This window comes from Salmo salar, chromosome ssa04 (assembly GCF_905237065.1).
Source record: "Salmo salar chromosome ssa04, Ssal_v3.1, whole genome shotgun sequence".
NCBI lineage: Eukaryota > Metazoa > Chordata > Actinopteri > Salmoniformes > Salmonidae > Salmo > Salmo salar.
The window spans coordinates 87,333,583-87,405,671 of NC_059445.1; the positions used below are offsets into that span (position 1 = coordinate 87,333,583).

A 72,089-nucleotide genomic window follows, 5' to 3' on the forward strand; every position below is an offset into this window, starting at 1 on the left:
TTCTTAATGAGTTTGACCCAATCAGTTGTGTTGTGACAAGGTAGGGGGGGGGGGGTATACAGAAGATATCCCTATTTGGTAAAAGACCAAGTCCATATTACGGCAAGAACATCTCAAATAAGCAAAGATAAATGACAGTCCATCATTACTATAAGATATGAAGGTCAGTCAATCCGGAATATTTCAAGAACTTTTAAAGTTTATTCAACAGCAGTCAAGTGCTATGATGAAACTGGCTCTCATGAGGACCGCCACAGGAAAGGAAGACCCAGAGTTACCTCTGCTGCAGAGGATAAATTCATTAGAGTTATTTGCACCTCAGATTGCAGCCCAAAGAAATGATTCACAGAGTTCAAGTAACAGACACATCTCAACATCAACTGTTCAGAGGAGACTGAACAAGGCACACTTAACCAGCATGGCTACCACAGCAGCAGTACGCCATCCCATCTGGTTTGAGCTTAGTGGGGACTATCATTTGTTTTTCAATAGGACAGTGACCCACCACACCTCCAGGCTGTGTAAGGGCTATTTGACCAAGAAGGAGAGTGCTGCATCAGATGACCTGGCATCCACAATCACCCAACCTTAACTCAATTGAGATGGTTTGGGATGAGTTGGACAGCAGAGTGAAGGAAAAGCAACCAACAAGTGCTCAGCATATGGGGGAACTCCTTCAAGACTGTTGGAAAAGCATTCCAGGTGAAGCTGGTATAGAGAATGCCAAGTGTGCTAAGCTGTCAAAACATTTAAAAAAAATGAGTGTGTCCAACCTTTTGACTCGTACTGTATATTTAGTTTTATTAATACAAATGTAATATCTAAAATACAGTTATTGGATAAGTATTCACCCATTTGTTTAGACAAGCCTAAATTAGCTCAGAAGTAAAATGTGGCTTAACAAATCAGATAAGTTATATGGACTCACTCAGTGTTAAATAATACTGTAAGGGGTGCGTAACTGGTGGCAGGGAAGTCAGACGCAGGAGAGCAGAACTGGGTAATAACCGGAGCAGTTTAATTATCAAAACCAACGGCATCCAGAATAACAAAATATGGGTACAAAACCCGTCGCGCACCAGTCACAATGTGCACAAGCACTTACAACAAACAATTTCACACACAGACATGGGGGGGGAACAGAGGGTTATATACACGACAAGTAATGAGGGAAATGTGAACAAGGTGTGTGGGAAAACAAGACAAAACAAATGGAAAATGAAAGGCGGATCGGCGATGGCTAGGAGACCGGTGACGTCGACCGCCGAACGCCGCTCGAACAAGGAGAGGAACCGACTTCGGCGGAAGTCGTGACAAATAGGGGTTGATATGATTTTTGAATGACTACTCCTTCCTCTGTCCCCCATACATACAACATCTGTAAGGTCCCTCAGTCAAGTATTGAATTTCAAGCACAGATTCATCTACAAAGACCAGGGAGCGTTTTGAACGCCTTATAAAGAGGGGCATTGATTGGTAGATGGGTAAAAATAACAAATCAGACCATTTAAGAATGGTCAGGAAAATAATTAAGCTGTGGCTGATGTACAGTGGCTTGAGAAAGTATTCACCCCCTTGGCATTTTTCCTATTTTGTTGCCTTACAACCTGGAATTAAAATTGACTTTTTGGGGGTTTGAATCATTTGATTTACACAACATGCCTACCACTCTGAAGATACTAAATATTTTTTATTGTGAAAAAAACAAGAAATAAGACAAAAAAAACTGAAAACTTGTGTAACTATTCACACACCCAAAGTCAATACTTTGTAGAGCCACCTTTTGCAGCAATTACAGCTGTGAGTATCTTGGGGTATGACTCTATGAGCTTGGCACATCTAACCACTGAGGTTTTTGCTCATTCTTCAAGGCAAAACTGCTCCAGTTCCTTCGAGTTGGATGGGTTCCCCTGGTATACAGCAATCTTCAAGTCATACCACAGATTCTCAATTGGATTGAGGTCTGGGCTTTGACAAGGTCATTCAAAGACATTTAAATGTTTCCCCTTAAACCATTCGAGTGTTGCTTTAGCAGTATGCCTTGGTCATTGTCCTGATGGAAGATGAACCTATGTCCCAGTCCCAAATCTCTGGAAGACTGAAACAGGTTTCCCTCAAGAATTTCCCTGTATTCAGCACCATCCATCATTCCTTCAATTCTGACCAGTTTCCCAGTCCCTGCCGATGAAAAACATGGTGTTCTCGGGGTCAAGAGAGGTGTTGGGTTTGTGCCAGACATAGCGTTTTTCTTGATGGCCAAAAAGCTCAATTTTAGTCTCATCTGACCAGAGTACCTTTTTCCATATGTTTGGGGAGTCACCCACATGCCTTTTTACGAACACCAAACATGTTTGCTTATTTTTTTCTTTAAGCAATGACTTTTTTCTGTCCACTCTTCCGTAAAGCCCAGCTCTGTGGACAGATACTCTACCCAGCTCTATGGACAGATACTCCAATCTCTGTTGTGGAGCTTTGCAGCTCCTTCAGGGTTATCTTTGGTCTCTTTGTTGCCTCTCTGATTAATGCCCTCGTTGCCTGGTCTGTGAGTTTTGGTGGGTGGCCCTCTCTTGGCAGGTTTGTTGTGGTGCCATATTCTTTCCATTTTTTAATAATGGATTTAATGGTGCTCCGTGAGATGTTTAAAGTTTCAAATATTTTTTTTATAACCCAACCCTGATCTGTACTTCTCAGGTGGCGAGCTCCTTGGTCTTCATGGTGACACTTGCTTGGTGGTGCCTCTTGCTTAGTGGTGTTGCAGACTCTGGGGCCTTTCAGAACAGGTGTATATATATATACTGAGATCATGTAACACTTAAATAAAGTCCACCTGTGTGCAATCTAACTAATTATGTGACTTCTGAAGGTAACTGGTTGCACCAGATCTTATTTAGGGGCTTCAAACCAAAGGGGGTGAATACATATGAATGCACCACATTTCAATTTTTTTCTTTTTTTTTCTTAAAGAAGTTTTAAAAAAAATCACTTCACCAATTTGGACTATTTTGTGCATGTCCATTACATGAAATCCAAATAAAAATCAATTTAAATTGCAGGTTGTAATACAACAAAATAGGAAAAATGCCAAGAAAGACGAGTACTTTTGCAAGGCACTGTATTAAACGGTAGCTAGCTAAGTGCACAGACGCAATGCACACAGCACTAAGTACTTCCTCCAAGCTAACTGTAGCTAGTATTGACATTATAATTAAATCACAACGGATTAGATAGTTTCCATGAAACAGCTGTCTGTGTTTGCTTCATAGTTAGTGCTGTGTCCTTAGCATTGCAGTGTCCTTAGCTAGCTACACTTTATAATATACATTCAAAAGTATGTGGACACCCCTTCAAATGAGCGGATTCTGCTATTTCAGCCACACCCATTGCTGACTGGTTTATAAAATCGAGCACACCACCATGCAATCTCCATAGACAAACATTGGCAGTAGAATATTGTATATTAACGATATGAAAGATGCTTGTTCTTGCCTTTTGTCTTTATCCGGATGACTCTACACTTCTGGTGTCTCACAAAAGTAAAACTATGATGGAGAGCATACTTAGCACAGAGCTTACTAACATTAGCCAATGGCTTAGAGATAATAAGCTATCTCTGCACTTAGGGAAAACTGAAGCGATTATTTTTGGATCCAGACCTAATCAGAGTGGAGTTAAGGGGTGAGGTGTTGACTACTAAAACCTCTGTTAGCTACCTGGGATGTATCCTTGATGGAAGCTTGGGGGGTGTGAGCATGGCCAATAAAGTGGTTAATGCCAGGACTAAGTTTTTGGCTAAAAAGTCCAAGCTCCTTGATAAGGATTCCATGAAAGTGCTAGCTACTGCCCTCATTTAATGCCATTTTGACTATGCTAGCACTTCCTGGTTTGGGGGCTTATCTAAACTTGCGAAGGGGAAGCTCCAGATAGCTCAGAATAAGCTGATCAGGGTAGTATTGAAGGAGAGTCCACGTACTCACGTAGGCAGGAGCTGCTTTCAGGAACTAAACTGGCTGCATGTTGAGGCGTGTTAGGGATGCATACAATCATAGCATCAGATCAGGTGTTGCTGATGTGTGCTTATACATGTTCAGGAGTAATGCTGGGAAACGTACTTTCCTGTAAACTGGAGCCTCAGAATGGAATGAGTTGCCTCTGCCTATAAAAAACAACGTCCTGTCTGAGCAGCTTTAAAAAAATCAAGTAAAACTATGTTTGATGTCCTCTGTGCCCATATGAATAACCCCTATGATGTAACTGGAATGATGAGATAGATGTTCTTCTTCTCTGTTTTTGTTTTATTATTTCACTGCCGTACTGTGTTCCATCTTGTCCAGCCATCTTGTCTCAAGAGGACCACAATGGAAATCAGTCCCAGACTTTATTGTGTGTTATCCTCCATGATTTAACTCATGTGCATGTATGGGCTTTTTCAAGTGTTATGTGTGCTTGTTTTTTAAAATGGTCGGATTATTAAACTAAACCAAAAAAATTGCCTTACTGAAGAGCTCAGTGACTTTCAAACTTTCACCTTTCCAACAAGTCAGTTTGTCAAATTTCTGCTCTGCTAGAGCTGGCCCGGTCAACTCTAAGTGCTGTTAGTGTGAAGTGGAAATGTCTAGGAGCAACAACGGCTCACAGAACTGGACTGCCGAGTACTGAAGCGCAAAGCGTGTCAAAATCGTCTGTTCTCGGTTGCAACACTCACTACTGAGTTCCAAACTGCCTCTGGAAGCAACGTCAGCACAAGAACTGTTCGTCGGGAGCTTCATGAAATGGCTTTCCATGGCCGCACACAAGCACCAGATCACCATGCGCAATGCCAAGGGTCAGCTGTAGTGGTGTAAAGCTCGCCGCCATTGGACTCTGGAGCAATGGAAACACGATCTCTGGTGTGATAAATCATGCTTCATCGTCTGGCAGTCCGACAAACGTATCATACAATGACATTCTAGACGATTCTGTGCTTCCAACTTTTTGGCAACAGTTTGGGGAAGGCCCTTTCCTGTTTCAGCATGACAATAACCCTATGCACAAAGCGAGGTCCATACAGAAATGGTTTGTTCAGATCAGTGTGGAATAACTTTTTTTGTGAGCCAGGCCTAATCGCCCAACATCAGTGCCCGACCTCACTAATGCTCTTGTGGCAGAATGGAAGAGCAATGTTTCAACATCTAGTGGAAAGCCTTCAGAATAAAAATATTTCCAAAAACATGCATCAACAACATTGTAGTGACTCCACAATAAAATAACAATACATATATTACATAGTATATCAAGCTGTCTCACTACAGAAACAGGAGATAGACTCGTGTCCTGTCCAGGGGGTGTCCTGTACATCAAGCTGTCTCACTACAGAAACAGGGGATAGACTAGTGTCCTGTCCATGGGGTGTCCTGTACATCAAGCTGTCTCACTACAGAAACAGGACATAGACTAGCGTCACCATGTTGACTCCCGAACCACAGGCCTCTATTTTAGATCAGGGCCTATTTTCACATTGAGTCAGTGTAGGAGTGGTGGTCTAGGATCAGGTCTCAGTGTTGGAGAGCTGGTCTAGGATCAGGTCTCAGAGTAGGAGTGGTGGTCTAGGATCAGGTCTCACTGTAGGAGTGGTGGTCTAGGATCAGGTCTCAGTGTAGGAGTGGTGGTCTAGGATCAGGTCTCAGTGTTGGAGTGCTGGTCTAGGATCAGGTCTCAGTGTAGGAGTGGGGGTCTAGGATCAGGTCTCAGTGTAGGAGTGGTGGTCTATGATCAGGTCTCAGTGTTGGAGTGGTGGTCTAGGATCAGGTCTCAGTGTTGGAGTGGTGGTCTAGGATCAGGTCTCAGTGTAGGAGTGGTGGTCTAGGATCAGGTCTCAGTGTAGGAGTGGTGGTCTAGGATCAGGTCTCAGTGTAGGAGTGGTGGTCTAAGATCAGGTCTCAGTGTAGGAGTGGGGGTCTAGGATCAGGTCTCAGTGTAGGAGTGCTGGTCTAGGATCAGGTCTCAGGGTAGGAGTGCTGGTCTAGGATCATTATGATCTACAATACAAAACTGGAAGGATGCAGTTTAAAAGTATTTCAACAAAACAATAGACTACAAAATTCAGTAGACAGAGAAACAGACCATCTGTTTTTCCTATCTTGATAACGCCTTGTTTCTAAATATCTCCTGAGTAACAGGCCTGGATCATTAGCTTCTCTGTTCCTCTTCCTGTAAAGACAGGTGGAAAGAGGGAGAGAGACAGATCAATAAAGAAAAATGGATGAACAGAGACAGAACTGGTGGGGAAACAAAGAGAGATCACTGTTTGCACCCTCCATTAACCAGAGAACACAGGCCAAGAGGAGGAAGAGGAGGAAGAGGAGGGTTCCCTCCACCGTCACATGACCTTCCTGATTTGTTTTATTCAAAGTGGTGTCTGTGGTCGTATACCAGACATTTATGTCTGAGAGGAAATGGACCGTTAGGGACTGAGTGTGGCAGGCTGTGAGGGTTTGTCCCAAACGGAAGCCTATTCTCTATATGTAGTTCACTACTTTTGACCAGAGACCATTTGGGATGGAATGTAATAATGTGGCTGAGTGAATGTGCCTGCCTTCCTGACAAACTGTTGCATTAGTCCTGGCCTACATCCTGTCCCATTAGTCCTGAGCTATCTTCCTGTCCCATTAGTCCTGAGCTATCATCCTGTTCCATTAGTCCTGGCCTATCTTCCTGTCCCTGTTGTATTAGTCCTGGCCTATCTTCCTGCCTCTGTTGCATTAGTCCTGGCCTTGCTTCCTGTCCCATTAGTCCTGGCCTATCTTCCTGTCCCTGTTGCATTAGTCCTGGCCTATCTTCCTGTCCCATTAGTCCTGGCCTATCTTCCTGTCCCATTAGTCCTGGCCTATCTTCCTGTCCCTGTTGTGTTAGTCCTGGCCTATCTTCCTGTCCCTGATGTATTAGTCCTGGCCTATCTTCCTGTCCCTGTCCCGTTAGTCCTGGCCTATCTTCCTGTCCCTGTCCCATTAGTCCTGGCCTATCTTCCTTTCCCTGTCCCATTAGTCCTGGCCTATCTTCCTGTCCCTGATGTATTAGTCCTGGCCTATCTTCCTGTCCCTGTTGTGTTAGTCCTGGCCTATCTTCCTGTCCCTGTTGTGTTAGTCCTGGACTAGACAGGTGTGTGCCTTTCCAAATCATGTCCAATTAATTGAATTTACCACAGGTGGATTCCAATCAAGTTGTAGAAACATCTCAAGGATGATCAATGGAAACAGGATGCACTTGAGCTGGAGTCTCATAGCAAAGGGTCTGAATACTTAAGTAAATAAAGGTATCTGTTTATTGTGTGGCAAAGAAGGGGGTCGAGTGATAAATGGCAGATATGTGAGGGCAGAACTAATAAACGGGCTCTGCCCGATCACTAAAATGGCCACCCCGATCAGAACTACAGATCACAAAATGGCCGACTGCCAAAACTACAATTCCCAGAAGCAAGGGGAACCCTCAGAAGGTAGAGCCGACCCACAGATAAAAGGTCAAGAAAAACCTGGCTGGCTGGCTCTCTCTCACCGAATGCAGCCAGCCAGCCAGCCAGCCAGCCAGCCAGCCAGCCAGCCAGCCAGCCAGCCAGCCAGCCAGCCAGCCAGCCAGCCAGCCAGGACTTTGGAATGCAACAATCAGGAATCTGAAGATCTCTTGCTAACTTCAAACACAGAAGCGCTTGGTGAGAGAAAGAGGTATTTTATTATTTCATAAACCTTTTGCTGTTTAACATGTAATATAATGTATTTAAAAATGCAAGAAACAGTGAGATACAGTAAATTACATTTAGAAAGATAAAAATTATAAAATAAGGCCTACATACATAAACAAATTAGAAACTGAACAAAAAAAATCTCATAATATTCTTAAAGTTTAAATGTTTATTTTATTTAACCTTTATTTAACCTATATTTAACTCGGCAAGTCAGTTCAGAACAAATTCTTATTTACAACGACGGCCTACCCCGGCCAAACCAGGACGACGCTGGGCCAATTGTGATCATATACAACTCAAATATATCAACCACCTTTTTACTGAAGCATGTGTTTGTTTTCTATGATTGTGTTTTGCTTTTCGTGTTTCACTGTGAGTATTGAGGTGAGTATTGAATTTAGAATTGAGGTGAGTATTGAGGTGAGATTTGAGGTGAGTATTGAGGTGAGTATCGAGGTGAATATTGAATTTAGAATTGAGGTGAGTATCGAGGTGAGTATCGAGGTGAGTATCGAGGTGAATATCGAGGTGTGTATCGAGGTGTGTATTGAGGTGTGTATTGAGGTGAGTATTGAGGTGAGTATTGAGGTGTATATTGAGGTGAGTATTGAGGTGAGTATTGAGGTGAGTATCGAGGTGAATATTGAATTTAGAATTGAGGTGAGTATCGAGGTGAGTATCGAGGTGAGTATCGAGGTGAATATTGAATTTAGAATTGAGGTGAATATTGAGGTGTGTATTGAGGTGTGTATTGAGGTGAGTATTGAGGTGAGTATTGAGGTGAGTATTGAGGTGAGTATTGAGGTGAGTATTGAGGTGAGTATTGAGGTGAGTATTGAGGTGAGTATTGAGGTGAGTATTGAGGTGTATACAGGGCTCCTCTGTAAGGGAGACCTTGGTCTCAGCATGACTCCCTGTCAAAATAAAGGTTAAATGAAAATAGGAGTTCAAAACATTATCCCAGGACAAACGAAAGGCTTCCCAGACAAGTTCTGCATATTCTCAGAACTGTAAAGGAGAGAGCAGAGGCTATTTGAGCCTTTACTGGACAGTGAATACAAAAACAATTTCCCATCTGTACAGGACATTTGTTTTACAATAGTTACAATAACACTTTTACCTGACATTAAAATGGGCCGTTATTTATTTGGTGTGTGTATATTTATGAACGATGGCCAGCCTTAGGCTGGAGAAATGCTCACTAACAGGGATGCAAACTAATTTGTGCATTTTAGAGCAATAAGCTTTTTGTGTGTACGGACCATTTCTGGGATCTTTTATTTGAGCTCTTGAAACATGAGACCAACACTTTACATGTTGCGTTTATATATTTGTTCAGTATAATTCGAACGATAAAAGACAAACCAAACACAATTAAAAAAAAGTAAAACACATCTGGATTCTGTGAACTACAAAATGAGACGAAAAACACCTTGGCACTCTGTTAAATGAGACAGATTATTTGACGGATGTGTGACGTCATTCATCCTTACACATTAGCGTGTGATCGTTTGTTCAGTTGCATCCTTCTCATCTAATCCCTCCGATTACAACTGCCCCGATAGTCTAGTCCTGCAGCAAAACGCTTGCTTGAGAAATTTGTACAATTCTTATTGAAGATTATTATAAGTAACTTAGTGGATGTTCTATCCACTAATAACAAGTATCAACAACATGGGCACCTCGAAAATAATATTTAAAATATTATTCTCAATTGTCTGTAAATGTTTCCAGATGTTTAAAATGACCAGTAAATTAGAGTGGTTGTGAAAGATGGCTGTAATTGTGGGCAGGTTTGTGAGGAAGTTTGCGTACTTTTGTCAAAAAACTTGTAAAAGATTCGCTAATTACTTCCCAGATGAAGTCCACCAAGTCGCATAAGAGTTCCCAGGCAGTTCTCAGCCTATCGCTGTAATTTGTATCGTTATCTTTTAGTTCTCGCATGATAGCGCGCGCTTTGCCGACAATCTCACCAACATAGGCTGTGCCACCATTGACTTGTACCATTTCATCTACCTTCGTAAACAACTCCCTAACCTGCCGTTCGTTGTTCCTGGATTTGTTGTTGAAGATACAGTATCTGCCACCACACATTTCCACAAGAGTTTTAAGATCCTTGTTTTCCTGTATATTTTGTTCAATGTTTTGGCTGCTGAGTTTATCACCATGTGTGAAAAGAACCACTGCATATTTCAAAGCCTCCTTACCAAATGCCTTTTTGAGTAAGTAAATTATCTCATCATCGTTCTTTTCAAACCTGCCCAGCTCAACCACTAAGACAAAAGCATGCAGCCCCTCTTCAGCGAGCAGGCAACTCTTCATCATCTCATTAAACACATGCTGAGGAGTGCGTTTCCCCTTGGAGAGGCCAGGTGTGTCTATCACCTTGACTTCCCTTCCTGCCACTAGTGCTGATTTGGCCTCACTGTTTTCTGTTACTGAGTTAAAGCTACAGTCAGACCTGAACTGCTCTGATCTTCTCAGACCCAAAATGGTGTTCCCCGATGCACTCTTCCCAACTCCACTTCTGCCCAGCAACACAATTCTTCTCTCAGGTGAGCTTTCCGTGGTGTTTTCTGAATTCATGTTGGAAGCTGATGAAGGAAAGGAAATTTGTAAAATAAAATAAAAAAAAACAAGTTGAGTTAATTGAACGACTGATACTGACAATTGTCTCAATTACAACAAGACATTTCCCCAGATGTTATTTTCTTTTTTCAAATGGAATACATACTTCAACATACTTCAACCCGCTTGTATTTGACAACAGTTTCTACAGCAACAACATATTCCAGTACTTACCAGTCTTTTGGAGTGCTTCTAGTTTGGTCAGAAGTTTGTAAACCTGATCACGACTCTCAATCTTATTGTTGAACAGATGGCACCTCCCCTGAAATTTCATCACTGCTTCACGGAAGTCTTCAGCTCCTTCTTCTCGAATCATTTCATCCACTGTCAGCTCTTCTGCCATGTCACCATGCGTCAAAAGGATACAGCTTCTTTTCATTCCATCTTTACCAACTATGTCTTCAATTCTCTCCACAGCTTGTTTCTCTTCATTTGTGAACCTGTCCACTTTAATTATCACAAGGAAAACACAGGGGACAGGAGATTCCATGGCCATCTTGCACTCTGCCTCAATCAGTCCATCAGAGCTGTTGGTACTGAAAATACCCACAGTGTCCACCACAGAGATTTTACGATCATTAATTATGCACATTTCTTCTGCACATTCTTTTGTCACAGAGACTAAACTCCGTTTGGATAGAAACGCTTTACTTCCCAGGATGGTGTTCCCTGATGCACTCTTCCCAACGCCTGTCTTGCCCAACAGGACAATCCTAAGGTCTGGTGACTCTGCCATTCTTGACTCAGCCATCACTTTCGTCTTAAGATGTCCCGAGGATCACTATAGAAAACAACAACAAGCGTTAAGCACCTTCAGCAGGTGGAGGTGAGTCATTGATGAGGTTTGCTGAATGAACTGTGAAAAATATTGTTTGTTTGTTCATCTGAAGAGAATAAAGTAGGATTTTCCATATCGATCTATCAATGAAAATGGGGAGGAAAAAACGAATGATTTCCCACGGATAGTCTCCATCTGGGATTCAAACAACAACAACAACAACATGGCCACCCAGCCATGTTTTGTTGTTGTTAAGAGCTGAGGGACGGGGCTGCAGAAATGAAACACCTCAAATTCATAGAGCTATGGATGCAATGATTGACCATCCATCATATCAAAATTACAGTTTTAACCATGTTTTGAGGCTATATAGTGTTTGTTTACATGTAGTTTGTTTACAAACATTGTAATAAAAAACAAACTTATATTTTGGGTTCTGATGGGGTGCGACAGTTGAACTAAGCTCATGAGGCATTTATAAAGTTATACAGTATTCTTCAAGAATCAATGGGTACAAATCATTAATGTATACATCCAAAAATGGGATGTAGCAACTGCTGATTGCCCCTTTAAACTAAAGTTACTTTGGAAAAAATAGTTAACTAAATCCCAAACTTTTTTTGATAAATTATCATATGACAGTCTGAATTGTCAGACCACAAATTGCAAGAACACGTTGGAGTCGATGTTAACGTTAAACAGAATGTGTAAATTAGCCTATTAAAACACAAAACATATGTTTTAAGTGAGAATGAAGCAGGTCTGATGTCGAAAATGAAAAGCACGTTATTGCCTACAGATTACATTTTTGCTTAAAAAAATAAAAAATAAAAAAAACAGTGTGTAGTTCGCGGTAATGTTGGTTCTATATTAACACTTCCAGACAGTCGCCAAAAATGTTAAATATCAATAACGAATTCACCGTTTGTCTCAGAAACATCAAACTATGTATTATATATATTTATTCTATAAATGTCTAGCATACTTTTTACAACTTTTGTTTTGAATAAAAATTCCTGTTTTGATTTGATAGTAGTAGTCCGTCTAGAGGGCGTGTGGTCAAAGTTCTAACCAATCTGTTATACCCTATTAGATGGAGCCTGGCATAAAAATTCTGCACCTTCAGTCATATTAAATTAGATTACAGGGAAAAACTACAGGATGAAGGCGACAGGCCTGACTAACAAACTAACAAAGAAGACAGGTGGATGGATCAAGAGGACCAACATGGAAATAAAACTGAACCATAACATACATACAGTTGAAGTCGGAAGTTTACATACACCTTAGCCAAATATATTTAAACTCAGTTTTTCACAATTCCTGACATTTAATCCTAGTAACAATTCCCTGTTTTAGGTCAGTTAGGATCACCACTTCAGTTTAAGAATGTGAAATGTCAGAATGATAGTAGAGAGTGATTCATTTCAGCTTTTATTTCTTTCATCACATTTCCAGTGGGTCAGACGTTTACATACACTCAATTAGTATTTGGTAGCATTGCCTTTAAATTGTTTAACTTGGGTCAAACACTTCGGGTAGCCTTCCACAAGCTTCCCACAATAAGTTGGGTGAATTTTGGCCCATTCCTCCTGACAGAGCTGGTGTAATGGAGTCAGGTTTGTAGGCCTCCTTGCTCGCATACAATTTTTTAGTTCTGCCCACAAATTTTCTTTGGGATCGATTTCAGGGCTTTGTGATGGCCACTCCAATACCTTGACTTTGTCCTTAAGGAATTTTGCCACAACTTTGGAAGTATGCTTGGGGTCATTGTCCACTTAGAAGACCCATTTGCAACCAAGCTTTAACTTCCTGACTGATGTCTTGAGATGTTGCGTCAATATATCCACATAATTTTCCATCCTCATGATGCCATCTATTTTGTGAAGTGCACCAGACCCACCTGCAGCAAAGCACCCCAACAACATGATGCTGCCACCCCCGTGCTTCACGGTTGGGATGGTATTCTTCAGCTTGCAAGCCTCTCCCTTTTTCCTCTAAACATAACAATGGTCATTATGGCCAAACAGTTCTATTTTTGTTTCATCAGACCAGAGGACATTTCTCCAAAAACTACGATCTTTGTCACCAACTGTAGTCTGTTTTTTTTTATGGCGATTTTGGAGCAGTGGCTTCTTCCTTGCTGAGCGGCCTTTCAGGTTACGTCGATATAGGACTCATTTTACTGTGGATATAGATACTTTTGTACCGGTTTCCTCCAGCATCTTCACAAGGTCCTTTGCTGTTGTTCTGGGATTGATTTGCACTTTTCGCACCAAAGTACTGTCTCCTAGAGATAACAAACACGTCTCCTTCCTGAGCGGTATGACGGCTGCGTGGTCCCATGGTGTTTATACTTGCGTACTATTGTTTGTACAGATGAACATGGTACCTTCAGGCGTTTGGAAATTGCTCACAAGGATGAAGCAGACTTGTGGAGGTCTACAATTTTTTTCTGAGGTCTTGGCTGATTTCTTTTGATTTTCCCATGATGTCAAGCAGAGAGGCACTGAGTTTGAAGGTAGGCCTTGAAATATATCCACAGGTACACCTCCAATTGACTCAAATTATGTCAATTAGCCTGTCCGAAGCTTCTAAAGCCATTACATCATTTTCTGGAATTTTCTTCTGACCCACTAGAATTGTGATACAGTGAATTATAAGTAGAATAATCTGTCTGTAAACATTATGATTAACCTCTGAACTGTGTGTAAATCCCTCTGCCACCTACTGGCACTAACCATTAAAAACTAGGACTTCAACCAGGCTGTCACTATGCTATTTGCTCTTGTTTTTTTTTTTTTTTTTTAAACATCAACTGGGCCAAATCAGCTCTACATAATTCAGCAGGGAGGTGTGCAACTACCACATTATACCCATTCTACCAGTGGAGAAACTACGTCACCTACAGAGGTATTACCTATCAATTCACATTGCAGAAAGAACTCGGCAAAAAAAGAAAACGTCCCTTCTTCAGGACCCTGCCTTTAAAAGATAATTCGTAAAAATCCAAATAACTTGCCTTTCTAACTTCGATTAGAAAGGCCTGCTCGCAGAAGTGTTTTTGGGTGCGTTTTTGGGTGGTCATTTGACCGCGGAGCCATAGATACAGGCAATGAGGCAGTGATCGCTGAGATCCTGATTGAAAACAGCAGAGGTGTATTTGGAGGGCAAGTTGGTCAGGATAATGTCTATGAGGGTGCCCATGTTTACGGATTTAGGGTTGTACCTGGTGGGTTCCTTGATGATTTGTGTGAGATTGAGGGCATCTATCTTAGATTGGAGGATTGCCGGGGTGTTAAGCATATCCCAGTTTAGGTCACCTAACAGAACGACCTCTGAAGCTAGATGGGGGGCGATCAATTCACATATGGTGTCCAAGGCACAGCTGGGAGCAGAGGGGGGGGGTCGATAACAGGCGGCAACAGTGAGAGACTTATTTCTGGAGAGATACATTTTTTTAATTAGAAGTGTTTGGGCATAGACCTGGAAAGTATGACAGAACTTTGCAGGCTAACTCCTCCCCCTTTGGCAGTTCTATCTTGGTGAAAAATGTTGTAGTTGGGTATGGAAATCTCCGAATTTTTGGTGGCCTTCCTAAACCAGGATTCAGACACGGCAAGGACATCAGGGTTGGCGGAGTGTGCTAAAGCAGTGAGTAAAACAAACTTAGGGAGGAGGCTTCTGATGTTGACATGCATGAAACCAAGGCTTTTTTTGATCACATAACAAAAACAACAAATGAGAGCGCCTGGGGACACGCAGGGCCTGGGTTTACCTCCACATCACCCGAGGAACAGAGGAGGAGTAGGATGAGGGTACGGCTAAAGGCTATCAAAACTGGTCGTCTAGAGCATTGGGGACAAAGAATAAAAGGAGCAGATTTCTGGGCGTGGTAGAATAGATCCAGGGCATAATGTGCAGACAGGGGTATGGTGGGGTGCGGGTACAGTGGAGGTAAGCCCAGGCACTGAGTGATGGTAAGAGAGGTTGCATCTCTGGACATGCTGGTTATACTGGGTGAGGTCACTGCATGTGTGGGAGGTGGGACAAAGGAGGTATCTAAGGCATGTACAGTGGGACTATACAACAGTATACAAGGCATATTGACATTTGAGAGAGACATAAAGCGAGGCATAAAGCAATCAGAGGTGTTGATTGGGAGAGTTAGCTAAGACAACAACGGGTAAGACAACAACAGCTAATTAGCTAAGACAACAACAACAGGTAAAATGGTGATGAATGGGCAGAGAGGGTCGGATAACTACACACAGGGCCTGAGTTCGGGGCTGGGGCCGACAGAAACAAAAATTAAAGAAAGGGGAGTACCATGATAAATGAACAGTCCAGCAGGCATCAGCTATGTAGCCAAGTGATCATAGTGAACAGCAATAGATGGAACAGGGAAGCCGCGAAGTAGTCATTGCTACGCAAGCACGCGGGGGACACGGAGTTTAAAGTTAGCAGCCCGTGGCTCGTAGAAGCGACATCCGACAGAGGCCGGTTGAAGGCACAGCAGATGGAGTATTCTTCGGCAGACCAGTCGTGGTGGTGCGGTGGGGCGCCGTGTCGACAAAGGATCCAAGCCAGATGGCGAAAGAGGTATTGTAGTTGTAGTAATTTAGTTTGCTAGCCGGGAGATTCGCCTGGCTCACGGCTAACTGGTGCTAGCTTCGGGGCAGGGGCTTTAGCCACTATAGCCACTCAGTAGCAGCAGTGATCCGGTGCCAAGGTCCAGAGCTTACGGCAAGGATCCGGTGGAGTAGTGGATTCTAGCCGTGTTTGGGTGGAGCAACTGAGTAGGCCGGGAGGTGGGCCTGGCTCAGGGCTAGCTTCGATACTGGGTCACTCGGTGGCAGCTAGCTAGCTGTGATGATCAGGACTAATGGTCCAGGGTTTATTGCAGGAATCCGGCGTTGTAGTGGAGAGACAGTCCAATACTGGTAGGCTGGCAGGTATTATCCAGGCTAAAAAAGGGCTGAGATCTGTGCAGAAGGTAAAGGCCGCTAGCAGCGGCTAACAATGACTAAATAGCTAGTAGCTAATTAGCTGGTTAGCTGCTGATGGCTAGCTGCTGATGGCTAGGTGGTTCTGGCTGTAAGGTCCAACATTTTTTTTTTAAATAGCGGTTCCATATCACATTGGGTGAGGCAGGTTGAAATTAAAATTGAAATATATACAAAAAAAAGGACGAAAAATACAAAAGTAGACGAGAGGATGAACAAAACATGTCTGCACTGCTACGCCATCTTGTAAAATTCAGCTTGTCTAGGGAAGAACAAAGAAGGACTTCAACAAAGTCAAAATAGAAAATGATTGGAAGGGGCCTCTTTGTTGTTAAATTAGAGACGTGTATATATAAATGACTGATGTGCCGTGTAACTACTTTAAAATGGTGAACTGTTGCACTAAAAATTAAGACATTGATTTGGCATACAATTTAAGATTGTAAACATTGTACAACTTTATGTAAACTTGTCTAATTTCATATAGAACAAATTGCACTTGAAATTATTTCTTTAAAGTTATTACAAATAAATGCATATTTTCACTTTTTTTCTGAGACAACCACTGAATTAGTTATTAATTTCTTCATCTTTAAAATGCAATATTTGAAATTATGTATTTCTATCAAATCAAAACTGGAATTTTTCCTCAAAACAAAGGTTGTAAAAGTACACATTTATAGAATAAATCATACATAGTTTGATGTTTCTGTAACAAAGGGTGAATTAGTTATTGATTTATACAGTTTTAAATGGCTTTTGGCGAATGTCTGTTGAATGTCTGTTGAATGTCTGTTGAATGTGTGAATATAAAACCAACTTTACCTTTGGTCATGAAGGTTAGGTGAAAAGAGAATTGTAGGCTATTTCCTCAGGAGCAACCCAACGACCTCAGCAATTTACCACTTCCTTCAAATTGCAAATGTCTTTTTGTATTATCTTTCTCTTCCTTCCTGACTTCCCCAAGAGACAAAACCCACTAAAGCGTCGAGCGCTTACTAACATCTCCGAGTGAACTACAATGTAAATATGATCCACATTGAATGCCCAATGAGACATATTGTGAACTACAGTCACAACTTGATAAACTCTCTCTCGAATTATACTGCATGTGATTATGAAAAAGAGTCACTCACTAATGATAGGCCAAGCAGCTAATGATTAAATTATCTTTGAATAACATCTTTACACTTACCTTTCATCTGACGTATGTGTTTTAGACAGAAAGATTTAACAATCTACAATAAGGTCTGGTTTTTCGGTTATCCATATAACCTACTTTCGGTTGTGACTGTTATAGAACAGCAAGAGACTTCCTCCTTTTTCTTTTACTTCTTCTTCTTGGCAACCAACTATAGGGTACATTACCATTTTTACATTTTACATTTTAGTCATTTAGCAGACGCTCTTATCCAGAGCGACTTACAAATTGGTGCATTCACCTATAATATCCAGTGGAACAACCACTTTACAATAGTGCATCTAAATCTTTTAAGGGGGGGGTTAGAAGGATTACTTTATCCTATCCCAGGTATTCCTTGAAGAGGTGGGGTTTCAGGTGTCTCCGGAAGGTGGTGATTGACTCCGCTGTCCTGGCGTCGTGAGGGAGCTTGTTCCACCATTGGGGTGCCAGAGCAGCGAACAGTTTTGACTGGGCTGAGCGGGAACTGTGCTTCCTCAGAGGTAGGGAGGCGAGCAGGCCAGAGGTGGATGAACGGAGTGCCCTTGTTTGGGTGTAGGGCCTGATCAGAGCCTGAAGGTACGGAGGTGCCGTTCCCCTCACAGCTCCGTAGGCAAGCACCATGGTCTTGTAGCGGATGCGAGCTTCGACTGGAAGCCAGTGGAGAGAGCGGAGGAGCGGGGTGACGTGAGAGAACTTGGGAAAGTTGAACACCAGACGGACTGCGGCGTTCTGGATGAGTTGTAGGGGTTTAATGGCACAGGCAGGGAGCCCAGCCAACAGCGAGTTGCAGTAATCCAGACGGGAGATGACAAGTGCCTGGATTAGGACCTGCGCCGCTTCCTGTGTGAGGCAGGGTCGTACTCGGCGAATGTTGTAGAGCATGAACCTACAGGATCGGGTCACCGCCTTGATGTTGGTGGAGAACGACAGGGTGTTGTCCAGGGTCACGCCAAGGCTCATAGCACTCTGGGAGGAGGACACAAGGGAGTTGTCAACCGTGATGGCGAGATCATGGAACGGGCAGTCCTTCCCCGGGAGGAAGAGCAGCTCCGTCTTGCCGAGGTTCAGCTTGAGGTGGTGATCCGTCATCCACACTGATATGTCTGCCAGACATGCAGAGATGCGATTCGCCACCTGGTTGTCAGAAGGGGGAAAGGAGAAGATTAATTGTGTGTCGTCTGCATAGCAATGATATGAGAGACCATGTGAGGATATGACAGAGCCAAGTGACTTGGTGTATAGCGAGAATAGGAGTGGGCCAAGAACAGAGCCCTGGGGGACACCAGTGGTGAGAGCACGTGGTGCGGAGACAGATTCTCGCCACGCCACCTGGTAGGAGCGACCTGTCAGGTAGGACGCAATCCAAGCGTGCGCGGTGCCGGAGATGCCCAGCTCGGAGAGGGTGGAGAGGAGGATCTGATGGTTCACGGTATCAAAGGCAGCAGATAGGTCTAGAAGGATGAGAGCAGAGGAGAGAGAGTTAGCTTTAGCAGTGCGGAGAGCCTCCGTGACACAGAGAAGAGCAGTCTCAGTTGAATGCCCAGTCTTGAAACCTGACTGATTAGGATCAAGAAGGTCATTCTGAGAGAGATAGCAAGAGAGCTGGCCAAGCACGGCGCGTTCAAGAGTTTTGGAGAGAAAGGAAAGAAGGGATACTGGCCTGTAGTTGTTGACATCGGAGGGATCGAGTGTAGGTTTTTTTCAGAAGGGGTGCAACTCTCGCTCTCTTGAAGACGGAAGGGACGTAGCCAGCGGTCAAGGATGCGTTGATGAGCGAGGTGAGGTAGGGGAGAAGGTCTCCGGAAATGGTCTGGAGAAGAGAGGAGGGGATAGGGTCAAGTGGGCAGGTTGTTGGGCGGCCGGCCGTCACAAGACGCGAGAGTTCATCTGGAGAGAGAGGGGAGAAAGAGGTCAAAGCACAGGGTAGGGCAGTGTGAGCAGGACCAGCAGTGTCGTTTGACTTAGCAAACGAGGATCGGATGTCGTCAACCTTCTTTCCAAAATGGTTGACGAAGTCATCCGCAGAGAGGGAGGAGGGGGGGGGGAGGAGGATTAAGGAGGGAGGAGAAGGTAGCAAAGAGCTTCCTAGGGTTAGAGGCAGATGCTTGGAGTTTAGAGTGGTAGAAAGTGGCTTTAGCAGCAGAGACAGAAGAGGAAAATGTAGAGAGGAGGGAGTGAAAGGATGCCAGGTCCGCAGGGGAGGCGAGTTTTCCTCCATTTCCGCTCGGCTGCCCGGAGCCCTGTTCTGTGAGCTCGCAGTGAGTCGTCGAGCCACGGAGCAGGAGGGGAGGACCGAGCCGGCCTGGAGGATAGGGGACAGAGGAAATCAAAGGATGCAGAGAGGGAGGAGAGGAGGGTTGAGGAGGCAGAATCAGGAGATAGGTTGGAGAAGGTTTGAGCAGAGGGAAGAGATGATAGGCTGGAAGAGGAGAGAGTAGCGGGAGAGAGAGAGCGAAGGTTGGGACGGCGCAATACCATCCGAGTAGGGGGAGAGTGAGAAGTGTTGGATGAGAGCGAGAGGGAAAAGGATACAAGGTAGTGGTCGGAGACTTGGAGGGGAGTTGCAATGAGATTAGTGGAAGAACAGCATCTAGTAAAGATGAGGTCAAGCGTATTGCCTGCCTTGTGAGTAGGGGGGGAAGGTGAGAGGGTGAGGTCGAAAGAGGAGAGGAGTGGAAAGAAGGAGGCAGAGAGGAATGAGTCGAAGGTAGACGTGGGGAGGTTAAAGTCACCCAGAACTGTGAGAGGTGAGCCATCCTCAGGAAAGGAACTTATCAAGGCGTCAAGCTCATTGATGAACTCTCCAAGGGAACCTGGAGGGCGATAAATGATAAGGATGTTAAGCTTGAAAGGGCTGGTAACTGTGACAGCATGGAATTCAAATGAGGAGATAGACAGATGGGTCAGGGGAGAAAGAGAGAATGTCCACTTGGGAGAGATGAGGATTCCAGTGCCACCACCCCGCTGGCTCGATGCTCTAGGGGTATGCGAGAACACGTAGTCAGACGAGGAGAGAGCAGTAGGAGTAGCAGTGTTATCTGTGGTGATCCATGTTTCCGTCAGCGCCAGGAAGTCTAGGGACTGGAGGGTAGCATAGGCTGAGATGAACTCAGCCTTGATGGCCGCAGACCGGCAGTTCCAGAGGCTGCCGGAGACCTGGAACTCCACGTGGGTCGTGCGCGCTGGGACCACCAGGTTAGAGCGGCAGCGGCCACGCGGTGTGGAGCGTTTGTATGGCCTGTGCAGAGGAGAGAGAACAGGGATAGGCGGACACATAGTAGACAAGCTACAGAAGAGGCTACGCTAATGCAAATGAGATTGGAGTGACAAGTGGACTACACGTCTCGAATGTTCAGGAAGTTAAGCTTACGTTGCAAAAATGTTATTGACTAAAATGATACAGTACTGCTGGCTGGTGGAGTAGGCTAGCTAGCAGTGGCTGCGTTGTTGACTTTGAACGTGTAGCTGGCTAGGTAACCTCGGTAGTTTCAGTACTACACCTTGTCATGATACAAAGCAACTTTGTAGCTAGCTAGCTAACATAACACTAATCAAGACGTTCCTTGTAGTGTATTTAGTTTCAACAATGCTGCTCGTCGGTAATAGTTGGCTAGGTTAGGAAAAATGGCGTCGCGGGGGACGGAAATAGCTGGCTAGCTAACCTCGATGGCTGGCTAGCTAACAATTATCAATTAACAATTATCAAGCTATGACAAAGACAACTAGGTAGCTCGCTAGGTAACACTGCACTAGTCAAATCGTTCCGTTGTGAAGTGTTAGTAACTACAGCGCTGCTAGTCGGTAACGGATGGCTATCTGGCAGTGGGTTAATGATAACTAGGTGTGTTGAGTAAGTCTGGCGCCGCGTCGCGGCTGGCTAGCCCACCTCGATAATACTCAAACTCAAGCTACACAATTATCTTAGATACAGAGACAGCACAGACAACTATGTAGCTGGCTAACTAACACTAACACCACACTAATCAAGTCGTTGCGTTGTAATGTAATAGTTTCTGCGGTGCTGTTAGTCGGTAGAAGTTGGCTAGCTAACAGTGATGACTAGCTAGCTAGCAGCTAGCAGTGTTGACTACGTTAGGAGGACGAAGATAGCTAGCCTCGATAATTACTCAGTTACTCTAAACTACACAATTATCTTTGATACAAAGACGGCTATGTAGCTAGCTAAGAAGAATTGCTCAGATCAAACAAATCAAGCCGTTGTAATGTAGCGAAGTGGAATATTACCTGTGGAGCGAAGCGTGGTGCGACTGCTCGCTCCAAACCGGAAATCACCGCCACCAACTGGACTGGAGTGTGGACCAGAGACGGGGAAGGACTCTGAGACACACATTAATTTAAGGTGCTGCACAGGAGTCAGAGCAGATGACTACCCTGTCTGGCCTCACTTCCTCCACCCACTCTGCAGCCTATAGTAAGGCCATCAACTCCATTGTGTAAACAGATAAATGATCTGTTGCTCTTTTTGTCACTGCTATCTTAAACTCAGGGACACTAACAGCTGCTCCTGTCCTCCCTGTTTTAGGGTCCTTAGATCCATTTGTGAATATATTCAAGAAAACATAGTATTGTGTTCTTAAATGTTCACTTACAACTGAATCTACTCCTTCCTCAACATCTCTTACCCTCTCAAGCAACCCTAGATCTATCACTGGCTGAGGGAGAAACCAAGGTGGGATAGCAGGAAGAACCACAGAGGGGCTAAACTCCCTCCCAAACAACCCCATCTCTCTCGCCATGCCATTACCTATCCACCCTAAAGCTTGTATTCAGATTTCGTTCATGTTCCCAGCACTCTAGGAGCACTTTTTCTTTTGTAGGATGTGTAACCTTATGTCCCTGTAGATTTACCCAATATGTCATGGCTAGCTGTTGTCTTAGCTATAACGGCATCTCTCCCAGCTCTACCTGCATCGCTGCCCCCGGAGAGGTCCTGAGTGCTCCACAACTTATTCTTAGGGCTTGGGTCTGGATAACATCTAGCTTTTTAAAGATGTCTGAGCTGCTGATCCACATGCTATACTTCCATAGTTCATTGATGACCTTAACAGCGCTATATATGTCATGTTCAATACCATTCTATCTGGCCCCCCACTCCATTCCTGACAAGCAACGCATCACATTCAATATTATTTTTCCTTTGACAACTACTCTGTTAATATGCTCCACCCGTGTCCTTTGAGCATCAAACCAGACCCCCAGGAACCTAAACCCTCCCACCCTCTCCTAACCCCTCCCACCCTCTCCTAAACCCCTCCCACCCTCTCATAACCCCTCCCGCCCTCACCTAAACCCCTCCCACCCTCGCCTAAACCCCTCCCACCCTCTCATAACCCCTCCCACCCTCTCATAACCCCTCCCACCCTCGCCTAAACCCCTCCCACCCTCGCCTAAACCCCTCCCACCCTCGCCTAAACCCCTCCCACCCTCGCCTAAACCCCTCCCACCCTCTCCTAACCCCTCCCATCCTCTCCTAAACCCCTCCCATCCTCTCCTAAACCCCTCCCACCCTCTCCTAACCCCTCCCACCCTCTCCTAACCCCTCCCACCCTCTCCAAACCCCTCCCACCCTCTCCAAACCCCTCCCCACCCTCTCCTAAACCCCTTCCACCCTCTCCAGATTCCTTCCATACAACTTCAAGTATATTTCCTCCCCAACCTTCCTTCTAGAAAAAAAACACAATCTGTGTTTTCTCAACTGAAAACTTGAAGCCCCCCACTCCCGAGGGCCTTTCCCTGGTTTCAGGCACCACAACCACCTGCTTACAACTTCCAGGCCGTTTCCCTTCTCACCTTATTGTAAAGGCCCAATACTTTCCACATTGCAGTGTAACTGAGATGAGCCATCATGATGTAACACATCTCATCCTTCCCAGGAGATGTTACCCCACCTTTAGCTAACGCTCTCTTCGTCTCAGCCAATGTAAAATGGACATTCAATGTATCCCCCACAATCTCTCTCTGATCCAGGACCCCCGGATGTTCTCCTCTGACCCTCTCTCTCTTCCACCCACATTCGTACAGTAGACATGATAGAATACTGATCACTAGCCACTGCAGATTCCTCCAAATCCTCCCAACTACATCTGCCTGCCATTGAACTTGAGATCAAAGTAAGATCCAGAGCAGATTCATTTCCAGTTACTGGGTCAATCCTGGTTCCCTGGACCATCATTAAGACTCACAAGCCCTTTCTCATCCAGCAGTTCCTCCAACACTTGTCCGTTTACATCCGTCCATAACTCTCCCCAGAGCGTACTATGAGCATTAAAATCCTCACACTATATTACCCATGTCTTCTATCTTGACCTTCTACCTTCCCAAGGGCCGTCAACTCTAGTCTCTTACACAGGTTGTAAAAGTTCACTAATACTAGATTCCCTCTCCCAACCACACCTCTCCCACTACATATTCCTGTTCAAAGCATGTGCGGATCATCTGTCAAGTGTCTTCACTGACATTTTCAACCTCTCCCTGACCGAGTCTGTAATACCTAAATGTTTCAAGCAGACCACCATAGTCCCTGTGCCCAAGGAAGTGAAGGTAACCTTCCTAAATGATTACCGCCCCGTAGCACTCACGTCGGTAGCCATGAAGTGCTTTGAAAAGCTGGTCATGGCTCACATCAACACCATCATCCCGGAAACCCTGCTTTGAGTACATGTTCTGGTAATCCGTCTGGCCCAGTGGCTTTGTGAACGTTGACCTGTTTAAAGGTTTTGTTCACATCGGCTACCGAGAGAGTTATCACACAGTCATCCAGAACAGCTGGTGCTCTCGTGCATGCTTCAGCCTTGAAGCGAGCATAAAAGGCATTTAGCTCGTCTGGTAGACTCGCGTCACTGGGCAGCTCGCTGCTGGGTTTCCCTTTGTGGTCTGTAATAGTTTTCAAGCCCTGCCACATCCGAAGAGCGTCAGAGCCGGTGTAGTAGGATTCAATCTTAATCCTGTATTGACGCTTTGCCTGGTTGATGGTTCGTCTGAGGGCATAACGGGATTTCTTAGAAGCGTCCGGATTAGTCTCCCGCTCCTAGAAAGCGGCAGCTCTAGCCTTTAGCTTGGCGCGGATGTTGCCTGTAATCCATGGCTTCTGGTTGGGATATGTACGTACAGTCCACTGTGGGGATGACTTCATCGATGCACTTACTGATGAAGCCAATGACTGAGGTGGTGTATTCCTCAATGCCATTGGATGAATCCCAGAACATTTTCCAGTCTGTGCAGCAAAACAGTCCTGTAGCATAGCATCCGCGTCATCTGACCACTTCCATATTGAGTGAGTCACTGGTACTTCCTGCTTTAGTTTTTGCTTGTAAGCAGGAATCAGGAGGATAGAATTATGGTCAGAATTGCCAAATGGAGGGCGGGGGAGATCGCATCTTGGGGGAGAGCTTTATATGCATCTCTGTGTGGAGTAAAGGTAGTCTAGGATTTATTTTTCCCCTAGTTGCTCATGCACATGTGACATGCTGGTAAAAAAAAAACATGGCAATTCAATAAGGAATTGGCAAGACAGTAGAAACAGACTGGCACCCGTGCTAGTGAACTGACATTAGCCAGTAGGCCTGAATAGATACAGGATCAGATTCACCTCTGGGGATCAATGTTCATTATTAACGATAATGATTATTAACGATAATGATTATTAACGATAATGACCGATAGGCCAGTATAATTCTGCATCATCTCAGCACCGAGTTAAAAGCGAAAGGTTTCAAATCAAATCACATTTTAATTGCTTCGTAAAACAACAGACTAACATTGAAATGTTAAAACTTACGGGCTCTTCCCAACAACGCAGAGAACAAGACAATAGATTAATAGAAAAGTAATAACATGTAATAATGAACCGATACACAGTACAGAGTAACTTGTCTGTTTTATTTTGTACGTTTTATTCATTTGTATTTTGGTATAAAGAGACAATGTGCAACAATAAACTTGTGCTCCAACATTATAAAACAGTTATAACCAATGTGGTCCTCATTATAGTCATATATTTACAAAATACAGGATAGGAAAAAAGTATACCCTAAAAACAATATATACATACCAGTACAGTAAACCATACTTACATGAATGATTTTTACAATACAAACATTCCCATATTGAACATTCTGTATACAGTAACATTCATATTCTGGCCATCTCTGAAACACACTTAGGTAATTCCTTTGATGCAGTAGTATTATCCAATGGGCAGTGGCCTCCATTCGCTATTTGTGTGTATACAATGACGTCTTTTTTACCCTGCCCCTGTTCCTGCGCATTTGATAATGAGCCATTCTAAATCAAAACGAATTTTACATATTAGTAAAGATAAGATTACATTTTGAATAGTCTGATGTGTGAAAATATGATCACTTGATAAGGGAAAAGCTGTGCAGCCTGAGGCACTTTGCATGACAATAACCAGCTGACAAAATGTCATGACTGCCACAGACTTAGTAGGAAGCTCCTAATAGACCACTGAGTTGTTTTTCTTCAGAGTCAGTGAACTGGTACAACAGGTACCAGGTTATAATATCTACAGAAAAGACAGAAATGCCAAAGGTGGAGGTGTTGCGGTCTATATTCAGAACCACATTCCTGTAAAGCTTATTCAGATCCATCAGATGTGGTGATCATAATATAATAGCCATGTCTAGGAAAACCAAAGTTGCAAAGACTGGACCTAAAATTGTGTATATGTGATCATAATATAGGTTTTGTAGTGATTCCTATGTTGAAGATGTGAAAAATATTTGTTGATCTGAAATGTGTAATGAGCAAAAACCCTCATTGTTTTTTGCACAGGCTGCACACATCAGTCTCTCATTCACAATTTGACAAGCAAACAATTTCCCCTCGTGTGGCCGTAGAGGCCCCCTAAACAAATCCATGTCTCTTGTGGCCAGTGGCCGTTGCGCCCTTGGGCTGAATATTATAATCCCCTTCTTCCGGCTGCCAATCACTGTGCTCTGAAGCACCTCTCACTCACATGGCTCTCTCAGATATCTACATTTTTATTAGCCAATGTCTGTCACGTGATCGTGTCCTTCTCACAGGCATCTCACCTAAGAAGTAGGCTACAAGTGAAGACAGACACATCGGTCGACACAACTGCACATGTCCTTCTTATCCAATTCCGAGGCGCATATGGTAGATGTTAAAAGAACTGTGCACATTTACTTTTCGTCAGCCAACAAGATGAGTAGGTCTGACAAACAGCAAAAGCACTAGCCTATGTCAATCTACTATCACCCATAGTACAAAAGCCGACCTATTCTATTGGTCAACTTGTCCTTCTGTGCAAGAAAGACATATTACAAACATACTCTGGGACAGTTGTGGAATACGATAGATCCCAAATTAATACAACCACTTACATCAACAACAACAAAATTACGCAATGTGGCTGACGCAACAGATCAGCACGTTTAGCTTAAAATGTTGATAAACTATTAGTCTATTTCCTCACATTATAAGCGCAGCATAAGCGAGAATGTTCCATTAGCGGAAAACACCATTATCAAAAGTCACCGCAAATGTGATTATGCAAGTAATGCTTTTATTAGAAAGGTGCATTTTTATGGTGAAAATGATCTTCCCCAAAACTTGGGGATCCAAATGCTAAATACTAAAATCAATCAATCCATTAGTATCCAGATTAGGCAACTTCTATGCATATTGTTTAATGGAAGCCTCTAAATTCTCAAAATCTGGGATCTGTTCAATAAGCTGTCGTGCATCTTTTTGTAAAGCAGCAAAGTAACGCTTTGTCTCTTTCAGGTCCCTGTCTCTATTGATCCTCAGCTTTCTCTTCAGCTCTCTGATTCTGTTTTCCTTCTCCAGGACCGTCTCCTCAAGAGTTCGATTTTCAATCAGCAGTGAACTCAGAGCTTCCTCGTATTTAGTTAGTAATGATGCCTCTTTTTCCTGCATTTTCTTCTCAAAGATATCCCTGACCTTCCTTTCCCTATCAGCAAGCATTTCGTTTACCTGTTGATATGTGTAATTTGTGTAGTAGCTACCCTGATTTGCCTTAATCATTTCATCTATCTTGTCAAAAAGTTCCAACACTTGGGTACGGTCACTTTTTTCCATATTGTTGAAAACATGGTATCTATTCCCTAATCTCCGCAGAATTTGCCTGAATTCCTCATTTGCCTCTTCCAACATTTTCTCAATCCCTCCTTCAGCACAGGTAAAAAGGATCATGGTGTGCTTCTCTGCATCTTTCCCAAATATTTCCTCAACTTTCTGTACTGTGCTCATTTCCTCCCTGGTGATGGGACCTACTTTAATAACAAGTACGATGGCATGTGGACCAGGCGCTGACATGTTAACACATTTAGCTATCTCTCTCTTCACTGTCAATTCAGCCAGATTTGTGTCTAATAGACCAGGTGTATCGACTACAGTGACCTGTCTGTCTCCCACCTCCCCTGTCTCTTTAGAACACTCTTTGGTGACAGATGACATACGACCAGCTGATCTGAAGGCATCCCCAGGATGGTGTTGGCTGAAGAACTCTTCCCAGCACCAGTCTTCCCCACCAGAACTATTCTGGTCATGGACACTAGGAGAGAACAACAACAACAAAAAATAGGAGTAGAGTCACATACATTAAAATGTAGGGATCTGTTAGTTCATGTTTGATGGAGTTTCAGATGTCTTGAAGCAGCTCAGCAAGGCTGGGTCCCGTGTGGCTCAGTTGGTAGAGCATGGTGTTTTGCAACACCAGTGGTTGTGGGTTCGATTCCCACGGGGGACCAGTGCGGAGAAAAAAAATGTATGAAATGTATGCATTCATTACTGTAAGTCGCTCTGGATAAGAGTGTCTGCTGAATGACTAAAATGCAAAAAAAAACATACGCCTCACACAACTCCTTGAGTAAGTGAATGGACACACGAGTGGTATTGAAAGCATAAATTGATCCAACAACTGAGCCACATATTAATGATCCATTTACTGTAGTTCACGGTTGGTTTACTCACTGTTGGGAGGAAGTTCTGAGCTCAATGTTCTCCGACGTGGCTGACCCTCATCTACTAATTGTGAGAAAAAAAAGTTACGTTAAAACATTGTTTATTAGGAGCTTTTCCCAGCACCGTTAGGCTAATTCCACTAGGACAATATTCTGTGTATAAATGCACAGTTAAGCAATTGTAACAGTGTAGGTTCAGTCCCTCTCTTGGCTCGAACCAGGGACCCTCTGCACACATCAACAACTGACACCCACGAAGCATCGTTACCCATCGCGCCACAAAAGCCACGGCCCTTGCAACGCAAGGGGAAACCCTACTTCAAGTCTCAGAGCGAGTGACGTCACTGATTGAAACGCTATTAGCGCGCACCACCGCTAACTAACTAGCCATTTCACATCGGTTAAACCACCGCTAACTAGCTTAGCCATTTCACATTGGTTAAACCACCGCTAACTAGCTTAGCCATTTCACATCAGTTACACCACCGCTAACTAGCTTAGCCATTTCACATCGGTTACACCACCGCTAACTAGCTTAGCCATTTCACATCGGTTACACCACCGCTAACTAACTAGCCATTTCACATCGGTTACACAATGACAACCTGGGGATTATCGTGTGAATAATTCCCAACTAAGGGCTGTTCTATGGCCCGACACGGAGCGGAGTAATTCATACCGGGACAATTCAAATGAAACTGTTCACAGGCATTATCCGGGGACTGTGGTGCACGGCAAGAGGTACCGGTGCGCCAAGTCTAGGTCCAAGAGGCTTCTAAACAGCTTCTACCCCCCCCCCTGTCTACACCTGTTGTATTCAGCATTTCACTGTAAGGTCTACTACACCTGTTGTATTCAGCATTTCACTGTAAGGTCTACTACACCTGTTGTATTCAGCATTTCACTGTAAGGTCTACTACACCTGTTGTATTCAGCATTTCACTGTAAGGTCTACTACACCTGTTGTATTCAGCATTTCACTGTGAGGTCTACACCACCTGTTGTATTCAGCATTTCACTGTGAGGTCTACTACACCTGTTGTATTCAGCATTTCACTGTGAGGTCTACTACACCTGTTGTATTTAGCATTTCACTGTGAGGTCTACACCTGTTGTATTCAGCATTTCACTGTAAGGTCTACTACACCTGTTGTATTTAGCATTTCACTGTGAGGTCTACTACACCTGTTGTATTCAGCATTTCACTGTGAGGTCTACTACACCTGTTGTATTTAGCATTTCACTGTGAGGTCTACTACACCTGTTGTATTTAGCATTTCACTGTGAGGTCTACTACACCTGTTGTATTTAGCATTTCACTGTGAGGTCTACTACACCTGTTGTATTCAGCATTTCACTGTGAGGTCTACTACACCTGTTGTATTCAGCATTTCACTGTGAGGTCTACTACACCTGTTGTATTCAGCATTTCACTGTGAGGTCTACTACACCTGTTGTATTCAGCATTTCACTGTGAGGTCTACTACACCTGTTGTATTCAGCATTTCACTGTGAGGTCTACTACACCTGTTGTATTCAGCATTTCACTGTAAGGTCTACTACACCTGTTGTATTCAGCATTTCACTGTGAGGTCTACTACACCTGTTGTATTCAGCATTTCACTGTGAGGTCTACTACACCTGACGTATTCAGCATTTCACTGTAAGGTCTACTACACCTGTTGTATTCAGCATTTCACTGTGAGGTCTACTACACCTGTTGTATTCAGCATTTCACTGTAAGGTCTACTACACCTGTTGTATTCAGCATTTCACTGTAAGGTCTACTACACCTGTTGTATTCAGCATTTCACTGTGAGGTCTACTACACCTGTTGTATTCAGCATTTCACTGTAAGGTCTACTACACCTGTTGTATTCAGCATTTCACTGTAAGGTCTACTACACCTGTTGTATTCAGCATTTCACTGTAAGGTCTACCTACACCTGTTGTATTCAGCATTTCACTGTGAGGTCTACTACACCTGTTGTACTCAGCACCTCACTGTAAGGTCTACTACACCTGTTGTATTCAGCATTTCACTGTAAGGTCTACCTACACCTGTTGTATTCAGCATTTCACTGTAAGGTCTACCTACACCTGTTGTATTCAGCATTTCACTGTGAGGTCTCACACCTGTTGTATTCAGCATTTCACTGTGAGGTCTACTACACCTGTTGTATTCAGCATTTCACTGTGAGGTCTACTACACCTGTTGTATTCAGCATTTCACTGTGAGGTCTACTACACCTGTTGTATTCAGCATTTCACTGTGAGGTCTACTACACCTGTTGTATTCAGCATTTCACTGTGAGGTCTACCACACCTGTTGTATTCAGCATTTCACTGTAAGGTCTACTACACCTGTTGTATTCAGCATTTCACTGTGAGGTCTTCTACACCTGTTGTATTCAGCATTTCACTGTGAGGTCTACTACACCTGTTGTATTCAGCATTTCACTGTGAGGTCTACTACACCTGTTGTATTCAGCATTTCACTGTGAGGTCTACTACACCTGTTGTATTCAGCATTTCACTGTGAGGTCTACTACACCTGTTGTATTCAGCATTTCACTGTGAGGTCTACTACACCTGTTGTATTCAGCATTTCACTGTGAGGTCTACTACACCTGTTGTATTCAGCATTTCACTGTGAGGTCTACTACACCTGTTGTATTTAGCATTTCACTGTGAGGTCGTATTCGGCGCATGTCACAAATAACATTTGATTTGAACTCCCTGCTATCAACCAATCACCATCCAGGATCCAAACAACTTGTTTTATAAAGTGCATTGTACAACCTTATAGTACTTTGTTTTGTTAAAATTAGTAGTTATCAGTTATACATTCATAATACCGCTGTGTTGGAAGGTTAACAAATTAAACTATATTAAAATGAAATAGTGAGAAATGAACACATTCATTAATATTATTGTAATTGTTACATGAATATGGATGTGTTTCTACAACTGATATAGGTTTTTGGAAAAAAACGAATATTTCCTGCAAAAATAGATGGGTAATTCTTACAATTGGTACATCCACCACCAACGCTGGACCTTTTCTGTCCCCCTTTCAGCAGAGAATCTTCTGCAAAAGAGAAAATAATTCTAATGAAAAAAAATAATCCATAATAATAATTTAATACTATTACACATAAGAAAATTGAGAATGATATTATCTGAAAACATGTCATGTTATTCTAGAAGGTGAATTTTTAATAATTGCCGTTCACCGTTCACACTTCGCCCGGGGCTCAGAACAATGCCAGTGTGGCCTACCAACGTGTTGCTACTGTTTGCACTAATTTAAAATACTGGTAAATGCAAGGGATTATGAATACTCGACCTCAGGCCAAATGTATCACCACAAACACAGCATATTTAATTAGATTTTTAATTAGAACAAAAAGTAACGAAAGTTTTACGTGGCTTACTTTCACTTTCATATCAAAACGTAACAAAACTCGATCGAATTTGTATTCAAAGGTGATGTTTTATTCTGCCTATAGAGCATATAAGGCTTAACTGTGTTGAACTGTAAACGACCTAACAATTCAGGCCATCGTTTTCGGGCGTAGACCAGGTGCTTTATGCTTCAGGCGCATCTAGTCTTATCGTCTGTGGAATAGGAATAGGACGAATGGAATAGTCCAACAAATATCCAAAAACATATGGCCAGATTGTGAGAAGTATTCTAATAGATGTGTATTGTCCAATAACTCACCGTCGGTGGGTTTAGAAGATGCCATTGAGAATGTAAATAACAAACGTCCGTGAATTTACTAAAGACAGTACAGTATGAAGACAGGCTTAACCAATAGAAATCCGTGATCACACATGACGCTATTGGACAGCTAAACTCGCGACGAACTGCGCATGTGCAGGCCGTCAACCCAAAGGCACTCTTTCGATATAAAGTTGTTTTTGGACGAAAATAAAATAAAATAAGAATAATGAGGCTTTACAAAGTATTCAGACCCCTTGACTTTTTCCACATTTTGTTACATCAGGAAGCAAATTCAGACAGTGCATAATTAAATAAACAAATGACCAAAACAAGTAACAAGAACAACGCACAGACAGGAAACTGAAAAAATAACTCCTGGCAGTGACATATATAGGACAGGTAATGAAGGAGGTGATGGAGTCCAGGTGAGTGATGACGTGCAGGTGCGGGTAACGATGGTGACAGGTGTGCGCCATAACGAGCAGCCTGGTGACCTAGAGGCCGGAGAGGGAGCACAGGTGACAACAGCCTTATTATAAAATGGATTAAATAGTTGTTTTAACCTCGTCAATCTACACACAATACCCCATAATGACAAAAGAAACACAAAAAAAGCATATTTCTGTAAGTATTCAGACCCTTTGCTATGAGACTCGAAATTGAGCTCAGGTGCATCCTGTTTCCATTGATCGTCCGTCCTTAAGATGTTTCTACAACTTGATTGGAGTCCACCTCTGGTAAATTCAATTGATTGGACATGATTTGGACAGGCAGACACCGGTCTATATAAGGTCCCACAGTTGACAGTGCATGTCAGAGCAAAAGCCAAGCCATGAGGTTGAAGGAATTGTCCGTAGAGCTCCAAGACAGGATTGTGTCGAGGCACAGATCTGGAGAAGGGTACCAGAACATTTCTGCAGCATTGAAGGTCCCCAACAACACAATGGCCTCCATCAGTCTGAAATGGAAGAAGTTTGGAACCACTAAGACTCTTCCTAGAGCTGTACGCCAGTCAGAGTGATGGTCACTCTGACAGAGCTCCAGAGTTCCTCTGTGGAGATGGGAGAACCTTCCAGAAGGACAACCATCTCTGCAGCACTCCACCAATCAGCCCTTTATGGTAGAGTGGCCAGACGGAAGCCACTCCTCAGTAAAAGGCACATGACAGCCAACTTGGAGTTTGCCAAAAAGCAAGTAAAGGACTCTCAGACCATGACAAACAAGATTCTCTGGTCTGATGAAACCAAGATTGCACTCTTTGGCCTGAATGCCAAGCATCATATCTGGAGGAAACCTGACACCATCCCTACGGTGAGCACAATGGTGGTAAAATCGTCAAATACAGCTTCTAAAAACCTGTTTTGCCTTGTCATAACGGGCTATTGTTTGTAGATTGATGAGGGGGAAAAAAACAGTTTCATTCATTTTAGAATAAGGCTGTAATGTAACATAATGTGGAAAAAGTCCAGGTAGTCATTACATTACATTACATTTAAGTCATTTAGCAGACGCTCTTATCCAGAGCGACTTACAAATTGGTGCATTCACCTTATGATATCCAGTGGAACAACCACTTTACAATAGTGCATCCAAATCTTTTAAGGGGGGGGTTAGAAGGATTACTTTATCCTATCCTAGGTATTCCTTAAAGAGGTGGGGTTTCAGGTGTCTCCGGAAGGTGGTGATTGACTCCACTGTCCTGGCGTCGTGAGGGAGCTTGTTCCACCATTGGGGTGTCAGAGTCATTTGATGAACTGTTCAGCAGTCTGATGGCTTGAGTATAGAAGCTGTTCAGGAGCCTTTTGGTCCCAGACTTGATGCTCCGGTACAGCTTGCCGTGCGGTAGCAAAGAGAACAGTCTATGATTTGGGTGGCTGGCGTCTTTGACCAATTTTAGGGCCTTCCTCTTACACCGCCTAGAATAGAGGCCCAGAATGGCAGGGAGCTCTGTCCCTGTAATGCACTGGGCCGTACGCACTACCCTCTGCAGCGCTTTGCGGTCGGATGCAGATCTGTGGCCATATCAAGGGGTGATGAAGCCAGTCAAGATGCTCTCAATGGTGCAGAGGGAAGAGGGTTTTGCCCTATTTCACGTTTGTGTTGATGTGTGTGGACCATGATAGCTCCTTAGCGATGTGGACACAGAGGAACCTGAAGCTCTCAACCTGCTCCACTACAGCCCCGTCAATGCATGTTAACCTCTATGGGTTACGCGGGACTGTGAAATATCAGGGCGGCAAATTCAAAAACAACAAAATGTCATAATTCAACTTTCTCAAACATACAACTATTTTACACCATTTTAAAGATGCACTTCTCCTTGATGTAACCACATTGTCCGATTTTCAAAAAGGCTTTACAGCGAAAGCAAAACATTAGATTATGTTAGGAGAGTAGACATAGACAAAAATAATCACACAGCCATTTTCCAAGCAAGGACATGTGTCAATAAAACCCAAAACACAGCGAAATGAAGCACTAACCTTTGACGATCTTCATCAGATGACATTCCTAGGACATTATGTTACACAATACATGTATGTTTTGTTCGATAAAGTTAATATTTATATCCAAAAACAGCATTTTACATTGGCGCGTGATGTTCAGAAAATGTATTCCCACCAAAACGTCCGGTGAATGTGCACAGTCATCTTGGAACAACTGGGGCTCACGCATGGTTCCAAATAAATATTGTTGCTAGCCTCGTTGCTAGCCTCGAAGGGCTCACAGAAGGCAATTAGCTCTGGTAGGCATCACTGGGCAGCTCGTTCCATTTTGTAGCCTATGATAGTTTGCAAGCCCTGCCACATCCAACCAGCGTCAGAGCCAGTGTAGTAAGGATTCGATCTTAGTCCTGTATTGACGCTTTGCCTGTTTGACGATTCGTCGGAGGGCGTAGCGGAATTTCTTATAAGCTTCCGGGTTAGAGTCCTGCTCCTTGAAAGCAGCAGCTCTAGCCTTTAGCTCAGTGTGGATGCTGCCTGTAATCTATGGCTTCTGGTTGGGAAATGTAGATGCAGTCACTGTGGGGTACGACGTCCTCAATGCACTTATTAATGAATCCGGTAAATTAATGAATCCCACTGACAAAGAAATGATCGGTCTATAATTTTAATAGTAGGTTTTTTTAATGGTTTATTTGAACAGTGAGAGACAGAATAACAACAACAAAAAATCCAGAAAAACGCATGTCAAAAATGTTATAAAATGATTTGCATTTTAATGAGGGAAATAAGTATTTGACCCCTCTGCAAAACATGACTTAGTACTACACATGTAAACTCTTATTCAGCATGCTTTCAGCGAGCAGTGTTATAGCACTTGTTTTTATAAATTATTAAGTTTGTTCAAGAAAAGCTGTCTGTTCCCATGTATCTGAGGTTTCCTTGTCTATCAGCTTTCTCTAGACACAAATGTTGTCCCAAGCAAGCATACCTTACAATGCAGATCTTTTGGAATATATTTATGAAACTGTAATATATTGCTATTCTCATTCTAGCCACGAAAATGTTGTTATGCCATTATTTTAAGTCTGGTTTTGGGGCGTAAGAGGGAACTATGGAGGGTTTGTCAGTGTTGGGGAGGAAAGTGGTTGTTCTATTCTGTTCCCTCAGAATGACTGGATTGTGATGAACTGAACATGGATCTCTGCTGCCCTCTGTTGGGTATAAACGGTACTGCATGTCTTCTCAACCAAATAGGGGGGGGGGGGTTCCTAATCAGACTAATGTAAAGAGAGATCAGTAGGAGCGTCCTGTCTCACTACAGAAAGAGGAGATAGGCTGCCTCATGCTTCATAAATAGAAGTAGGCTCCTACTCTATAGGCCGTTCTGGCTGGGACAAGGCTACTTCCTGTATCAACCACTCTGCAGCTTGCTATATGTAGTTCCCACCGTGTTGACTCCCCCCACCACAGGCCTCTATTTTAGATCAGGGCCTATGTTCACTGTGAGTCAGTGTAGGAGTGTTGGTCTAGGATCATGTCTCAGTGTAGGAGTGCTGGTCTAGGATCAGGTCTCAGGGTAGGAGTGTTGGTCTAGGATCAGGTCTCAGGGTAGGAGTGTTGGTCTAGGATCATGTCTCAGTGTAGGAGTGTTGGTCTAGGATCATGTCTCAGTGTAGGAGTGTTGGTCTAGGATCATGTCTCAGTGTAGGAGTGCTGGTCTAGGATCATGTCTCAGTGTAGGAGTGCTGGTCTAGGATCATGTCTCAGTGTAGGAGTGTTGGTCTAGGATCATGTCTCAGGGTAGGAGTGCTGGTCTAGGATCAGGTCTCAGGGTAGGAGTGTTGGTCTAGGATCATGTCTCAGTGTAGGAGTGTTGGTCTAGGATCATGTCTCAGTGTAGGAGTGCTGGTCTAGGATCATGTCTCAGTGTAGGAGTGCTGGTCTAGGATCAGGTCTCAGGGTAGGAGTGTTGGTCTAGGATCATGTCTCAGTGTAGGAGTGTTGGTCTAGGATCATGTCTCAGTGTAGGAGTGTTGGTCTAGGATCATGTGGGGCTCAGTGTAGGAGTGCTGAGAGAAAAGCACAACACACACTGGTGGGTAAACAAAGAGAGCTATTTTTAATCTGGAGAACACAAATAGGGAGGGGAGAGAGAGAGAGAGAGAGAGGGAGAAGAGAGAGAGAGAGAGAGAGAGAGAGAGAGAGAGAGAGAGAGAGAGAGAGAAAAAAGGAGAGAGAGAGAGAGAGGAGAGAGAGAGAAACAAAGAGAGCTATTTTTAATCTGGAGAACACAAATAGCAGGAGGGAAATAAATCATAGTGTTCCCTCCACCGTCACATGATCCCTCCTGATTTGTTTTATTCAAAGTGGCGTCTGTGGTCGTATACCAGACATTTATGTCTGACAGGAAAAGGAACATTAGGGACTGAGTGTGGCAGGTAGTTAAATCTGTGTCCCAAATGGCAGCCTATTCCCTAAATGTAGTGCACTAGTTTTGACCAGAATCCATTTGGGATGCAAAGTGAATGTTCCTGCCTGACATGTTGCATGTGTCCGTTTCTATCTCTCCCTGTCCCGGATAAATTATGTTTGGAAAGAAATGAGAGATAATAATAATAATTATATTAATCCATTCCAAAACACAACCACAGTGTAGTACATAGAACAAAAACGCTGATCATAGTTCTGACATAAACATACAAGCGGTGATCAGTGTTTGATGGCGATGAGATGGAAAGAAGCCGCGTAGTCACACTTGTGGTTGCTGTCCCGGTCCTCAGCCTGCTGCAGAGTGAACTCCTCCACAGACAGCCCCAGCTTTGACAACGTCTCAGTGATGAACTCCTCACTCAGGTTGACACAGTCAAACCTCTGCTCTCCCACCGTGTAGAAGGTCTCGTCCAGGTCCCCGATCAGGACCAGGACCCCTCCAGACCTCAGTAGGTCCACCATGGAGGACAGCGAGCGGCGGTAGGACTCACGGTCCTTACACGCCGCTTCAAGGCACAGCGAGGAAAGGACGCAGTCCGCCGGTGGAACCGTGACAGGGTGGAACGGGTTCTCCAGGCAAATGTCGCACTTTAGAACCTGTTTAACCCTCTGACGGAGAGTGTCTGTGATGATCGCTGGGGTTCTGTTGAGAGCAAGAGACAGAAGGAGAATGTGTTTTTTATTTATTTTTATAAGTAAATAGAATACAGTGATTACAAGAAAGAAATGAAGTGAAAAGAAGGATGCCTACATTTACAAAACATTTTTTAACCATAGTTGAAACCGTACAAGCTCACTTCTAACCCGTATCTGCACTGTAAAAATACAGTACATTTTACAGTAAGTTTCTTTGGAATGTATGGTAACATACTGTACCTTTTTTTTTTACAGTAACTTTCAGGTAACCAGGTGCCAGTAAGTTAGTGTAAAAACCACTGTCACGTCCTGACCAGCAGAGGGAGTAATTGTATTAGTTTTGGTCAGGGCGTGGCAGAGGGTTTGTGTTGTGTATGCATTTCTATGTTCTGTCTAGTTTAGTTTTTCTATGTTTAGGATTGGGTGTTGGACTCTCAATTGGAGGCAGGTGTTTCTAGTTGCCTCTGATTGAGAGTCCTATATATAGGTGTGTGTTTGGTTAGGTTGTGGGTAGTTGATTTTGCACTGCTGTATGTGAGTACCTAGCCTGTAAAACTGTCGGTCTGTCGTTCTCTTTTGTTTATTGTTTTTTTCGTGTTCACGTGTATTGAATAAATTATCATGATGAGCACGCAACCCGCTGCGCCTTGGTCTTCTCTCCAGTACGACAACCGTTACAACAACAGGGTTACTGTACCTTTTCCTCTCCAGATCACAGACATACTGGAGGTGAGCGTTCCAGTCGAAGCATCCCTCCTCTGCTTTCAGCCACTTCTCAATCTCCTTCCTGTTGCTGTCCACGTAGTCCGACACCACAATCTCATCATAGTACTCACAGGCACTGATCAAAGTGTGGATGGTTGGCCCTGTACCCACCTCTATCAGCCTCTGGCCCCTGTACTTCCCTGAGGAGAGGAACAACACAGTTTCATTCATTCTCAGTTGATATTTATTTAACTGTCCATTAGGTAGCCTAGTGGTTAGAGCGTCGGACTAATAACCGAAAGGTTAGAAGATTGAATCCCCGAGCTGACAAGATAAAAATCTGTCATTGTACCCCTGAACAAGGCAGTTAACCACGCTGTTCCTAGGCCGTCATTGAAAATAAGAACATGTTCTTAACTGACTTGCCTAGTTAAATGAGGATTAAAAAAAATACATAGAGTGCATTCGGAAAGTATTCAGACCCCTTCCCATTTTGTTACATTACAGCCTTATTCTAAAATGGATAAAATACAAACATTTCCTCATCAATCAACACACAATACCCCATAATGATAAAGCAAATACAGGTTTTTAGACATTTTTACAAATTTATAAACAAACACCTTATTTGTATTTATTATGGATCCCCATTAGTTTCTGCTAAGGCAGCAGCTACTCTTCCTGGGGTTTATTATGGATCCCCATTAGTTACCGCCAAGGCAGCAGCTACTCTTCCTGGGGTTTATTATGGATCCCCATTAGTTCCTGCCAAGGCAGCAGCTACTCTTCCTGGGGTTTATTATGGATCCCCATTAGTTCCTGCCAAGGCAGCAGCTACTCTTCCTGGGGTTTATTATGGATCCCCATTAGTTCCTGCCAAGGCAGCAGCTACTCTTCCTGGGGTTTATTATGGATCCCCATTAGTTTCTGCTAAGGCAGCAGCTACTCTTCCTGGGGTTTGTTATGGATCCCCATTAGTTCCTGTCAAGGCAGCAGCTACTCTTCCTGGGGTTTATTATGGATCCCCATTAGTTCCTGCCAAGGCAGCAGCTACTCTTCCTGGGGTTTATTATGGATCCCCATTAGTTCCTGCCAAGGCAGCAGCTACTCTTCCTGGGGTTTATTATGGATCCCCATTAGTTCCTGCCAAGGCAGCAGCTACTCTTCCTGGGGTTTATTATGGATCCCCATTAGTTCCTGCCAAGGCAGCAGCTACTCTTCCTGGGGTTTATTATGGATCCCCATTAGTTTCTGCTAAGGCAGCAGCTACTCTTCCTGGGGTTTGTTATGGATCCCCATTAGTTCCTGTCGAGGCAGCAGCTACTCTTCCTGGGGTTTATTATGGATCCCCATTAGTTCCTGCCAAGGCAGCAGCTACTCTTCCTGGGGTTTATTATGGATCCCCATTAGTTCCTGCCAAGGCAGCAGCTACTCTTCCTGGGGTCCAGCAAAATTAAGGCAGTTTTATACAATTTTAAAAACATTACAATACAGTCACAGATTTCACAACACACTGTGTGGCCTCAGGCCCCTACTCCACCACTACCACATATCTACAGTACTAAATCCATGTGTATGCATATGTCTGTGCCAATGTTTGTGTTGCTTCACAGTCCCCGCTGTTCTATAAGGTGTATTTCTATCAGTTTTTTTATCTGATTCTACTGCTGCATCAGTTACTTGATGTGGAATAGAGTTCCATGTAGTCATGGCTCTATGTAGTACTGTGTGCCTCCCATAGTCTGTTCTGGACTTGGGGACTGTGAAGAGACCTCTGGTGGCATGTCTTGTGGGGTATGGATGGGTGTCTGAGCTGTGTGCCAGTAGTTTAGACAGACAGCTCGGTGCATTGAACATGTCAATACCTCTCATATATAAAAGTAGTGATGAAGTCAATCTCTCCTCCACTTTCAGCCAGGAGAGATTGACATGCATATTATTAATATTAGCACTCTGGGTACATCCAATGTGCAGCCCTGTTCTGAGACAATTGCAATTTTCCTATGTCCTTTTTTGTGGCACCTGACCACACGACTGAACAGTAGACTAGGGCCTGTAGGACCTGCCTTTTGATAGTGTTGTTAAGAAGGTAGAAACTAGGGCATGTAGGACCTGCCTTGTTGATAGTGTTGTTAAGAAGGTAGAAACTAGGGCCTGTAGGACCTGCCTTTTGATAGTGTTGTTAAGAAGGCAGAACAGGGCTTTATTATAAGACAGACTTCTCTCCATTTTAGCTACTACTGCATCTGTATGTTTTGACCGTGACGGTTTACAATCTAGTGTTACTCCAAGCAGTTTAGTCATCGCAACTTGCTCAATTATTTATTACAAGATTTAGTTGAGGTTTAGGGTTTAGTGAGTGTTTTGTTCCAAATACAATGCTTTTAATTTTTTTAATATTTTGGGCTAACTTATTCCTTGCCACCCACTCTGAAACAAACTGCAGCTCTTTGTTGAGTGTTGCAGTTATTTCAGTCGCTGTAGTAGCTGACGTGTATAGTGTTGAGTCATCCGCATACATAGACACTCTGGCTTTACTCAAAGTCAGTGGCATGTAGTTAGTAAAAAATTTAAAAAGCAAGGGGCCTAAACAGCTACCCTGGGGAATTCCTGATTCTAACTGGATTATATTTGAAAGGCTTCCATTAAAGAACACCCTCTGTGTTCTGTTAGACAAGCCATAACACGTGTTTTTCCAACAGCAGACTATGACCAATAATGTCAAAAGCTGCACTGAAATCTAACTAGACAGCCCCCACAATCACTTTATCATCAATTTTCTCTCAGCCAATCATCAGTCATTTGTGTAATTGCTGTGCTTGTTGAGTGTCCTTCCCTATAAAGCATGCTGAAATTCTGTTTTCAATTTGTTTACTGTGAAATAGCATTGTATCTGGTCAAACACTATTTTTTCCAGAAGTTTACTAAAGGGTTGTTAACAGGCTGATTGGTCGGCTATCTGAAGGAGGTTTTACTATTCTTGGGTAGTGGAATGACTTCTGCTTCCCTCCAAGCCTGGGGGCACACGCTCTCTAGAAGGCTTCAATTGAAGATGTGGCAAATAGGAGTGGCAATATCATCCGCTATTATCCTCAGTCATTTTCCATCCAGACTGTCAGACCCTGGTGGCTTGTCATTGTTGATAGACAACAATACTTTTTTCACCTCTTCCACACTGACTTTACGGAATTCAAAAGTACAATTCTTGTCTTTCATAATTTGGTCAGTTAAACTTGGATGTGTAGTGTCAGTGTTTGTTACTGGCATGTCATCCCTCAGTTTGTTTATCTTGCCAATGAAAAAGTCATTAAAGTAGTTTGCAATATCAGTGGGTTTTGTGATGAATGAGCCATCTGATTTTATGAATGAAGGAACAGAGTTGGCTTTTTTCCCAAAAATGTAATTTAAGGTGCCCCAAAGCTTTTACTTATCATTCTTTTATATAATTTATCTTTGTTTCATAGTGTTTTTTATTTTTATTTTTATTTCATTTAGTCACATCATTTCTTAATTTGCAGTACGTTTGCCAATCAGCTGGGCTGCCAGACTGAATTGCCGTACCTTTTGCCTCATCCCTCTCAACCATATAATTTATCAATTCCTCATCAATCCAAGGGGAATTAACAGTTTTAATGTAAGTATTCAGACCCTTTGCTATGAGAGTGTACATTGAGCTCAGGTGAATTCTGTTTCCATTGATCATCCTTGAGATGTTTCTACAACTTGATTGGAGTCCACCTGTGGTAAATTCAATTGATTGGACACGATTTGGAAAGGCAACACACCTGTTTATAAAAGGTCCCACAGTTGACAGTGCATGTCAGAGCAAAAACCAAGCCACGAGGTCGAAGGAATTGTCCGTAGTGCTCTGAGACGGGATTGTGTCGAGGTAGAGATCCGGGGGAAGGGTACCGACAAAAAACGGCTGCAGCATTGATGGTCCCCAAGAACACAGTGGCCGACATCAATCTTAAATGGATGACTAGTCAGGGTCGAGGCAAAGATGAACGGAGCAAAGTACAGAGAGATCCTTGATGAAAACCTGCCCCAGAGTGCTCAGGACCTCAGACTGGGGGCGAAGGTTCGCCTTCCAACAGGACAACAACCCTAAGCACACAGCCAAGACAACGCATGAGTGGTTTTGGGACAAGTCTCTGAATGTCCTTGAGTAGCCCAGCCAGAGCCCGGACATGAACCCGATCGAACATCTCTGGAGAGACCTGAAAATAGCTGTGCAGCGAAGCTCCCCATACAACCTGACAGGATCTGCAGAGAAGAAAGAATGGAGAAACTCCCCAAATACAGGTGTGCCAAGCTTGTAGCGTCATACCCAAGAAGACTATAGGCTGTAATCGCTGCCAAAGGTGCTTCAACAAAGTACTGAGTAAAGGGTCTGAACACTTATGTAAATGTGATATTTCAGTTATTTATATATTGATGCATTTATAATTTTATTTTTGAAAAAGCTGTTTTTACTTTGTCATTATGGGATATTGTGTGTAGATTGATGAAGAAAAAACAATTTAATACATTTTAGAATAAGGATGTAACGTAACAAATTGTGGAAAAAGTCAAGGGGTCTGAATAGTTTCAGATTGCACTTTACATACTGCTACACTGGATAGATTGATTTCAAGGTCTGAGATCAAGACATATTGTTGTTACCCAAAAGTGTGACACCAATGACCTTATCAATACACCTAAACACACCAATTACCTTATCAATACACCTAGACACACCAATTACCTTATCAATACACCTAGACACACCAATTACCTTATCAGTACACCTAAACACACCAATTACCTTATCAGTACACCTAAACACACCAATGACCTTATCAGTACACCTAGACACACCAATTACCTTATCAGTACACCTAGACACACCAATGAAGTTACATACTGTTGGAATCGATGACACAGAGTGACCTACTGTTCCTGTTGTCTACCTGTTGAGAAGGTCTTGCTGAGCTGACAGAGGACGAAGGAGACGAAGCGGCTGTTGTCTTTCTGGCCCGGGACAGCAGCAAACTGATAGCAGTAGTTGAAGTAGGTCTTTGGGTCAAACTTGTCCTGGTGGCACTCTCCCATGGTGGTGGGGGTGTGGTGGGGGTGTGGTGGTGGTGTGGTGGCTGTTCAGGTGTTCAGGTGTGTGACTCGGGATGGTGGTGGGAGAGGTGCAGTACCTGTGAGAGAGGGGGAAAACAATAGCTCAGATAGTGTGTACTGCCCATCGCCCATTGTGCAGAAATGTCACTTTTTCCTGACACCAGGGAGGCTGTCTAAAGTCCCTGCTGTGTGTGTGTGTGTGTGTGTGTGTGTGTGTGTGTGTGTGTGTGTGTGTGTGTGTGTGTGTGTGTGTGTGTGTGTGTGTGTGTGTGTGTGTGTGTGTGTGTGTGTGTGTGTGTGAACTACAGACCTATAATCACAGGCTGATATCTGACCAGTCTCTGTGGAGTACTATTAGATCTCATTGAGGCGTCCTGTGTGGCTCAGTTGGCAGAGCATGGTGTTTGCAATGCCAGGGTTGTGGGTTGGATTCCCACGGGGGATCAGTATGGAGAAAATGTTTTAAAAAATGTAAGTAGCTCTGGATAAGAGTGTCTGCTAAATGACTAAAATGTAAATGTTTCTAGTGAAAAGCCAAATGTCGTCTTGGACCTGTCAGACAGACACACTCTTGTAAAGACATCACTTCAGAGAAACAGAAAGTTAACTGTGTGAAAGCAGGGTAAATATACTGCCACCTCCTGGGCAGGAGTTTGAACATCACCAACAAATTATGTTATACTGCCACCTCCTGGGCAGGAGTTTGCAACCGAAGACAACTTTTTTGAATAAAGTATTTTGACGGACACTTTCTCTCCCCGACACCAATCAACATTCACGGAATACCCAACTCTAGCCAAATACAACTGTTTCAGTTCATTGAAATAGATAAAGTTATTTAAAGTGGCAATCAGCAGTTGAAACAATAACAAAAGCGATCTCACCATCGACGTTTCGGTATAAATCTGGGAGTTGGGGCTGAATAAATCGAACTACTCTCAAATTCAAAGACAGAGCGATGGACGCAAAGACTGACCATCCATTATATTAAATTAATGTTTCTAATATGTTCTAGTTTTAACCACTTTTTTTGAGGCTATACAATGTTTGTTTAAAAAAAGCATTTTCGTAAAACAAGGTTTTATTTTAGGTTCTGATGGCGTACAACAGTTTGAGCTAAGCTCATAAGCCATTTCTAAGTTATATTTAAGCAGTAACACATGAGGTGGTGTGGTATACGGCCAATATACCACGGCTAAGGGCTGTTCTTAGCCCGAGGTGCCTCATTGCTGTTGTAAACTGGTTACCAACATAATTACAGCAGTAAAAATACATGTTGTGGTATACGGTCTGATATATACCACGGCTGTCAGCCAATCAACATTCAGTGCTCGAACCACCCGGTTTATAATCTTCAATAATCAAATGGGTACATATCATTAATTTATAAATCCAAAAAATGGATGTGGCGAACTGCTGATTGGCCCTTTGAGATCGTCTCTGTCTGACCTGGTGAGTGAACAGTATTTACCCCCCGTTGGTCACCTGAGGGAATGGTATCAACAATGGAAACATGACAACAGGCACAATAGGACAGACAGATATAGTGTAGTTCTACTGTGTATTACATGAAAACCCACACTGCCCACTGACAGACCTTCTTCAACTCCGTGCTGTGATTCGTTGACACTAGTGCTCATGTTAATGCGCCCAGAAACGTATTATAGGTGAGCTTTCTTGCTCCATGCTGACCGCGCAACGCGGCGTGCTAGACCATTTCAACCGCCGGGGGGGGTGGCCCAGTTGTACTGTTAGACATGGGCCAGTTACATTAGACGTTATTGTTGTCGTATCGTTTTCTTCACTGCATTAGCAGGTAAAAGACCATGTTCATAATCATCATCATTTGCCATTTACATTTTAGTCATTTAGCAGACGCTCTTACCCAGAGCGACTTACAGTAGTAAATGCATACATTTTTTTGTACTGGTCCCCCGTGGGAATCGAACCCGTAACACTGGCGTTGCAAACACCATGCTCTACCAACTGAGCCACAGGGAAGGCTAGCTTTGCCACAGGTTTGTCTAATAACGGATGTAAAAAAAATATTTAATACTCCACATTTAGGGGGGGCCACAACGGGGTCTAAAATTGTTGTCACAGGGGCACTGCCCCCCCCCCCCCAGAAGCGTTAGCGGCTAAAGGGTAAGGAATATATTAATAAACTCCAGCTGGCCAAGCTACAGAATGTATTTCGGGGAGTTCTGTAGAAACAACAGCAGGGGGCCAGGAGCGCCTGACTATTTTCATTTAAAAAAATATATATATATATATAAGAAATATATCATTCAGTAATGATTTTTATGAATGTAAGAAAAAAGTTCAACTACACATAGGAAACTTTGAAACAAGGCAAGTGCAGATGGATTGCGGACTGTAACCTAAACTCTCCAAATGTCACAGCAGTGCTGTTTCAGGAAGAGCAACTCCAGACAGCAGGGTGATATGCAACGGTTACATGTAGACATTTAAGAAAAAAAAAAGAAAATCACATTTACAAGAGAGAAGACGTTGAACAAATAGTTAACCGCTCAAAGTAATAGTAGTTCATAGTAACACGTGCTTAAATAAAATAGTGTGGCGTGTCGGAGGACGGCACGAGAGACGGAGCGACGGAGTACTTACAGGCTGATCCGGTGAGCGTGCGAGACATTCCAAGAAGAGTCCTGTGACTACACCCTGACGGAAAACACCCTTACGGAAAACCGGCTGAACTGGAATAACACCTTGTGTGTGTGTGTGTGTGTGTGTGTCTCTCTCTGTATGTGTGTGTGTGTGTGTGTGTGTCTCTCTCTCTCTCTCTCTGTGTGTGTGTGTGTGTGTGTGTGTGTGTGTGTGTGTGTGTGTGTCTCTCTCTGTATGTGTGTGTGTGTGTCTCTCTCTGTATGTGTGTGTGTGTGTGTATGTGTGTGTGTGTGTCTCTCTCTCTGTATGTGTGTGTGTGTGTGTGTGTGTGTGTGTGTGTGTGTCTCTCTCTGTATGTGTGTGTGTAGTGGCTTCCTTTCCTCTTTACCGTAGCCACTGCCCAAGCCTGAAGCGGGGTTGTTTGGTACTCATACAGTCCACACTCAAGGTTTCCAAACGGCCAAACATTCAATGTGATCCAGGGGATATGGTGCAACAAAAATGTTTATTCTTCTTATATCTAACAGAAAAATGATTATCCAATCAACTTAAAACATAGATTACTTGATATGGAAAATACATAATATGACCTGTATGTCTGTATGGTCAAAAAACTATACCGCTCCCGCGTCTAGCAAGGACTCCTCCCCCCGAAGGCCCAACTACCTGCCTTTATCCTAACACACTTACCGCAGTATAATGAATGGGCAAGAGGGGGGGACAAAAACTAAGTTACACTAACAACAAATGAATACATCTCAATCAGGTAAATATAAATCATAAAATGTACGTACCTAATATTTCATCATATACATTCATATTTACACAAATATACATGGAGCTCTGAATGTTCTGTCTTTTATACAAATATGTCCAAATCGGCTCTAACAGTGTGTGTGTGTGTGTGTCTCTGTGTATGTGTGTGTGTGTGTGTATGTGTGTGTGTGTGTCTCTCTCTGTAGTGTGTGTGTGTGTGTCTCTGTGTGTCTCTCTCTCTCTCTGTGTGTGTGTGTGTGTCTCTGTGTATGTGTGTGTGTGTCTCTGTGTATGTGTGTGTGTGTGTGTGTGTGTGTCTCTGTGTGTCTCTCTCTCTGTGTGTGTGTGTGTGTGTGTGTGTGTGTGTGTGTGTGTGTGTGTGTGTGTGTGTGTGTGTGTGTGTGTGTGTTTGCCAGATCAGCACTAGAACATGTAAAGAACAAGAACATTGTTTATGAACTCAAAAATACATAAACACATTTTATCCACCATATGTTTTTATTAACATTTAAGAAAGGAAAACCCACACCGCTCTTGCTTGTATTACCCCCCAAGCCATAAGACTCCTGAACAGGGAATCAAACCTAACCGGGCTATCTGCATTGTGCCCCCCCGACCCCTCTTTTACACTGCTGCTACTCTCTGTTCATCATATATGCATAGTCACTTTAACCATATCTACATGTACCTACTACCTCAATCAGCCTGACTAACCGGTGTCTGCATGTAGCCTCGCTACTGTATATAGCCTGTCTACTGTATATAGCCTCTCTACTGTATATAGCCTCTCTACTGTATAGTGCCTCTCTACTGTATATAGCCTCTCTACTGTATGTAACCTCTCTACTGTATATAGCCTCTACTGTATACAGCCTCTACTGTATATAACCTCTCTACTGTATTTAACCTCTCTACTGTTATAGCCTCTCTACTGTATATAGCCTCTCTACTGTATATAGCCTCTCTACTGTATATAGCCTCTACTGTATATAGCCTCTACTGTATACAGCCTCTACTGTATATAACCTCTCTACTGTATATAGCCTCTCTACTGTTATAGCCTCTCTACTGTATATAACCTCTACTGTATATAGCCTCTCTACTGTATATAGCCTCTACTGTATATAACCTCTCTACTGTATATAGCCTCTACTGTCTATAGCCTCTACTGTCTATAGCCTCTCTACTGTATATAGCCTCTCTACTGTATATAACCTCTCTACTGTATATAGCCTCTCTACTGTATATAGCCTCTCCTGTATATAGCTTCTCTACTGTATATAACCTCTCCTGTATATTTGCTCTCTACTGTATATAGGCTCGACTGTATATAACCTCTCTACTGTATATAGCCTCTCTACTGTATATAGCCTCTACTGTATATGACCTCTCTACTGTATATAGCCTCTCTACTGTATATAGCCTCTACTGTATATAGCCTCTCCTGTATATAGCCTCTACTGTATATAGCCTCTCTACTGTATATAACCTCTCTACTGTATATAGCCTCTCTACTGTATATAGCCTCTCCTGTATATAGCCTCTCTACTGTATATAGCCTCTCTACTGTATATACCCTCTCCTGTATATAGCCTCTCTACTGTATATAGCCTCTCTACTGTATATAGCCTCTCTACTGTATATAGTCTCTACTGTATATAGCCTCTCTACTGTATATAGCCTCTCTACTGTATATAGTCTCTACTGTATATAGCCTCTCTACTGTATATAGCCTCTCTACTGTATATAGCCTCTACTGTATATAACCTCTCTACTGTATATAGCCTCTCCTGTATATAGCCTCTCTACTGTATATAACCTCTCCTGTATATAGCCTCTCTACTGTATATAGGCTCGACTGTATATAGCCCCTCTACTGTATATAGCCTCTCTACTGTATATAGCCTCTACTGTATATAACCTCTCTACTGTATATAGCCTCTCTACTGTATATAACCTCTCTACTGTATATAACCTCTCTACTGTATATAGCCTCTCCTGTATATAGCCTCTCTACTGTATATAACCTCTCCTGTATATAGCCTCTCTACTGTATATAACCTCTCTACTGTATATAACCTCTCTACTGTATATAACCTCTCTACTGTATATAGCCTCTCTACTGTATATAACCTCTCTACTGTATATAACCTCTCTACTGTATATAGCCTCTCCTGTATATAGCCTCTCTACTGTATATAACCTCTCCTGTATATAGCCTCTCTACTGTATATAGGCTCGACTGTATATAGCCCCTCTACTGTATATAGCCTCTCTACTGTATATAGCCTCTCCTGTATATAGCCTCTCTACTGTATATAACCTCTCCTGTATATAGCCTCTCTACTGTATATAACCTCTCCTGTATATAGCCTCTCTACTGTATATAGGCTCGACTGTATATAGCCCCTCTACTGTATATAACCTCTCCTGTATATAGCCTCTCTACTGTATATAACCTCTCCTGTATATAGCCTCTCTACTGTATATAACCTCTCCTGTATATAGCCTCTCTACTGTATATAGTCTCTACTGTATATAGCCTCTCTACTGTATATAGCCTCTACTGTATATAACCTCTCTAATGTATATAGGCTCGACTGTATATAACCTCTCTACTGTATATAGCCTCTCTACTGTATATAGTCTCTACTGTATATAGCCTCTCTACTGTATATAGCCTCTACTGTATATAACCTCTCTACTGTATATAGGCTCGACTGTATATAGCCTCTCTACTGTATATAGCCTCTCTACTGTATATAGCCTCTCTACTGTATATAGCCTCTCTACTGTATATAGCCTCTCTACTGTATATAGCCTCTACTGTATATAGCCTCTCTACTGTATATAGGCTCGACTGTATATAGCCTCTCTACTGTATATAGCCTCTCTACTGTATATAGCCTCTACTGTATATAGCCTCTCTACTGTATATAGGCTCGACTGTATATAGCCCCTCTACTGTATATAGCCTTGCTACTCTTATTTTCAAATGTCTTTTTACTGTTGTTTTATTTCTTTACTTACCTACACACACACACACACACACACCTTTTTTTCACACTATTGGTTAGAGCCTGTAAGAAAGCATTTCACTGAAAGGTCTACACCTGTTGTATTCGGCGCATGTGACAAATAAACTTTGATTTGATTTGTTTATTATCTATGCATAGTCACTTTAACTCTATCTACATATTACATACATATTACCTCAATTACCTCGATTAACCGGTGCCCCCGCACATTGACTCTGTACTGTAACACCCTGTATATAGCCTCCACATTGACTCTGTACCTTAACCCCCTGTATATAGCCTCCACATTGACTCTGTACCGGTACCCCCTGTATATAGCCTCCACATTGACTCTGTACTGGTACCCCCCTGTATATAGTCTCCACATTGACTCTGTACCGTAACACCCTGTATATAGCCTCCACATTGACTCTGTACCGGTACCCCCTGTATATAGCCTCCACATTGACTCTGTACTGGTACCCCCCTGTATATAGTCTCCACATTGACTCTGTACCGGTACCCCCTGTATATAGCCTCCACATTGACTCTGTACCGGTACCCCTGTATATAGCCTCCACATTGACTCTGTACCGGTACCCCCCTGTATATAGCCTCCACATTGACTCTGTACCGGTACCCCCTGTATATAGCCTCCATATTGACTCTGTACCAGTACCCCCCTGTATATAGCCTCCACATTGACTCTGTACCGGCACCCCCTGTATATAGCCTCCACATTGACTCTGTACCGTAACACCCTGTATATAGCCTCCACATTGACTCTGTACCGGTACCCCCTGTATATAGCCTCCACATTGACTCTGTACCGGTACCCCCTGTATATAGCCTCCACATTGACTCTGTACCGGTACCCCCTGTATATAGCCTCCACATTGACTCTGTACCGGTACCCCCTGTATATAGCCTCCACATTGACTCTGTACCGGTACCCCCTGTATATAGCCTCCACATTGACTCTGTACCGGTACCCCCTGTATATAGCCTCCACATTGACTCTGTACCGGAACCCCCTGTATATAGCCTCCACATTGACTCTGTACCGGTACCCCCTGTATATAGCCTCCACATTGACTCTGTACCGGTACCCCCTGTATATAGCCTCCACATTGACTCTGTACCAGAACCCCCTGTATATAGCCTCCACATATTTTTTATTTTCAATTTTTTACCCATCTATTTTTTGCTTAACACATATTTTTCTTAAAACTTCTTTCATCATTGTTGGTTAAAGGCTTGTGAGTACGCATTTCACTGTAAGGTCTACACCTGCTTATTTCGGTGCATATACAATTTGATTTGATTTGAGTTATAAGCTTGCCAACTAGCTACAACCATGTTAAATTAACTCAGAGAATAGACCTAGCTAGCTTAGTAAAATATATAGCTATCTTGCAGGTGTATAGCTAGCAAGCTGGTCTATAGGTAGCTAACTGGTCTATAGGTAGATAGCTGGTCTATATGTAGCTAACCGGTAATAGGTAGCTAGCAGGTCTGTAGCTAGCAAGCTGATCTATAGGTAGCTAGCAGGTCTATAGGTAGCTAGCTGGTCTATAGGTAGCTAGCAGGTCTATAGGTAGCTAGCTGGTCTATAGGTAACTACCTTGTCTATAGGTAGCTAGCTGGTCTATAGGTAACTAGCAGGTCTATAGGTAGGTAGCAGGTCTATAGGTAGCTAACTGGTCTATAGGTAGCTAGCTGGTCTATAGGTAGCTAGCAGGTCTGTAGCTAGCAAGCTGATCTATAGGTAGCTAGCAGGTCTATAGGTAGCTAGCTGGTCTATAGGAAGCTAGCTGGTCTATAGGTAGCTAGCAGGTCTATAGGTAGTTAGCTGGTCTATTGGTAGCTAGCTGGTCTATAGGTAGTTAGCTGGTCTATAGGTAGCTAGCTGGTCTATAGGTAGCTAGCTGGTCTATAGGTAGCTAGCTGGTCTATAGGTAGCTAGCTGGTCTATAGGTAGTTAGCAGGTCTATAGGTAACTAGCTGGTCTATAGGTAGCTAGCAGGTCTATAGGTAGTTCGCTGGTCTATAGGTAGCTAGCTGGTCTATAGGTAGTTAGCTGGTCTATAGGTAGCTAGCTGGTCTATAGGTAGTTAGCAGGTCTATAGGTAACTAGCTGGTCTATAGGTAGCTAGCTGGTCTATAGGTAGCTAGCTGGTCTATAGGTAGCTAGCAGGTCTATAGGTAGCTACCTGGTCTATAGGTAGTTAGCTGGTCTATAGGTAGCTAGCTGGTCTATAGGTAGCTAGCAAGCTGTTCTATAGGTAGCTAGCTAGCTGGTATATAGGTAGCTAGCTGGTCTGTAGCTAGCAAGCTGATCTATAGGTAGCTACCTGGTCTATAGGTAGTTAGCTGGTCTATAGGTAGCTAGCAAGCTGATCTATAGGTAGCTAGCTAGCAGGTCTATAGGTAGCTAGCAGGTCTATAGGTAGCTAGCAGGTCTATAGGTAGCTAGCAGGTCTATAGGTAGCTAACTGGTCTATAGGTATCTAGCTGGTCTATAGGTAGTTAGCTGGTCTATAGGTAGCTAGCAGGTCTATAGGTAGCTAGCTGGTCTATAGGTAGCTAGCAGGTCTATAGGTAGCTAGCTGGTCTATAGGTAGCTAGCAGGTCTATAGGTAGCTAGCTGGTCTATAGGTAGATAGCTGGTCTATAGGTAGCTACCTGGTCTATAGGTAGCTAGCAAGCTGTTCTATAGGTAGCTAGCAAGCTGTTCTATAGGTAGCTAGCAGGTCTATAGGTAGCTAGCAGGTCTATAGGTAGGTAGCAGGTCTATAGGTAGCTAGCAGGTCTATAGGTAGCTAGCAGGTCTATAGGTAGCTAGCTGGTCTATAGGAAGCTAGCAGTTCTATAGGTAGCTAACTGGTCTATAGGTATGTATAGTCTTGCTAGCCAAACCAGGTGAAAAACATTGTTTGAGCTACTGTAACTTTAAAATATGTTGGGGCGTGGTTTAGAAAGACAGTCAGTATCTGATTTGACCGTTTGCCTCATGCAGCACGACACATCTCCTTTGCATAGAGTTGATCAGGCTTCTCACCGTGGCCTGTGGAATGTTGTCCCGCTCCTCTTCTGTGTGAAGTTGCTGGATATTGGTGGGAACTGGAACACTCTGTTGTACACGTTGATCCAGAGCATCCCAAACATGCTCAATGGTTGGCATGTCTGGTGAGTATGCAGGCCATGGAAAAACTGGGAAATGTTCAGCTCCCAGGAATTGTGTACAGATTCTTGAGAAATGGGGCCTGGGGTATCGTCATCCTCTTCACTGACAGATTCTACAGGGATGCTGTCTGGAAAGCTGCTTGGAAGAAGGCGTTCCTTCAGAGCCATGGTCTGCATTTCGCCGAGCATCTCAGCCTGGAGGACATAGAAAGGAGGAACAAATTGTGGCCAATGATAAAGGAAGCACAAAATAAGGGAAAGGCTTCATTAACTGCACAGAAATCATTTTTTATTACCCCTTTTCATATGCACTTTAAAATAGTAGGCAGGTAGCCTAGTGGTTAGAGCATTGGGCCAGTAACTGAAAGGTTGCTGGATCGAATCCCTGAGCTGACTAGGTAAAAATCAGTCATTATCATGCTGAAACATGAGGTGATGGTGGCAGATGAATGGAATGACAATGGACCCCAGGATCTTGTCACGGTGTCTCTGTTTATTCAAATTACCTTCAATAAAATGAAGCTTGTCTGGAGGTTTGTTAACACAGTGTCCAAAGAAGGGCCAGAAGTATACAGAATGGTGTCGTCTGCGTAGAGGTGGATCAGAGAATCACCAGCAGGAAGAGCGACATCATTGATGTATACAGAGAAAAGAGTCGGACTGAGAATTGAACCCTGTGAGGCTGCCAGAGGTCCGGACAACAGGCCCCCCAATTTGAGACGCTGAACTATGCTGCAGAGGACAGAAAATAGTACAAATAAAGAAAAACCTATGAATGAGTAGGTGTTCTAACACTTTTGACTGGAACTATATATATATATATATATATATATATATATATATACTATAGTATATATATATATATATACTATAGTATATATATATATATATACTATAGTATATAGTATATATTGTATATATATACTATAGTATATAGTATATATATACTATAGTATATAGTATATATATACTATAGTATATATAGTATAGTATATATATATAGTGCTCAGCATATGCGGGAACTCCTTCAAGATCATTCCAGGTGAAGCTGGTTGAGAGAATGCCAAGAGTGTTCAAAGCTGTCATCAAGACAAAGGGTGGCTACTTTGAAGAATTTCAAATGTAAAATGTTTTTTGATTTGTCAAAAAAAAATATATATATATATTTTACTACATGATTCCATATGTGTCATTTCATAGTTTTGATGTCTCCACTGTTATCCTACAATGTAGAAAATAGTAAAAAGAATGAAAAACTCTTGAATGAGTAGGTGTTCTAAAACATTGGACTGGTACTGTACACATGTAAATGTTTTATTTATTTAATCAATTTTAGAATACGGCTGTAACCTACCAAAATGTGGAAAAAGTCAAGGGGTCTGAATACTTTATATATATATATATATATAACAAAACAAAAAAAAATATTCCTCAACGGTATCGCACAGGGCCTTTACTAGTCCTGTATTAGCGGACTGATATACCCCCTCTCATATTTCTATGTGATTTTGGTTGGTTTCCCCAAAAAGTTACACGTTGCAGCTTTAAAGGGATTGTTAAAATAAATGTCCTGAAAACCCTATTGAATGAAAACTCCATGAAACAATCCGTTGGCCAGCGAGTGGGAGTGTTTTCAGCGGTTTAATTATCCGTATTCAGCGCGAGCAAATGGAACCATGCCTGCAAAGCCCGTTATTCCCCAACTACTGAGAAGTGAGTAGAAAAGTATTTTGTAAGAAAGGCATAATTTCCTAAATCAGATTTGGGCCCTTTTGGTGAATTGTATGCTATTGTCATGCTTAAATTAAAGGTCAGAATATGGGTAGAGAGAAAAGTGTATAAAAAAAAAAAAAAAGAAGTGAATTAAGTTCCATTGACGTGCACTTTTAACTTGTGTTGGATTTCCCCCTTTTTAGTAGTTGATATAACTGCATGTGTCAAACAACCAGCAGATGTAGCCCTTAGCCTATTCCTTCAAGTCATTTATTTCAACGCTATTGATAGTTACTAATTATGTAAGTTTAGTCTTTATTCGTGCTTGACGACGGGACCACTCTACGTCTGGGTGAAGAATGAAAAGGACTATCATTTCCATCAGAGGAATGACCTAGTATCAGAGGAATTATCATTAGGACGTATTCATTGAGCTTTTAAAAACCGTTTTATTTATTTCTTATTTTTTTTTAAACATTTCTAGGAGTTGGAAACTTTACATGGTAGGTTGATTTAATGATTTTTTTTTGATTATTTGATTTAATTTAATTTAAATATATATTTATATATATATATATATATATATATATATATGTGTGTTTACAATAAAACAGCGTGACAAAAATAACAATGACTGGTTGAACACTTATGGATGTTTTAGGAACTTATGAAATCATTTAGTTAAACTTTTTTGATGTGTTGATTTTTTTTTTACATTGATGACTAATTGTGACTTTTCGTGGTTATGTAGTGAGAGTGTCTGCTGATTATATAATTGTGTGTGTGTGTGTGTGTGTGTGTGTGTGTGTGTGTGTGTCTCTCTCCCTGTGCAGAGATGAAAGGCGCAGAGAGACTCATCTTTCTGTGCTGGCTGCTGACAGGTTTTCATTTTAATTTGCTACATTTCTTTCTTAATATATTGTTCAGGTCAATTTTGAGAAGGAAGAATTTTTCAATTTTTTTTAGAGGAATTTAAAAAATGATCAATTTGTCAATTAATTTAGGTTATGATGTGGTATTTATTCCTTCAGTGTCAGTAATTGTATTGAGTTGTTGAACCCAGCCCTGCAAACAGAGACCACTAACTTAGTTCTGTTGAACTCTGACTCATATTTCCATAAAAACTGCTATGGTCCCTGTTTCCTCCCAGATTACAGTCACAAAGTAACCAATTTCTTGGAATTTAGCTTGAAATGAAAACATTCTGTCAGATCACCAAGACCAGTGGGCAGGTCAAGGACATTTCAGGGGCCATATTCATAAAGCGATTCGGAGTAGGACTGCTTTTATCTAGGATTAGTTCAGCCTTGTAGATCAGAATATAAATAAAGTAAGATTACAGTAACAGGAGGAACCTGAACCTACGTCATTTAGCAGACACTCTTATCCAGAGTCACTTACATGCATACAGGTCCCCCATGGGAATCAAACCCACAACCCTGGTGTTGCAAACACCATGCTCTACCAACTGAGCCACACAGGGCTATGAGCATTCCTCCTCTGGGACACTTTATAAATACAGCTTCAGATTATGTCAATTTTAATGGTCAATGGTTAAATCAATTGGGAAGCAGTTTAATAATTATAAACTGTTCAATGTTTTTACTAAATTAGTAGTTTGTTGTCCAAGCCGTCATTCCAGCAGTGTTGGGTTAGTATATATTTGTTAAGGAGAGTTTGTTGTTTAAGCCGTCTATCTGGCAGGGGTTGGGGTCAAATAGATATGGAATTGACCCCAACCCTGCTGTCCAGTCCTGATAGTGAACTGCTGTGTGTTTCAGATACCATGTGGCAAGCTGGGGTGGAAGGAACGGACTGCACTAGTGAGTATTCAGATCAGCTTATTCCAAATAGTGGGTCAGGACTACTTCACTGGTGTTGCATGGCTAAAGACTAGATTACTGAAGGTTCTGAGGGTCTGAGGGTTCTCCATTACACTGATAGAACCAGAGGGTTCTCCATTACACTGATAGAACCAGAGGGTTCTCCATTACACTGATAGAACCAGAGGGTTCTTCATTACGCTGATAGAACCAGAGGGTTCTCCATTACACTGATAGAACCAGAGGGTTCTTCATTACGGTGATAGAACCAGAGGGTTCTCCATTACGCTGATAGAACCAGAGGGTTCTTCATTACGCTGATAGAACCAGAGGGTTCTTCATTACGCTGATAGAACCAGAGGGTTCTTCATTACGCTGATAGAACCAGAGGGTTCTCCATTACGCTGATAGAACCAGAGGGTTCTTCATTACGCTGATAGAACCAGAGGGTTCTCCATTACGCTGATAGAACCAGAGGGTTCTCCATTACGCTGATAGAACCAGAGGGTTCTTCATTACGCTGATAGAACCAGAGGGTTCTTCATTACGCTGATAGAACCAGAGGGTTCTTCATTACACTGAGAGAACCAGAGGGTTCTCCATTACACTGATAGAACCAGAGGGTTCTTCATTACGCTGATAGAACCAGAGGGTTCTCCATTACACTGATAGAACCAGAGGGTTCTTCATTACGGTGATAGAACCAGAGGGTTCTTCATTACGCTGATAGAACCAGAGGGTTCTCCATTACACTGATAGAACCAGAGGGTTCTTCATTACGGTGATAGAACCAGAGGGTTCTCCATTACGCTGATAGAACCAGAGGGTTCTTCATTACGCTGATAGAACCAGAGGGTTCTTCATTACGCTGATAGAACCAGAGGGTTCTTCATTACGCTGATAGAACCAGAGGGTTCTCCATTACGCTGATAGAACCAGAGGGTTCTTCATTACGCTGATAGAACCAGAGGGTTCTCCATTACGCTGATAGAACCAGAGGGTTCTCCATTACGCTGATAGAACCAGAGGGTTCTTCATTACGCTGATAGAACCAGAGGGTTCTTCATTACGCTGATAGAACCAGAGGGTTCTTCATTACACTGAGAGAACCAGAGGGTTCTTCATTACGCTGATAGAACCAGAGGGTTCTTCATTACGCTGATAGAACCAGAGGGTTCTCCATTACTGATAGAACCAGAGGGTTCTCCATTACGGTGATAGAACCAGAGGGTTCTCCATTACGGTGATAGAACCAGAGGGTTCTCCATTACGGTGATAGAACCAGAGGGTTCTTCATTACACTGATAGAACCAGAGGGTTCTTCATTACGCTGATAGAACCAGAGGGTTCTTCATTACGCTGATAGAACCAGAGGGTTCTTCATTACGCTGATAGAACCAGAGGGTTCTTCATTACACTGATAGAACCAGAGGGTTCTTCATTACGCTGATAGAACCAGAGGGTTCTCCATTACGCTGATAGAACCAGAGGGTTCTCCATTACACTGATAGAACCAGAGGGTTCTCCATTACGCTGATAGAACCAGAGCGTAAATTTAATACCCTTTTCTTGATTTGGAAAGGCACACACCTGTCTCTATAGTGTCCCACAGTTGACAGTACATCTCAGAGCAAAAACCAAGCCATGAGGTTGACGGAATTGTCCGTAGTGCTCCGAGACAGGATTGTGTCGAAGCACAGGTCTGGGAGAGGGTAACAAAAAATTCTGGCAGCATTGAAGGTCCCCAAGAACACAGTGGCCTCCATCATCCCTTAAATGGAAGAAGTTTGGAACCAACAAGACTCTTCCTAGAGCTGGCCGCCCGGCCAAACTGAGCAATTGGGGGAGAGAAGGGCCTTGGTGGCCCTATTGATGAGGAAAAAAAAAACGAAATGTTTTTAATACATTTTAGAATAAGGCTGTAACGTAGCAAAATGTTGAAAAAAAATCGAAGGGGTCTGACTACTTTCCGAATGCACTGTACATATACGATACTTTAGATGCACTTATGGTTGTTTGGTAACTCACATGCTAATGGTCAGTGCCTTTATGGGTAACGAGGTAGTATAATGGAATTTTTTTTACCCAATATATTCAATGTAAGACACAATCACTACTGCACCTTGAAATGTGGGCGGGGCAATGTGCTGGCGGGAGGTTTATTAGCATATTGGGGGGGGGGGGGGCAGGGGTGTCACAACTTCTGCCGAAATCGGTTCCTCTCCTTGTTCGGGCGGTGTTACGCACGGTCTAAAATATGTTGCATTTGTGCCAAATGTTACTGGAAGTGTTGTGCCAACTGTTACTGGAAGTGTTGTGCCAACTGTTACTGGAAGTGTTGTGCCAACTGTTACTGGAAGTGTTGTGCTAACTGTTACTGGAAGTGTTGTGCCAACTGTTACTGGAAGTGTTGTGCCAACTGTTACTGGAAGTGTTGTGCTAACTGTTACTGGAAGTGTTGTGCCAACTGTTACTGGAAGTGTTGTGCCAACTGTTACTGGAAGTGTTGTGCCAACTGTTACTGGAAGTGTTGTGCCAACTGTTACTGGAAGTGTTGTGCCAACTGTTACTGGAAGTGTTGTGCCAACTGTTACTGGAAGTGTTGCGCCAACTGTTACTGGAAGTGTTGCGCCAACTGTTACTGGAAGTGTTGTGCTAACTATTCCTGGAAGTGTTGTGCCAACTGTTACTGGAAGTGTTGTGCTAACTGTTTCTGGAAGTGTTACTGGAAGTGTTGTGCTAACTGTTACTGGAAGTGTTGTGCTAACTGTTACTGGAAGTGTTGTGCCAACTGTTACTGGAAGTGTTGTGCTAACTGTTACTGGAAGTGTTGTGCTAACTGTTACTGGAAGTGTTGTATTATTTTAAGTGATTAAGTGAAGGTTGAGCACCTCGTTTTTCCCCTATGTACAGTGCATTCAGGAAGTATTCACACCCCTTTACATTTTTTACATTTTTACATTACATTTTAGTCATTTAGCAGACGCTCTTATCCAGAGCGACTTACAGTAGAGTGCATACATTTTTCATAATGTCAGAGTGGAATGATGGTTTTATACATTTTTATAGATTAATTTTAAAAAAAATCAAAGTTATTAAGTATTCAACCTCTGTGTTATGGCAAGCCTAAATAAATTCAAGAAGAAATATTTGCTTAACAATTCACATAACAATTTGCATGGACTCACTTTGTTTACAATAATAGTGTTTAACATGATGTTTTAAAAGAGGTTAATGACTACCTCACACTCCCTTAGGGCATGGTGAAATGATTCATTACACTTTGGATGGTGCATCAATACACCCAGTCTCTACAAAAATACAGGCGTCCTTCCAAACTAGGTCGCAGGAGAGGAAGGAAACCGCTTAGGGACTTCCATTCTGTACAGACTTCCTTCTTTTCACTCTGACATTTAGGTTAGTATTGTGGCGTAACTACAATTTTGTTGATCCATCTTCAGTTTTCTCCAATCACAGCCGTTAAACTCCTTAACTGTTTTAAAGTCCCTTTTGGCCTCATTGTGAAATGCCTGAGCGGTTTCCTCAAAGGGATATTCAATGTCTGCTTTTTTTTTCTCTCAAATTTTTACCCATCTACCAATAGGTGCCCTTGTTTACGACGCATTGGGAAAACCTCCCTGGTCTTTGTGGTTGAATCTGTGTTTGAAATTCACTGCTCGACTGAGGGACCTTACAGATAATTATATGTGTTGGGGTACATAGATGGGGGTAGTCATTTAAACATCATGTAATTAAACACTATAATTTCCACATGGAGGTTTAAGCACATTTTCACTACTGAACTTATGTAGGGATGCCATAACAAAGGGTTTGAATCATTAATGTCTAAAGACATTTCAGCTTTTCATTTGTAATAATTTTTTTTTTTTTTTTAATATCCAAAAGAGTATACTTCCACAGTGACATTCTGGGGTATCGTGGGTAGACCAGTGACATTCTGGGGTATCGTGGGTAGACCAGTGACATTCTGGGGTATCGTGGGTAGACCAGTGACATTATGGGGTATCGTGGGTAGGCCAGTGTCATTCTGGGGTATCGTGGGTAGACCAGTGACATTATGGGGTATCGTGGGTAGACCAGTGACATTCTGGGGTATCGTGGGTAGGCCAGTGACATTCTGGGGTATCGTGGGTAGACCAGTGACATTCTGGGGTATCGTGGGTAGACCAGTGACATTCTGGGGTATCGTGGGTAGACCAGTGACATTCTGGGGTATCGTGGGTAGACCAGTGACATTCTGGGGTATCGTGAGTAGGCCAGTGACACAGCGCCTCAATTTAATTCATTTTCAATTCAGGCTGTAACAACAACAAAAGGTGTACAACTTTCTGAAGGCGCTGCACTCTATGACCTCTGACCCCTGACCTTTTTATTGGAGGGTATTCTTAATAAAAAAATTTAAAAAAGATCTGTTTTTGTTGTTGTTGTTTGTTGCTGTTATGTTGACACTAATTTGGTTCTATTGATTTGTAGACATGATTATCATCTTTATGTTTGTTTTCCCTCCAGATCTTCCTAAGAACACGTCAGTATCAGTGATTCCCTCTGGCGAAGTGTTAGAGGGCAGTTCAGTGATTCTTACCTGCAGCAGTGATGCCAACCCACCAGTGACCAGCTACCGCTGGTACTCAGTGAGAGCGGGTGACACCACATCTACAGGCTATGGCCCAGTCCTGAGGACCAAAATCTGGGCGGACAATACCCACTTCTACTGTGAAGCAAAGAATATGTGTGGAACACATAATTCAACGATCACTAAAGTACCTGTGTTGTGTAAGTGTAGTGGATGTTGTTCAAGGAACCAGAGTACAGTTCCATGATGAGTAAGATTGACTGTGGTCCTCTGTATCTCAGTTGGTACAGCAGAGCACTCCCTTTGCCAGGGTTGCTGGTTCAATTCCCCAGGGGCCACCCATATGTAAAATGTATGCACGCATTACTGTAAGTTGCTTTGGCTAAAAGTGTCTGCTAAATGGCACTTACATTATAAATATCAACAAGGCTTTAGCTCGGTAGGCTAACGTCGTCTGGAGTCGAGATCTGTTGAGATCTGTGGGTTACAGTCCGTAAAGATACGTAAGCCTATATAATACATGTGTTAAAGGCTTTAGCTCAGGAGGCTAATGAAGCCTTGGGTCACTGATAGAGTAATTTCTATGGTAAAGATAATGACTAAAGGATTCCACCCAGATACTATATGTTTATGTTAAATGTATCAGCATTACATGGCTATAATTCTATAAGGTGTGTGTGTGTGTGTGTAGGACAAGCTGAGACTAGACACTATTCAGCAATATAGGCAAGACAGTGTGTGCATAGGAAAAAAGGAACTTGTTGCAGACAACTTGTGACCACTGTGAAACTGATAACAGGAAAGAGGTCTCCCCACCCAGGGAGGGGAGAAACCGTTAGGCTTGCAGAAGATTAGGAAACATGTTGCAGGATATGATAAGCAATGTATGTGTTGGAGAAGACTGGTAAATACGCATTGACAGTGTTAACCTCTTACATCTAGATGTTCCGCTAGCGGAACACCTGCTCCAATATCCAATGATAGGCGTGGCGCGAATTACAAATTCCTCTAAAATACAAAAACTTCAATTTTTCAAACATATGACTATTTCACAGCATTTTAAAGACAAGACTCTCCTTTATCTAACCACACTGTCCGATTTCAAAAAGGCTTTACAGCGAAAGCAAAACATTAGATTATGTCAGCAGAGTACCCAGCCAGAAATAATCAGACACCCATTTTTCAAACTAGCATATAAAGTTACAAAAAACAAAACCACAGCTAAATGCAGCACTAACCTTTGATGATCTTCATCAGATGACAACCCTAGGACATTATGTTATACAATACATGCATGTTTTGTTCAATCAAGTTCATATTTATATCAAAAAACAGCTTTTTACATTAGCATGTGACGTTCAGAACTAGCATACCCCCCGCAAACCTCCGGTGAATTTACTAAATTACTCACGATAAACATTCACAAAAAACATAACAATTATTTTAAGAATTATAGATACAGAACTCCTTTGTGCAATCGAGGTGTCCGATTTTAAAATAGCTTTTCGGTGAAAGCACATTTTGCAATATTCTGAGTAGATAGCCCAGCCATCACGGCTAGCTATTTAGACACCCACCAAGTTTAGCCCTGACCAAAGTCAGATTTACTATTAGAAAAGTTTGATTACCTTTGGTGTTCTTCGTCAGAATGCACTCCCAGGACTGCTACTTCAATAACAAATGTTGGTTTGGTTCAAAATAATCCATAGTTATATCCAAACAGCGGCGTTTTGTTCGTGCGTTCAAGACACTATCCGAAGTGTAAATAAGTGTCACGAGCATGGCGCATTTTGTGACAAAAGATTTCTAAATATTCCATTACCGTACTTCGAAGCATGTCAACCGCTGTTTAAAATCAATTTTTATGCCATTTTTCTCATAAAAAAGCGATAATATTCCGACCGGGAATCTGCGTTTAGGTAAACAGACGAAAGAAAACAAAGCATGGGGTCGACGCGGGCACGAGCCTGAGTCTCACAGTACTGTGACCAGCCACTACCCAAACGCGCTAATTTTTTTCAGCCAGAGCCTGCAAAGCCACGATTCAGCTTTTTGCCGCCTTCTGAGAGCCCATGGGAGCCGTAGGAAGTGTCACGTAACAGCAGAGATCCCCTGTAATGGATAGAGATAATCAAGAAGGGCAAGAAATTGTCAGACAGGGCACTTCCTGCATGGAATCTTCTCAGGTTTTGGCCTGCCAACTGAGTTCTGTTATACTCACAGACACCATTCAAACAGTTTTAGAAACTTTGGAGTGTTTTCTATCCAAAGCTAATAATTATATGCATATTCTAGTTTCTGGGCAGGAGTAATAATCAGATTAAATCGGGTAGGTTTTTTATCTGGCTGTGAAAATACTGCCACCTAGCCATAACAGGTTAAAGAAGAGGAGGGGCATTTATAAAGGGTATGACATATGGTATGACCAAATGTGTGAGGTATAAAAGTCTATGTGCATTGTATGATATTCAGAGCCCTCGTGAATCAACATTTTGACTATAGTAAGCTGGGACTCTGTTTCATTCAACCAGAATCTTACAAACTCTGGGTTGCAGACTGAGTAGTTTAATTGTAGTTCAGTTTAAGAACATTGAGAACGAAATTCTCCTAACAGTCACACATACAGTATAACATGTGTATTGTCTATTTCCCTCCAGATGGTCCTAAAACCATGTCTGTGTCAGTCACCCCATCTGGACCAGTGTTTCATGGTACGATGGTGAATCTGGCCTGCAGCAGCAATGGCAACCCACCAGTAAGCAGCTTCACCTGGTACAGTGTGAAGGGAGACCAGGTGGTACGGCTTGGGGTTGGGAAGAGGCTAGAGACCAGTGTGTCTGCAGAAGTCCACCAGTTTTACTGTGAGGGCAGAAACGACCATGGACGACAGAACTCAACGCTGATAGAAGTGGTTATACAGTGTATGTATACTGTAGCTACAAGACCAATTCAACCATCGCCAAAGATTTTTGGCAGTTATTCAACAATGCTGTTGTTGTATCGTTGATCTTGTTCTTGTTCTTTATTAATGCAGATACCAATCTCTCTCTCCAGATCCTCCGAGAAGCACGTCAGTATCAGTGAATCCTTCTGGTCCATTGTTGAAGGGCAGTTCAGTGACTCTGACCTGCATTAGTGATGCCAACCCACCAGTGACCAGTTACCGCTGGTACTCAGTGGACAAGAGTGAAACACACAGTGTATTAGGATCCGAACAGATGTACACAGTAGCTAATGTCAGTGGTAATACACAGTACTTCTGCGAAGCTAAAAATCAACACGGATCGAACAACTCAACAATGCTCCAGCTCAACATTCAGTGTACGTTTTAATATCATAAACGTCATGTAATGTGCCCCCAAATGGGACAGGGACATGTTGTTGATGCAAGACAGTGGTAATGTTTACCAAACAATGGAGTATTTTGGAGGGTCACCCACTTTAAATTCTAGATCTTGTCATCCACATTGCTTCCATTATCCGATGGATCAACATTTAAATGGCCCTTGATGGGTCATGGCACAACAGTCTGCGAATCACTGATTAAAGACACAATCTGATAAACACAAGCTAGTAATCCAGAAAAGGTCTGTTGTAATGGTGTTAGTCACGGAAGACATAGTATTAATATTTGTAGTCAAAGTAGTTATAGTAGTTATAGTAGTCATAGTATGTATAATAGTTATAGTAGTTACAGTAGTTATAGTAGTTATAGTAGTCATATTATGTATAATAGTTATAGTAGTTATAGTAGTTATAGTATGTATAATAGTTATAGTAGTTACAGTAGTTATAGTATGCATAATAGTTATAGTAGTTATTGTAGTTATAGTAGTCATAATAGTTATAGTTGTAGTAGTAGTAGTAGTAGTCATAGTATGTAGAATAGTTATAGTAGTTATAGAATGTATAATAGTTATATTAGTCATAGTAGTTATAGTAGTTATAGTAGCTAAAGTAGTCATAATATGTATAGTAGTTATAGTTGTTATACTAGTTATAGTAGTTATAGTAGTTATAATAGTTATAGTAGTTATAATAGTTATACTAGTTATAGTAGTTATAATAGTTATAATAGTTATAGTAGTAGTAGTAGTTATTATAGTTATAGTATTTATAGTAGCACTAATAGTTATAGCAGCAGATATAGTAGTCATAATAGTTGTAGTAGTAGTAGTAGTAGTAGTAGTAGTAGTAGTAGTAGTAGTTATAGTAGTCATAATAGTTATAGAGATACAGTTGTAGTTATAGTAGTTGTAGTAGTTGTAATATTTATAGTAGTAGTAAAAGTTATAGTTGTTATAGTAGTTGTAATAGTTATAGTAGTTATAGTAGTCATACTATTTATAGTAGTCATAATAGTTATAGCAGTAGTAGTTATAGTAGTAGTAATAGTTATAGTAGTTATAGTAGTCATAATATTTATAGTAGTCATAATAGTTATAGTAGTAGTAGTTATAGTAGTAGTAATAGTTATAGTAGTCATAATAGTTATAGTATTTATAATAGTCATAACAGTTATAGTAGTTATAGTAGTAGTAGTTATAATAGTTATAGTAGATGTAGAAGTTATAGTAGCAGTAGAAGTAGTTATAGTAGTAGTAGTAGTTATAGTAGTAGTAGTAGTTATAATAGTTATAGTAGATGTAGTAGTTACAGTAGTTATAGTAGTTATAGTATGTATAGTAGTAGTAGGAGTTGAAATAGTTATAGTAGTTATGGTAGTAGTGATAGTTATAGTAGGCATAATAGTTATAGTAGTTATAATAGTCATAATAGTTATAGTAGTTATAGTAGTTATAGTAGTAGTAGTACTTATAATAGTTATAGTAGATGTAGTAGTTATTGTAGTAGTAGTTATACTAGTTACAATAGTTATAGTAGATGTAGTAGTTATTGTAGTAGTAGTTATGCTAGTTATAATAGTTATAGTAGATGTAGTAGTTATAGTAGTTATAGTAGTCGTAATAGGTATAGTAGTAGTAGGAGTTGTAATAGTTATAGTAGTTATAGTAGTAGTGATAGTTATAGTAGTCATAATAGTTATAGTAGTAGTAGTAGTTATAGTAGTCACAGTAGTTGTAGTAGTATTAGTAGTAATAGTTATAGTAGTCATAATAGTTATAATAGTTATAGTAGTAGTAGTTATAGTTATAGTAGTCATAATAGTTATAATAGTTGTAGTAGTTATAGTAGTTATAGTAGTCATAATAGTTATAGTAGTTGTAGTAGTTATAGTAGTTATAGTAGTCATAATAGTTATAGTAGTTATAGCAGTTGTAGTAGTAGTAGTAGTAGTAGTAGTAGTTGTAGTAGTTATAGTAGTCATAATAGTTATAGTAGTCATAGTAGTTATAGTAGTTGTAGTAGTTGTAGTAGTAGTAGTTGTAGTAGTAGTTGTAGTAGTAATAGTTATAGTAGTTATAGTAGTTATAGTAGTTATAGTAGTAGTAGTAGTAGTAGTAGTTATAGTAGTTATAGTAGTCATAGTAGTTATAATAGTTATAGTAGTTAACGTAGTCATAATATGTATAATAGTTATAGTATTTATAGTAGTTATAGTAGTTATAGTATTTATAATAGTTATAGTAGTTATAGTTGTTATACTAGTTATAGTAGTTATAATAGTTATAGTAGTAGTAGTAGTTGTAATAGTTATAGTATTTATAGTAGCACTAATAGTTATAGCAGCAGTTATAGTAGTCATAATAGTTATAGTAGTTATAGTAGTAGTAGTAGTAGTAGTTATAGTAGTCATAATAGTTATAGTAGTTATAGTTGTAGTTATAGTAGTTGTAATATTTATAGTAGTAGTAATAGTTATAGTTGTTATAGTAGTTGTAATAGTTATAGTAGTTATAGTAGTCATAATATTTATAGTAGTCATAATAGTTATAGTAGTAGTAGTTATAGTAGTAGTAATAGTTATAGTAGTCATAGTTATAGTATTTATAATAGTCATAACAGTTATAGTAGTGATAGTAGTTATAATAGTTATAGTAGATGTAGAAGTTATGGTAGCAGTAGTAGTAGTTATAGTAGTTATAGTAGTAGTAGTACTTATAATAGTTATAGTAGATGTAGTAGTTATAGTAGTAGTAGTTATAATAGTTATAATAGTTATAGTAGATGTAGTAGTTACAGTAGTTATAGTAGGTATAGTAGTAGTAGGAGTTATAATAGTCATAATAGTTATAGTAGTTATAGTAGATGTAGTAGTTATAGTAGTAGTAGTTATAATAGTTATAGTACATTTACATTTTCGTCATTTAGCAGACGCTCTTATCCAGAGCGACTTACAGTAGTGAATGCATACATTTCATTTCATACATTTTTTTTTTGTGCTGGCCCCCCGTGGGAATCGAACCCACAACCCTGGCGTTGCAAACACCATGCTCTACCAACTGAGCTACAGGGAGTAGTTATAGTAGTAGTTATAGTAGTAGTAGTAGTTATAACAGTAGTAGTAGTACTTATAATAGTTATAGTAGATGTAGTAGTTATTGTAGTTATAGTAGTCATAATAGGTATAGTAGTAGTAGGAGTTGTAATAGTTATAGTAGTTATAGTAGTAGTGATAGTTATAGTAGTCACAATAGTTGTAGTAGTATTAGTAGTAATAGTTATAGTAGTCAAAATAGTTATAATAGTTATAGTAGTAGTAGTTATAGTAGTCATAATAGTTATAATAGTTGTAGTAGTTATAGTAGTTATAGTAGTCATAATAGTTATAGTAGTTATAGTAGTTGTAGTAGTAGTAGTAGTTATAGTAGTTGTAGTAGTTATAGTAGTCATAATAGTTATAGTAGTCATAGTAGTTATAGTAGTTGTAGTAGTAGTAGTAATAGTTATAGTAGTTGTAGTAGTTGTAGTAGTAGTAGTAGTAGTAGTAGTAGTAGTAGTTGTTGTAGTAGTTGTAGTAGTTATAGTAGTAGTAGTTATAATAGTTATAGTAGATGTAGTAGTTATAGTAGTAGTAGTAGTAGTAGTAGTTATAGTAGTAGTAGTACTTATAATAGTTATAGTAGATGTAGTAGTTACAGTAGTTATAGTAGTTATAGTAGGTATAGTAGTAGTAGGAGTTGAAATAGTTATAGTAGTTATGGTAGTAGTGATAGTTATAGTAGTCAGAATAGTTATAGTAGTTATAATAGTCATAATAGTTATAGTAGTAGTAGTTGTAATACTTATAGTAGATGTAGTAGTTATAGTAGTTATAGTAGTAGTAGTAGTAGTAGGAGTTGTAATAGTTATAGTAGTTATAGTAGTAGTGATAGTTATAGTAGTCATAATAGTTATAGTAGTAGTTATAGTAGTCACAATAGTTGTATTAGTAGTTATAGTTATAGTAGTCATAATAGTTATAATAGTTATAGTAGTAGTTATAGTTATAGTAGTCATAATGGTTATAGTAGTTGTAGTAGTTGTAGTAGTTATAGTAGTCATAATAGTTATAGTAGTTGTAATAGTAGTAGTAGTTATAGTAGTTGTAGTAGTTATAGTAGTCATAATAGTTGTAGTAGTTGTAGTAGTAGTAGTTGTAGTAGTAAAGTTGTAGTAGTTATAGTAGTTGTAGTAGTTATAGTAGTTGTAGTTGTTATAGTAGTTGTAGTAGTAGCTGTAGTTGTTGCAGTAGTTGTAGTAGTTGTAGTAGTTGTAGTAGTTATAGCAGTAATAGTAGTTATTGTAGTAATAGTAGTTATAGTAGTTATTGTAGTAATAGTAGTTATAGTAGTTGTAGTAGTTATAATACTTATAGTAGTTGTAGTAGTTATAGTTGTAGTAGTAGTAGTAGTAGTTATAATACTTATAGTAGTTGTAGTTGTTATAGTAGTTATAATACTTATAGTAGTTGTAGTAGTTGTAGTAGTAGTAGTAGTAGTTATAATAGTTATAGTAGATGTAGTAGTTACAGTAGTTATAGTAGTTATAGTAGGTATAGTAGTAGTAGGAGTTGAAATAGTTATAGTAGTTATAGTAGTAGTGATAGTTATAGTAGTCATAATAGTTATAGTAGTTATAATAGTTATAGTATTTATAATAGTCATAATAGTTATAGTAGTTATAGTAGTTATAGTAGTAGTAGTAGTTATAGTAGTACTTAAAATAGTTATAGTAGATGTAGTAGTTATTGTAGTTATTGTAGTAGTAGTAGTTATACTAGTTATAATAGTTACAGTAGATGTAGTAGTTATAGTAGTCATAATAGGTATAGTAGTAGTAGGAGTTGTAATAGTTATAGTAGTTATAGTAGTAGTGATAGTTATAGTTGTCATAATAGTTATAGTAGTAGTTATAGTAGTCACAGTAGTAGTATTAGTAGTAATAGTTATAGTAGTCATATAATAGTTACAATTGTTATAGTAGTAGTTATAGTTATAGTAGTCATAATATATATAGTAGTTATAGTAGTTATAGTAGTTATAGTAGTTATAGTAGTAGTAATAGTAGTAATAGTAGTTGTAATAGTAGTAATAGTAGTTATAGTAGTTGTAGCAGTTATAGTAGTCATAATAGTTATAGTAGTTGTAGTAGTTGTAGTAGTTGTAGTAGTAGTTGTTCTAGTAGTTGTAGTTGTAGTAGTAGTAGTAGTTGTAATAGTTGTAGTAGTTGTAGTAGTTATAGTAGTTGTAGTAGTTGTTGTAGTAGTAGTTATGGTAGTTATAGTAGTTGTAGTAGTTGTAGTAGTTGTAGTAGTTGTAGTAGTAATTGTTGTAGTAGTAGTAGTAGTAGTAGTTATAATACTTATAGTAGTTGTAGTTGTTATAGTAGTTATAATACTTATAGTAGTTGTAGTAGTAGTAGTAGTAGTAGTTATAATAGTTATAGTAGATGTAGTAGTTACAGTAGTTATAGTAGTTATAGTAGGTATAGTAGTAGTAGGAGTTGAAATAGTTATAGTAGTTATGGTAGTAGTGATAGTTATAGTAGTCATAATAGTTATAGTAGTTATAATAGTTATAGTAGTTATAATAGTCATAATAGTTATAGTAGTTATAGTAGTTATAGTAGTAGTAGTAGTTATAGTAGTTATAGTAGTACTTAAAATAGTTATAGTAGATGTAGTAGTTATTGTAGTTATTGTAGTAGTAGTAGTTATACTAGTTATAATAGTTACAGTAGATGTAGTAGTTATAGTAGTCATAATAGGTATAGTAGTAGTAGGAGTTGTAATAGTTATAGTAGTTATAGTAGTAGTGATAGTTATAGTTGTCATAATAGTTATAGTAGTAGTTATAGTAGTCACAGTAGTAGTATTAGTAGTAATAGTTATAGTAGTCATAATAGTTATAATTGTTATAGTAGTAGTTATAGTTATAGTAGTCATAATATATATAGTAGTTATAGTAGTTATAATAGTTATAGTAGTTATAGTAGTTATAGTAGTTATAGTAGTTGTAATAGTAGTAATAGTAGTTATAGTAGTTGTAGCAGTTATAGTAGTCATAATAGTTATAGTAGTTGTAGTAGTTGTAGTAGTAGTAGTAGTAGTTGTAATAGTTGTAATAGTTGTAGTAGTTATAGTAGTTGTAGTAGTTGTTGTAGTAGTAGTTATGGTAGTTATAGTAGTTGTAGTAGTTGTTATGGTAGTTATAGTAGTTGTAGTAGTTATAGTAGTTATAGTAGTTATAGTAGTTGTAATAGTAGTAATAGTAGTTATAGTAGTTGTAGCAGTTATAGTAGTCATAATAGTTATAGTAGTTGTTGTAGTTGTTGTAGTAGTTGTAGTAGTAGTTGTAGTAGTTGTAGTAGTAGTAGTAGTTGTAGTAGTTGTAGTAGTAGTAGTTGTAGTAGTAGTTGTAGTAGTTGTAGTAGTAGTAGTAGTAGTTGTAGTAGTAGTTGTAGTAGTAGTTGTAGTAGTTGTAGTAGTAGTAGTAGTAGTTGTAGTAGTAGTAGTAGTAGTTGTAGTTGTAGTAGTAGTAGTTGTAGTTGTAGTAGTAGTTGTAGTAGTAGTTGTAGTAGTTGTAGTAGTAGTAGTTGTAGTAGTTGTAGTAGTTGTAGTAGTTGTAGTAGTAGTAGTTGTAGTAGTAGTAGTTGTTGTAGTAGTAGTTGTAGTAGTTGTAGTAGTTGTAGTAGTTGTAGTAGTTGTAGTAGTTGTAGTAGTAGTAGTAGTTGTAGTAGTTGTAGTAGTTGTAGTAGTTGTAGTAGTTGTAGTAGTTGTAGTAGTTATAGTAGTTATAGTAGTAATTGTTGAGCTGACGTGATTATGTCCTTTCCCTCCAGATCCTCCTAGGAACACGTCAGTATCTGTGAGTTCCTCTGATTCTGTGTTAGAGGGCAGTTCAGTGACTCTGACCTGCAGCAGTGATGCCAACCCACCAGTGACCAGTTACCGCTGGTACTCAGTGAGAGGGGGTACGGAGGACTACGTGGCCTCTGGACAAAAACTAATCCAGGCCACAATCAATGTTATTGACGGAAGAGAATACTACTGTAAAGCCAAGAATCATCATGGAGAGGACCAGTCAGCTTCTACAAACGCATCAATAGAGTGTAAGTAAGGTTGCAAAATTCCATAACTCTCCCAAAATTACCAGTTTTTTTTTTTTAACCCTGGTTGGTAGATTTTGGGAAAGTTATCACATTGTTGTAACCCCAGATGTAACCCCAGGTGTAACCCCAGATGTAACCCCAGGTGTAACCCCAGATGTAACCCTAGGTGTAACCCCAGATGTAACCCTAGGTGTAACCCCAGGTCTAACCCTAGGTGTAACCCCAGGTGTAACCCCAGGTTTAACCCTATATGTAACCCCAGGTGTAACCCCAGGTGTAACCCCATATGTAACCCCAGGTGTAACCCTAGGTGTAACCCCAGGTGTAACCCCAGGTGTAACGCCAGATGTAACCCCAGGTGTAACCCTAGGTGTAACCCTAGGTGTAACCCCAGGTGTAACCCCAGGTGTAACCCTATATGTAACCCCAGGTGTAACCCTAGGTGTAACCCCAGGTGTAACCCC

The 72,089-nt window shown here is 41.3% G+C and overlaps 4 protein-coding genes across 13 annotated transcripts in view; 1 reads left to right on the plus strand and 3 right to left on the minus strand.

The window, feature by feature from the left end:
* Positions 1 to 7,682: 7,682 nt before the first annotated feature.
* LOC106591684 (GTPase IMAP family member 8) lies at positions 7,683 to 17,451 on the minus strand. Its single transcript, XM_014182909.2, has 3 exons — positions 17,322 to 17,451; positions 10,517 to 11,123; positions 7,683 to 10,308 (listed from the first exon to the last, which is right to left on the minus strand). Exons 2-3 carry the CDS (start codon positions 11,091 to 11,093, stop codon positions 9,470 to 9,472), a joined length of 1,416 nt encoding a protein of 471 aa, XP_014038384.1. The 5' UTR covers positions 11,094 to 11,123; positions 17,322 to 17,451; the 3' UTR covers positions 7,683 to 9,469.
* A 10,088-nt stretch (positions 17,452 to 27,539) lies between these two features.
* On the minus strand, positions 27,540 to 32,145 carry LOC106604021 (uncharacterized). Its single transcript, XM_014198353.2, has 4 exons — positions 32,025 to 32,145; positions 31,329 to 31,388; positions 28,308 to 28,361; positions 27,540 to 27,888 (listed from the first exon to the last, which is right to left on the minus strand). Exons 1-4 carry the CDS (start codon positions 32,047 to 32,049, stop codon positions 27,725 to 27,727), a joined length of 303 nt encoding a protein of 100 aa, XP_014053828.2. The 5' UTR covers positions 32,050 to 32,145; the 3' UTR covers positions 27,540 to 27,724.
* A 4,587-nt stretch (positions 32,146 to 36,732) lies between these two features.
* Positions 36,733 to 46,079, minus strand: zgc:64002 (Nicotinamide N-methyltransferase). The gene is given in 4 exon segments (NM_001146502.2): positions 36,733 to 37,607; positions 38,298 to 38,505; positions 43,258 to 43,494; positions 46,043 to 46,079. Coding segments are annotated over 3 exon segments (774 nt in total). The 5' UTR covers positions 43,400 to 43,494; positions 46,043 to 46,079; the 3' UTR covers positions 36,733 to 37,183.
* An 8,503-nt stretch (positions 46,080 to 54,582) lies between these two features.
* LOC106604036 (B-cell receptor CD22) overlaps positions 54,583 to 72,089 on the plus strand; it is a 72,484-nt gene continuing 54,977 nt past the window's right edge. For 3 of the 10 annotated variants that reach the window (XR_006769703.1, XM_045717471.1, XM_045717473.1), the window contains exons 1-5: positions 55,616 to 56,537; positions 61,068 to 61,331; positions 63,789 to 64,052; positions 64,186 to 64,452; positions 71,356 to 71,625. Coding sequence is in view for 9 of the 10 variants with exons in the window: in XM_045717471.1 (XP_045573427.1) it covers positions 56,438 to 56,537; positions 61,068 to 61,331; positions 63,789 to 64,052; positions 64,186 to 64,452; positions 71,356 to 71,625 (1,165 nt within the window). In the remaining variant the exon portion in view is untranslated. The other 7 variants (XM_045717465.1, XM_045717472.1, XM_045717467.1 and 4 more) reach the window with 6 other exon arrangements.

Bases quoted from the DNA above. Each gene is read 5' to 3' on its own strand.
- LOC106591684 (XM_014182909.2), bottom strand. From the start codon at position 11,093: ATGGCTGAGTCAAGAATGGCAGAGTCACCAGACCTTAGGATTGTCCTG. The intron at 10,309-10,516 runs GTAAGTACTGGA...TTCCTTCATCAG, and splicing joins AGAAGCACTCCAAAAGACTG to CTTCCAACATGAATTCAGAA.
- LOC106604021 (XM_014198353.2), bottom strand. From the start codon at position 32,049: ATGGCATCTTCTAAACCCACCGACG. The intron at 31,389-32,024 runs GTGAGTTATTGG...TCTCTTTTGCAG, and splicing joins ATCTTCTAAACCCACCGACG to AAGATTCTCTGCTGAAAGGG. The intron at 28,362-31,328 runs GTAAGAATTACC...TCTCACAATTAG, and splicing joins TGGTGGTGGATGTACCAATT to TAGATGAGGGTCAGCCACGT.